The sequence below is a fragment of the Glycine soja genome, chromosome 6, assembly GCF_004193775.1.
Source record: "Glycine soja cultivar W05 chromosome 6, ASM419377v2, whole genome shotgun sequence".
In the NCBI taxonomy this organism is placed as follows: Eukaryota; Viridiplantae; Streptophyta; class Magnoliopsida; order Fabales; family Fabaceae; genus Glycine; species Glycine soja.
Genome location: NC_041007.1, coordinates 16,972,762 through 17,044,524, shown reverse-complemented (window position 1 = coordinate 17,044,524; position 71,763 = coordinate 16,972,762). Strand labels below are relative to the sequence as shown.

Genomic DNA, 71,763 nt, shown 5'->3' with positions numbered 1-71,763 from the left:
ATTATTGATTAGTAAGGAATCATTGGATTATATGTAACGTAAAAAATTAAAACCTTTTTAAATACATTTTTCATGTATGTAACACTAAAAAAATTATGTCAGTATGACTCTAAGAAACACGTCAAAATCAGAGAATCAAGCTGATTGTTTGGATGCAACAGATGCACTGAAGTGAGAATGAACCCTCCTTTTATAGGTTTCACGAGAGTGAACAGTGTAATAATAATTTGTCTAACTAATATTCTAAAACACAAAATAATAACTAAATTGTAAATTAATAATAACTAAACACTATTATTCTAAAACATAAAATAATAATTTAACAAAATTAATTTATCATCTATCATAATTTATGCAACTAAACCGTAAATTAATAAAAACTAAACACCAATATTCTAAAACACAAAATAATAATTTAACAAAATTAATTTAACATGTATAATAATTTATCTAACTAAACCGTAAATTAATAATAACTAAACACTAATATTCTAAAACACAAAATAATAATTTAACAAAATTAATTTAACATGTATAATAAATTATATAACTAAACCGTAAATTAATAATAACTAAACACTAATATTCTAAAACAATAAATAATAATTTACCAAAATTAATTTATCATCTATAATAATTTATGTAACTAAACCGTAAATTAATAATAACTAAACACTAATATTCTAAAACACAAAATAATGATTTAACAAAATTAATTTAACATGTATAATAATTTATCTAACTAAACTGTAAATTAATAATAACTAAACACTAATATTCTAAAATACAAAATAATAATTTACCAAAATTAATTTAACACTAAACCATAAATTAATAATAATTAAGTGATATTAAAAATGCAAAACTAATTAATAGTGAAGTCGTGTGATATTCCACGACTTCAACAATTCAACAATTGTCTCATGAATTAATAGTGAAGTCGTACTCCAAAGTAAAAAGTAGAAAATAAACAGCAAAAAAAATCAAAAATTGAAAGGCCATTAATGCAGTGTATTGTTCACTCATGTTGCAGCACTGAAATAGCAGAAAACAGCAGGCAAGGGAATAGCTTTAGAACTCACGAAGGTTGCACATGCATGAATAGTAGTCATGAAACATGCTTACATGATTTCAAACTTGCAATAATTAACACTTATAGTTGTTTCATGGTTGTACTTTGGTGTATTTGGATAGAAATAGTTATGAAGCATATTTTAGAAGTTGAAAATATTTTAGAATATTAGTGTTATATGCTACTTCAACTTTTAGAAGTTGAAAATATTTTTGAATATTTTTCTTGTCGGAATAATTCATACCATTTTTTTAAAATTTGATTAGGTATATAATTTTTCAATTATATTGTCCTTAATTATGAATTGAAAATTTAACTACAAAAATATTTATTTTTGTAAAAATTATTTTTGTACTTAAAAATGATTACACAAATGCTAATATATAAATACATGACCTACAACATCTATACATTTTTTTTCTTTTTAAAATCACGCCTAGCTTTGGTCCTTTAATTAAATAACTTAAATTGATATTTTTAACTTTAATTAATAAAATAAATAAATTTTTAGGTTGTTTAGAAGAGGTTATAGATACAATTAATTAACTTGAATAATCAAATGTTGTTATCATTGTTATATATATATATTATTGATAAAGTTTTATTATATCATCATAAAATCATGTATTTATTAATTTATATAAAGCTTACAAATTAGATTTATTCATTTATTTGAAAATATTTAATTGCTTAATTTTAAGTCAAATAAAAATCACTCAAAAAGTGTGTATGTAAGCGAATCCAACTTTTATGATTTATGATAGACAATGGACAATTTATAATAGCATGGGAATCTTGCAGCGGCTACCAGCAACCTACATGGTGAAATGATTTATCATAGAATGGAATCTTGACAGAAAGTAATAAAGCAGTCAAATTTAACTTATTTTGTACAAATGATTTATCATAGCACGTACCAACTTCATTGTGTATATTAGACTTCAAAAATTGTTGAGCAATATTCTACAAGTTAACATATTAGACTTAAAAAATTGTTGAGCATGGACCACCCTCCTTTCATACCTCCCCCCTTTCATTTTTTCTCATTCTTATTTTCATTCTTGTATCCATTTACCAATGGCATACGCACAACCCGGACTAGTTGATTGTTCGTTGTTGCGCTTACAAGACAACCATATTTCAAATCAAGTGTGGGAAGCCCAAGAGAGAATCATTCGTCTGAGGTATACTTTTGTTTGGGCTTTTACTCACTTGGATCAAATAGATAATTGGGTAAAAAATTTAATCAATTTAGCTGGTTTTAGACATATTATAAATGTTGGAAAAGTTGATATTAACCAGCATTTGGTTAGTGCGTTGGTTGAACGTTGGAGAATCGAGACACACACATTTCATTTTCCACATGGAGAGGCAACCATTACCTTACAGGATGTGGTCCTACAGTTGGACTTGAAGATTGATGGATTGCTGGTAACCAGTTTCATCATTGGCGATGTACGTGTTGCTTGTCAAACATTACTCGGGGAAACTCCACCTGATAAGTATGTAAAAGGTAAAATGATTTACCTAACTTGGTTGCGACAAAATTTTCAGCAACTTCCCGTTGATGCTGATGATGTTGTCATTGCACAACATGCTAGAGCTTATATAATGATGATTATAGGTGGTTGTTTGATGCCTGATACATCGGGTGCAATAGTTCATTTTATGTATCTTCTTTTATTATCAAATTTAACCGAGGCAAGTCATTATAGTTAGGGTGCAGCAGTATTAGCATCCCTTTTTTGAGCTCTAGATCGGGCTATAAAGCCAGACCAAACAGAAATCGGTGGATGTTTGTTGTTGCTACAGTCATGAGCGTGGGACTGAATTGAATGTATTACCCCGAAGATAGATCACCTATCCATGGAAGAAGCATAAGAAGGACTCAAATTTCCTCTTGCACGAAGGTGGTCTCGTCCAAGGACCGGACCAAATATTCCCACCAATTCAGTGAGATTGATACGCATCATATTTGATAAACTACATATTAATGAGATTCATTTTTTAATTTTCATGAATTAACTATTTTTTCGGTTTTCTATTCCATTATAAATATGCTACAATAATAATGTATGTGTTATAGTTCTTGTGGATTCCTTATGACACATGAGAAATAAGGCCATTAATAAGGATGTAGAGGTATCAATGATTGTTCGGGCAAAAGTCACTCTCATATGTTTTGCAATTGTCGAATGACATCCAATAGACAGAGTCATGAGACAATTTGGATTGCGAAAAATTATTCCAGATGACCCACCAAACCTAGATCAAATCCATGACATAGATATGAGAGAGAGAACAGATATTTTTTGACCTTACCATCATCGTCACTGGATTCTCAAATGGAATCATTGGAATAATTATATTGTTCATGGTGAAATGGATCAAGGTCTTTTACATGAAAATTCAGAATACATGTAATGGTATATATGTCGAACTAGACGATATATATCACGTGAAGGAGCAGTATCTATATAGGTTGTAAATCTACTTTACAATTATAATCATTCTTGATATTATTATTCATTGTTATTTCTAACTTTATAAATTCGAATCACAGTATTATCCTGGTCATCACCAACATCAATCATATGCGGAACCTAATGTACCTCCCGTGAATGTTCTTGGATTTATGTCCCAACATCATCCATCACAAGCACAATATCAATCAACAAGTTTTTCTGGTCATGCGTCTCAAGGATGTCAACAAAGTTTTCAACCACTGGGGTTCTCATAGTATATACCTCAATACTCATTTCAAGTCCCTTCTACCCCAAATGTTTTTTATGGCTCCTCACAAATGTTTGCCACCACTTTCAACACTCCACCATCTGCATATAATCTTGCACCATCGAGTTCTTGTTATCGTCCATCATTACCTACTCAAATACGTGACATGAGTCACGAAGATGAGGACGAGGATGAGGATAACAATAATAAAAATGATGACGATGATGATGGTGATGGTGTTGATGATGATGACAACAGTGGTCATCATGTTCTTCAACAACAACGGACAATTACACGTCAGCATCCTAGAACAAGAGGAGGTAAAGGCCGTAGACCGAGAGGACAACAAACACAAACAAATCCAGTCCAATAAGATGAGAGACCCAGACGCATATCTAGAAGAACTCGTTGTGGGACATCGTTTCATTATTAGTTCAACAAATATGTAATTTTTATTTAAATATAATCAATTTTTAATTTAAAGTCTTTCAATTTTTTTAATGTATTTTTATTGATAGATTATTTAAACTTTAAATAAAAAACACTTAAAGTAAACTATATTAAAAATATATATAACATGTTTTAAATAATTAAACAATAAAATAAAATAATAACATATCAAATAAAATCACAAAAAATATACTAATAAAATCAACTTCATATTATTTATTATATATATAAATATATTTTTTTAACTTTTTTATTTTATAAAAATAAAATCGTAAACATTATTAAATTCAAAAAAACAAATTTATGAAAAAAAATTAGGTTAACAAATTGAAAACAGACTGCAAATAGTAAAACAACGTTGAAGTCGTATACCTTAAAAAAAATTTAAAAAATAAAATAGTTTTACGACTTTAAAGTCGTAAAACAAAATATGACTTTGATTTTTTTTTAAAAAAAAATACGACTTTAAAGTTGTAAAAAATATATATTTACACTGAAGTAGTAAATATTTTTATGATTTTAGTTAAAAAAAAATTAAAAATTAAAAAGTCGTAACAAGTTTTATGACTTCTGACTCAGAAGTCGTAACACCTGTTACGACTTACCTCGTTTTGGGTAATTTTTTAAAATATACCCCCGAATGGAAAATTCCAAATTTTTTTTACCCTCCATTGATAAAAAAAGCCATCAAAGAACTCAAATAAAATAATATCATGAACTGATTCCATCGAATACGCCCTCAAAAATCAACCACAAAATCCAAAAAAATTGGATTTGGACCCTTCAAACTATGTCTAAGTAGCCCTATTTGCGATTTTTTTAAAATTATGTGGGAGTTGATAACAACATTCGAGGGGCGCTTTCTGTGAAGTCTGGACGTCAAAGAACTCAAATAAAATAATATCGTGAACCGATTCCATCAAATACGCCCTAAAAAATCAACCACAAAATCCAAAAAAATTGGATTTGGACCATTTAAAGTATGCCTAAGGTTTGAACGTCAAAGAGTTCAAAAAAAAAATACATGATCAAACATATGGACACCAACGTGTTGTTTCAAAATACTGGAAAATGAAACTTGCATTCAAACAATACATTCAATTTTATTCTGGAATTGAAACACGTTGTAAATAGATAAAACTTACATGAAAACTAAAAAATTAACCTTCCATTCCGTCGTTTAGCGACGTAGTCACATCGTCTTCCATTTCCATAACATGTTTAGTAAAAACAACTAAAATTTCTATTGGCCCAATTTGTTTCCAGTAGTTAGACTGTACTAATACAGGAGCGCGTCATGAGTAGGGGTCATAGTGCATTCAAGTAAGTTTAATATTTCATCTGGTGTTCTACCAACAGTGCATAACAATTCAATCGGACCAACACACGAAAATTGATCATTACACACTAACATGGTGTTGACGTTGTCGTCATTTTTCAATTGCATACATTGAAAGCGAAAATAGTTACTTGTCTCTGTGACTAGCTGCCGGTAGTGAATTTCATCCAAAAATTGTTCGTGGGTTAGATTAAGGGTGATGTGTATTCTAGTTTTCAGCGTTGTAAGGTCACAACTGTTTGGTACTTGAATGGGCACTAGAGTGGAACTTTGGAAGTAAACCCCACTATTGTTGTAAATAATTGATCCATTTGGAAAAATGAAACCCAACCTTGCGTTCATAATCGTCTAACTACTTGTTTCTCCTAAGAATGTCATACTTTGTTGTAACAATTGGGAGAGAATGTGAAAGCAGGTAGATGTGTGATTCTGTTAGCGAGTTGTGGTGTGTCATATATATAGATGGTTTTCACCGACAAATTGCTTCACTTTATTTTTAAAAAAAAATACACACGTGTGAACATGTTTCGTGTTTATGTTCCCAAGTAAACCAATGTCGCATCAAGAAGCTTTATCGTGCATCAGAACGTGTTGTCAAGTAAGTCATTTGTCGTGTCACGTCAAACTTTAAAAAACATGCATTTCATTATGTGTTGTCAATTATGGCAACGATGTATCATACATGCGTAGATGATTTTAGATGCACGAACAAATTTATTCCATAATGCAACAATTAATTAATAACTAATGATTCATTATTATACAACAAATTACATTCAGTCTTCATTTAGGTCCACATATTCTCTTCTAATTGTCATTAGGCTAATGTATTGCTATATTCTACCAATGTATGCACTTGGCCACTGCTTTGCCTGAGGAAAAGAATTGCTTGACCATAACAACGCTACAGGCAGTAAAGGACAATGATCTTTCAGATAAACATGTTGTAAGTGAACAAACATTATCAACTCAAATGAACGACCCAAGCCATTGCATAATTGTAAAAATTACAATAATTATCTTCAATGTACTTGAATAAAATGATTTCCAAACACGTGACCGACACATATCATGCGGTGCACAAAAGAATTTGGTGGTGGTTGACTTCTCAGAGGAAAAAATGTCGTGCTTTGTTATCGGGATAACGATACAACGATTACGTTATACCTAGATGCAATGACATATCCTATATCTGTTATATCCATCCACTTGTCCACACTAACCTAAATCAAAGAAACATACACATGTAATTATTTTAAAATTTTGTTTTTTTTTATAAAAAAAATTAGCAAATACAACATACCTGGGAGAACCCATCAACATGTAGCGACATCCTTAATTGTTTGAATCTCTCTGTGCCACCGAAGAGGTTGATGTAATCATGCGACCATTTGTCAAGTTCTTTGATCAATTGGTTGCGAACCATCGGCCAAGATTCTTCGTCCATACCTAATAAAGCGGCAATGGAACGATATCCACAATTACCGTCCGCTTTGATGTCCACAACGTCCTCAATGAAACCCTGGATAAAAGGCGCAAATTGATCCAACATCGGGATGATCCTTGTTGGTTTCGGCGGTTCATAAGATGATGCATTATGTTTCACTGAAGTGTTGCTGCTTTGAACAAAATGAAATGAATCAATGTACTCCCAATAAGATGGATCACGCTTTGTGGATCTTTCGCTTCTTTTCATCGGTTTCTTCGGTGCACCTTTAGTCTTGACCTTGGACGGAGGAGGAAACATAGAGTTTTCCTCAGGGTATGCAATTTCTCGAAGTTTACTCTTCAAAGTAACTTTGTCGCCAACATCAACGTCCTTAAATCTTTTACGTATGGTCTCTATCTCATCGTCGATGCTGACTTCTGCCTCACATAACCCTTGGTCAGAAAAATGAAGTCTCCTCCAAAAACATATGGACCGATTCCAGAGGGTTGTTGACAACAGCATACCTAGACAGTTCACATGCACAAGGAAGACCGTGCGTGGATCTTATAGCACAACCACAAGAAGAGGGATCATTGCCAAAATACTATACGCGGTCCAACTCAACAGCAATCTCATTTATAGCGTACCTTGAAACCATTCTAAGAAGCCTCTTGAATAAGGTTTTTTTATATACATGTCCAACGAAATGTGTGCTTGTTTCAAAGGATGCTTTAATTTAAGTGTGCTGCAGCGTCATCATGTTGTTCATGGCATCCCAAACACTACACAGGTCGCCAAGGCTATTTTGTAATATTCTTTTCAGAGACCAATGAGCATATTCAACCCTACATTTAAAACACACAACAAACGGTTAAAAAAAATACATGCATTTACTACTAACCCATACTACAACCAATGAACATTTTAATACCTGTTTATTGTTGTGTTGCCTAGGTGCATTACCTTGTTCGTCCATGCTATAACAAATTTTTCCTTGTGTGGGATAATCCACGTTTCACAGACATAATCGACAAACATCGACCATGGTGAACAAGCCATTTCAAACTTCTGAAGGCACTCAGGGAATTGCTCTTCCGAAGGAAAATCTGCCAAAGTACCCCAGGTATCCATCACATAATCCCAAGCATTTTTTTGGCCGATTAAAGATTTGCACTTGGCCTTTACATTCTTGTCGATGTGAAACCTGCACAACAAGTTGGTACACTCTGGAAACACAGTATTCACTGCTTTCATCAGTGTTAGGTCTCTATCAGTAACAATAACACCAAGGAGGCAATCTTTTCGTAAAAATAGACCTCGAAATCATTCCAAAGCACATACAATATTATTCACATGCTCACCCTCCAAATACGCAAAAGCAGCAGAGAAAGTCATCCATGTTGGTGTCACCCCGACAATGTCAAGCAGTGGGAGTCTGTACCTATTTGTTTTGAAGGTGTTGTCTATCAAAAACACCAGATGACATGCATTGCATAATTTCACTGCATCTGGGTGACACCAAAACAGATCACGCACCACAACTTCATCCTTTAATCTATGCCAATGGATGTATTGATCACATTCGAGAAGCTTCATTAGATGTTACATTTCAGTATCAGCTCCTCTAATTGAAGAACAATATGCACTTCTTGCATTGTAAATTTGCTTGATTGTGGTGCAACTGTTGGCATTGTGTTCCTTCAATGTTAGGAGAATGTTTCTTGGTTTCACCATCGACTTTGTCATATCTTCAATAATATTCTTCTCATCCTTCGTTAATCGCCCGGCGTATGAATGTCCAACTAAGAACTTGGCTAGTTCATGATTGTGCATCTCACATATCAGCTTCACCATCCAACCTTCCCCTCCACGCACTGGTTTCCCATGCAGCCTGAAGGGACAACCACATTTCCTAGTACCAGTGTCTCTTCTAACAAATTCTTTATTCCTACACTTGTACTGACCGCTCCTTTCACAGTCAATTAACACAAATGAATTTCTTCCTCTATGACCAGTATCTGTGTCAGACCTAATAATGATTACAACATACCCGTTTTCATGGGCAACAGATCTAGCCCACAACAAAATATCATCTTGGGTACCAAAGACCTACAAAGCAACCCTCACATATTATTTTTTATACAAAACATACATTCAACCAAACGACTGAAACTAATGAACATCATTACCTGAGAAGTATTAAAAACGTCTAAACAATCAACATGTCATTCATTCACACCATATTGTTCTTCATCTTCAAAATCCATATCAAATTCTTCGTACATCAAACTATCATACGTTCATTGATCTTCGTCCATCTTAACGAAAACTAAAAAACAAACAAATATGCATCATCCAGAACTTCATTCAAACTATAATTATCAACTCATTCAACATTTTAACAATCCACTAATTAAATATTTTACGACCTAATTTTTATCAATTAATTCAACATTTTACTACCAAATTTGAACATCGTAACTACCTACCTAAATAAATTGTCAAATAAATACATCATACAAAAAAATACCAACTAATTAAACATTTTGTTACCTATTTTAACACTATTACTACACAAATAAACTCACAAAAAATACTTCTAACAATATTTATCAACTAAATCAACTAATTCATTTTACTTCCTAATTTTATCAACTAATTCAACATTTAACTACCTAATTTGAACATCATAACTACCTAAATAAATTGTCAAAATTAATACATGGTACAAAAACTACCAAGTAATTTAGTCTTCTACATACTTTATAAATCTATCCTAATTCACCAATTATCCACAAAATGATGAAATATGGCATAAAAAATTTAAAAATGTTATCAAATTTAAAATATTAACATTTAATCTTTAAAAAAAGAAAAACAAAAAAAAAACTTCATACGGAAGAACTTCTTCCGTATGAAGTAATTTTTAAAACTATGGAAGAAGTTCTTCCATATAGGCTCCACGGAAGAACTTCTTTTGTATGAATATGATTCATACGGAAGAAGTTCTTCCGTAATAAAAAAATTATATGTACGGAAGAACTTTTTCCGTAGAAAGTTACGGAAGAACTTCTTCCATGTGCTCTATATGGAAGAACTTCTTCCGTATGTATAAAATTTGCATTATGGAAGAAGTTCTTCCATATGAATCCTACGGAATAACTTCTTCCATATGTTCAAATTTCTCAGGAAAAGCTTCTTCCCTAAAAAGCTAAACGAAGAACACTTCATCAACGACAAAAAAATAAACGAAACACCCCATACCTTGGTCGAGTCAAAATGAAAACAGCACGTTCCAACTACACAACAACACTAACCCTCTAACAGCTTCAAAAAACCATACTTTAACACAACAACGAGACCAAACCGGAAAAAAGACACTTAAAAGGTAAGCTAGTAGGGACCACAACAAAAAAAACGCAAAAAAACAAAGCCGAAACCGTAAGCGAGGAGGGACCACAACCTTCCTTTTAAAGAAAATAATCAGAGGGGCAAAATAGGGATTTTTTAATATTGCTGGTGCACCTAGCAACACCCAAATTTGGGCCAAGTTGTTTTACTCTTGCAATAAGTTATTTATTTGCTATTTACACTTCAATTTTCACTAGGCACACCATCCACGTTTTTATATTTTAATTACCCATTATACTCTTTTTCCTTAAAGGGTTACACCCCTTGGAACCTTTTTTTCTCTTCCATAAAGACATTGTAAACCCAAATTAGAAAATGCATACTTATTTGAACTCACTTAAAAAAGAAAAGTTGCGATCAAAAGCCTTACTTTGCAATTAAGATGTATAATAGATGAGATTAGCTATGAATGTACTTTAACTATGACTCTTAAGTAAGAAGGTACATTTTATCACTACCGAAAATATCTTTCCAAAATAACACATACTAATTTTCAAAAAATGTATTTTCAAAACTATTCACCAGTTTTAGAAATACATTTCTAGAATATGTATGTTATTCCAAAAAAAAGACATTTTCAAAAGAGAAAAAGGGGTTCCAACTTATTTTTTGTTATAAATATACGTGTCACAATAGAAAAACACACACACTTTAGTAGTTTTACTTCTAAGACCAAAATTGTAGGCCATTACTCATTACACTATGGCTTTGTCTTCATGTACCAACTATTTTTCTTATATGATTTTTGTTTAAATTTATATATGTAAAAAAATACATTATTAGATAAAAATTAATTATTACAAAATTTATTATATAAATTTATATGTGTATTAAATATATATTAAAAATTTTAGTATTATATATACAACATTATTTATTTTATAACATAATTGGTCTATTAGTTCAGTTGGTTAAAGTATTGTGCTAATAATGCAAAAGTCACAGGTTTGATATCTGCATGGACTATTACTTTTAAATTATTTCGTAAAACATATTTTTAACAATCCATATAAGTATACCTAAGGACAATGTTGAAATTATAAAAAATATGCTGGTATAGAAGAAAAATGGCTGGTGCAGGAAGAAAAAGCCTTACATTGCTTTGAAGGATTTGGGCCCAAATTTTTCATTTTGTGGTGTATAAGGTGTTCGCCCAGGCTTGGGCCTGGGCCCGTCATTGAAGCTCAACTACACACATGGCAAGCACTAAGAATTAGGGTTTTGCACATTTAAAAAGGGCAAAACTAAGCAAAGCAGAAAGATCCCGTCGTCGCAGGCGCAGAGTAGAGCAGCACAGAAGAGGGAAAACGGCACCGCCGCCGTAGAAGAAAACAACCATGGTGCACGTCTCCTTTTACAGGAACTGTAAGTCCACAAACCGATCCACGTTCTAGTTTCTCACGACGCCGTTTTGAAAACCCTAACCCTAACAACGCCATTGATCTGTTTTATTTTGTTCTGTTTGTCAGATGGGAAGACATTCAAGAAGCCGCGTCGTCCGTACGAGAAGGAGCGTCTCGACGCGGAGCTGAAGCTGGTTGGTGAGTACGGGCTTCGGTGCAAGAGAGAGCTGTGGAGGGTGCAGTACGCGCTCAGCCGCATCCGCAACAACGCGCGGAACCTCCTCACCCTCGACGAGAAGAACCCGCGCCGGATCTTCGAGGGAGAGGCGCTGCTCCGAAGGATGTTCCGTTACGGTCTCCTCGATGAGACACAGAACAAGCTTGATTACGTCCTCGCCCTCACCGTCGAGAACTTTCTCGAGCGCCGCCTCCAGACCCTTGTTTTCAAGTCCGGCATGGCCAAGTCCATCCACCATGCTAGGGTTCTTATCAAGCAGAGACATATCAGGTTCGTTAAAAAAAATGCCCTCTTTTCTTCATATGCATTGTGGATGTCATTGTCGGTTATAGGAATCTGTGAGTTTATAGTATTGTGGACTAATTATCAGAAAATGTTAGGTGGAATTTCAGATTTTGATGTTGGTTGTGTTAGTTTCTGAGTTAATTGTGTTGGGGACTAATTGGAATTTGTTTAGTGAAATTTCATATTTTCAGGGATACTATGGGGCTGCTGTATTTTTTAAGAATTAAATTGTGGATTTTCGTTTTATTCTTGCTTTTTTGAACTGTATGCACTTTTTGTTATGAAGCCCCATTTGAGTGATTTAGGGTTGATGTTTGTTTGTGTAAGTAGCATAATTAAGTGACTTGTTGAATAAATGCCTGTTTTATGCAAGTATTTGTGAATAAGGTTTTGTTTGGATAAATTACTTCAATTGAGTGATTTAGGGTTGATGTTTTGTTTGAAAGAATTTGAACTTCTTTCAAAGAAAATCAACATTATGTTCCACAGATTTTGGGAAAGTTAGATGACAAATTCTATAGTTTTTGCAATGTTATTCTCTTGACTTGTGGTTCAAGTTTAATTTTCTGTACCTTTTGTTTTTTTAAGAAGTATCTATGAAGAAATTTATGCAAACAGGGCCTAGGTTGTTTTCATAATTGGATGAGTTGTTATGATCTTTTCATAGAGTTCATAATTGGATAAGCCCAAAACTACTTATTAATATATCATAAGCTGTTTTCATAAGCGCTCTCAAAAACTTACTAAACAAGTCTTTCATGTCATACGATAAACCAGAATAAGATCAAGCAAATTAGGAAAAATTCAATTTCAATTTTCTATGGCTAATACCAGGATCATTTGTTTTTCTAGAACTGAATGCAGATTTATCAGCCTTCTTTTTTGTATTTTAAAGTCTATTCACTTCAAGATGAAGTTCAATTTTTGGAGAATGACCTTTTGATTGTGTGATTTGGGATTGGCAGGGTTGGTAGGCAAGTGGTGAACATCCCATCTTTCTTGGTAAGGGTTGACTCACAGAAGCACATTGACTTCTCACTTACAAGTCCCCTTGGTGGTGGTCGCCCTGGAAGAGTGAAGAGAAGAAACCAAAGGGCTGCTGCTAAGAAGGCCGCAGGTGGAGATGGAGATGAGGAAGACGAGGATTAAACTGTTAATCATGTCTTTCTCTAGTGCTATTAGACCTTATGCCACCTTTTACTTTGCGTACCTAGTTTATTGTTTTTTTTATTGTTATACATTTTCATCCTTCCGTTCCTTGTTTGAGATAATATTGAGTGACATTATGTTTTTGTGAACTTAGATATTTTAAAGTATTTAAGATTTTCATTAAATAATTTTGATGGTCGTTGATTGGTTTCCTCTGTCATCAACTCCTAAAGGGCTTGGTAGTTTCCGAGCATCATTGTCACCTGGTTTAAGAAAGATAATGATGAAGTATGAACGAATCAATTTATATAGTGGAATATTTAGTGACAGGAATCATAAAGGTTTGTGTGGCTAAACTTTTATAAGTTTCTAACAATCACATTTAGAAGATATAGAGCAGGAATAAATAGATGCCAAAAGATCGTTGTTATAGAGCTGTCAATTAGCTTGCATATAAGGGGGCACATAAGGGATATCATTGTTGTTAAATAAAATGTTTACAGTTCATTCATCTTCTAAGGCACCTAAGGGATCTACATCTACCTCACAGCCCAAGCAAAAGACAAAATAAATTCAACCATATACTGGAAAGAAATTGATAAAACTGATAGAACTTTAGCTGTAGATTCAACCTACAACTTGAGGGAGCTATGATCCTGGCTTCTCTTTTGGTTTTGAACCTGCATCACCATTTTTTTTCTTTCTCTAAATACATGTATGGACCAAATTAAAAAATGCCTTACACATAAGGACCAAATTAAGAATGTGTTTGGACTAAATTAAAAGTACATAAGAAAAATAACAGTGACTAAATAGGTAACACGTTTAAAAAGTAAGGGTAAAAATGCACATCTCTTTTAGTTATGTTTATGACCTTTGTATGTCTTTTATGTTTATTGAGACGAAAAAGCTCGGGTTTTTTTTTTTTTTTTTCCAATTCACCAATTTCTCTTGATTTGTGATTTCCAATTGCTTATGCTGTGTGCGGATACTACATATTGTTAGCTCCTTCAACTGTGTTGTATCACTTTGCTATGCATTGCATGAGGTTTGCAGCGTTCTTTTGGGAATAAGATCTATGAAATCTTTACAGCAGTATTTCAGCCACCAGATCTTATCATTTATTTTTACCAGAATTCGTGTATCAACCTCATCAATCGTTACCATTTTTTTGGAAAAAAATGAAATTACTGAATTATACATTGGAAAGCATCATGGTAGCAGCAATTGCTAATGGCGTTGTCATTTACTCATTTAGGACATCAATGTTTTCATGAATTTTCTGGATGTTAGTTTTCTTCAATTAAGTGAAGTTATTCGATAGGTATTTAAACCGTCCTCTACAAGTATTTCCATTAGAGGTGATGTTTAATAGAATAGATGGTACATGAAAATGGACGGTAAGATGTGGTATCGGGTTAGATTTGTCTTAAAACTAATTGATATAAATTACTTAACAGATATTTAAACTATATTAAAGAATTGAGACCAATGATATAAGACTTTTCAATACTAAATAAAAATAATTTACATTTTTTAAATGTTGGATGTGTTATGGTGTAAGACACAAAGTGTGATTTAACTTTTGCCCAGCATGAAGTAAGTTGAGAAAAAAAGGAAAAAATCAAAGAGAAAAATCTTCAAAGTCTTGTAGTATTAAATTGTGTTGTGTTTAATTATAAAATGTATATTTATAATGTTTGCCTATGTGAGAGTCACGTGACTTATTATAAATATTTATGTCAAATATTTTATTTTGAATGTTACATCAAATTTGTTCAAAGTTGGTTTGTCACTAGGACACTTCTTATTTTAATGGGTTGCTTGAATTTATATCTGACTTATGATCTTTTTAAATCATTCGTCATGTATCAGGTTGTATGTCCCATATTCATGATGTGTGAGATTAATATTTATCATAAAATAATTGTTTCTGGATTAACATTGTTTCAGACTGACAATGTTGATTTATCGAATGTAAAATTAATATTTACCCAAAATAATTATTTCTGAAACGATATTGTCTCAAAGATAATATTAACTTATCAAATATAAAATTGATATTTATTTTAAAACAGGATGTTTAAAAAATGTGAAAACTAATATTAGCACTTCTATTAGAATTCCAATCCCATGTCGGCACTCTTTTAACTCATCAACATTTTCCTTGAATATTTTAAAAATATAAGCATCAAAATCAAGCAATTGAAAATTGGAAGATCAAACTTGCCTAAACACTATACTATAAGGGTTTAAATAAGTCAATTTTTTTTTTTAAAATACAAGCCATTTCATTCCACACTTAATTTTAACTAAAATTAGTTTTGCAAAATAAAAGTTATTTAAAATCAGATTCATAAACACTCATGCAATTTTTTTAGTTAAATTGAAGAATACTCCAAAACAGAATGTAAAAAAGAATGAAGAGTTTTGTAGATAAATTTTGTAAATTTTTCCTTTTACGCCATTTTCTTTCATTTAATTTTTCTCATCAAATAAAACAATGGGTAAATTAAACATTCAGGGGATGTAATGTAACACTATTAATTGTACATCTGCATTGCCGCAACTCAAAGTGATTGTGTAAAAAATTGCCAATTGTTCAATACATAAACTTCTTCCTTCCATTAAAAAATACTAAGCCGAATCCTTGACCCAGACACTTGATTTTGAAATCGCAATTCTGAAAACACGGTTTCTTTATTTCTCAACTTACACCCTAATAAAAAACCATGGATTTTAAACGTTTACAAATAAATAGCTTTACCTCTTTCTTTAAGTGTATTTTGTCCCGTTAAAAAGCTCTAAAAATAGTATTTAAAATTAATAACTTATTAATATAAGATTTTTTTTATAATATCAACTACTTAAAAATCAGTTTAAACGTGATTGTTAAATAATTATTATAATTTTTTTTAACAAGTTTTAATTATATAAAGAATTCCTAATCAAATAACAAAATATTTTAATTAATTTTTAAAATACATATTATTTTATTAATGATAATTTTATGTGCTAACATAATTAGTAAATAATTTTATCTTTTAAGCATATATAGTCATGTGTTTGATCCATTGCTGCATATATAAGATGATCGGCTGGGAAGATGAAAATTTCTTAAATAAATCTTAATATTAATTATTGACTTTTAATGGAAAGAAGAGCTTAGATTAAAAAAACTATGTGCTAGGTTGCGAATATTTTTTATCTATATTAATAAATGAATTAATATTAACTTACCGTGTTGACTAAGCTATTCTATGTCCCCAGCAATTGTTATTATTATTTTTTCTTTCTCTAAAAGAAACAAAATAAGAAGCTCCTATTCACAAACTAGAAAGAGGAGAAAAGGCATAACAAGAGAGAGATGGATTCTCTGAAGATGTTGAAAGGTTATGGTAAAGTAGAACACCACCTCGAAGATCATCGTAACCCCAAACCCAAACCTAAATTCTCCAAGCCCTTCATCGCCGCAATTTCCGTCTTCGCAATCCTCTTCCTTACTCTCACCTTCGCATTCGCCCTAGCATCCATGCTGCACCACAGTCACCACACCGAGTCACAACAACAACTTCTCAACTCGGCCGAGTCGATCCGAGTCGTCTGCAACGTCACTCGCTTCCCTGGCGCGTGCCTCGCCGCCATCCCGCCCTCCGCCAACGCCACAAACCCCCAAGCGATCCTCTCCCTCTCCCTCCGCGCGTCGCTCCACGCGCTCCATAGCCTCAATTCCTCGCTAGGAACGAAGAATTCACGCGCGCTCGCCGACTGCAGGGACCAGCTGGACGACGCGTTGGGTCGACTCAACGACGCGCTGTCGGCCGCGGCGGCGCTCACGGAGGCGAAGATCTCCGACGTTCAGACGTGGGTGAGCGCGGCGATCACCGACCAACAAACGTGCCTCGACGGATTGGAAGAGGTTGGTGACGTGGCAGCGATGGAAGAGATGAAGAAAATGATGAAGAGGTCGAACGAGTACACCAGTAACAGTTTGGCTATTGTCGCTAATATTCGCAACTTGTTACAACGGTTCCACATGGCGCTACATTGAAGTTGAAGTTGAAGATTTTCAAATCGCTACATTTTTTTTGTGGTTTTATATATATATATATATATATATATATATATATATATATATATATGTGGATTTTGTGTATTGGGTGGATGAATATGTGATGCTTAATTAGTCATTTAATTTTATAATATGTATGTGGCTATACGAAAAATGTTGTATTAACACTTTTAATTAATTTCTCTTGATTTATTACATTGTGTGATGACAATGGACAGAAATTAGAAATCTGAAGTTACTCGTTATATAAACAATTTTACCAGAATGCACAGTGAAGAACAGTAAAGAGTTTTAAACCAGAATGTCACCAACGAAGAGAATTGGTTCAGTATTTTAAGTGGACAACAGAACAACGCAAGTATGTCTGTGAATTTGAATGGTAGGCCTCACTAAATTGCAGTTTGGTGCTAGATGGCTGATGAATGCAGTTGCAAAGTATCTCGTTGTGTTTGGATGAATTAGAGGGTTTAAATGGAGTCGAATTATCCAATTTGTCCCATAGATCAGGGCTATCATTGGATGAAATACACTAAAATATCTTCCCAATCCTACAAATGCAACCCTTCTGAACTGAGATGATATATATTTTGCTCACATACAGGCAGGGAATTAATCCTCCTAAAGTGAGTAAGCATATTTTTAGAGTGCACTTAGCCACTTACAGTTGTTGATTCAAATGAGAGCTGTGATAAAATTAAATGCATATATAATAGAATCTAAAAGACTAACACTGTTGTATCATCGTGTTTTAATTAACTAATTTCGATTTATTAGAATGTGTTGGTGTAAATTTAAGTGAGGGCAGAAATTAAAACACTGAAGTTACTTATTATACAAGCAATTTAATGTGATTATTTTGCAATAAGTTATAACTATTAAGGGGGAAGATTGTGCAGGATATTGGCTTTAGAACATCTAAAATTTGCTGATTCTGATTATAGGGGTGGGAAAGAATATATAGTAAATGAAACCAATTTGATGAACCATAATGCACTGCTAAGAACAAAAAGAAGAGTATGACACCAGAATGAGAATTGGTCCAGTATTTTAGGTGATCAACCACAATACAATGCAAGTGTGTCTATAAATGGTAGGCTTCACTATTACTGTTTAGTGCTAGAGGGCGAAGTCAAAGTGATGTCCTTCAAAACTGGCTAACAGGGGTGTTCATCGGATCATATTTACTCAAACTCAATAATACAAATCAAATCAATTAAATTAGTTTGGTTAATTTATTCATTGTACTTCAAATTCAAATCAAATCAACTATAACTGATTTGATTCTTGGACTTATATTTTTCCAACTTGAACCAACATAACTTGATCAACTACTTTTTAACTTTTTATATTAATGCATTTTAGACTTAAAACTTTAACTTTTTTCTTTAACTTTTGTTTTTCTTTTTTCATTTATTTTAATCTTATGATCTTATATAGTGTTCCTAAATGCCTTAATTTGATCGGGTTAATGTGCTGGTCAAGTGACCTGCCAAGATGCTGGTACAAGGTCCAAAACACTCTGATAGGACAAAGTTAGTTTTGTCTTGTGACTCTTTCAAGAGTAACTAATGATCGTTTGGCAGATAGGAGAGATAAATAATATTGGAGAAAAATTTTATACTTTTTTTTTATGTGGAATCCACACCTTTTACACTCTACTTTAATTCAAGAATTTATCTTTTGTTTTTCTCTTTTCTATTTTCATCCTCTAAACCAAACACAACCTAAGTGTTAGAGTTGCTCTAAGAAGAGTTTTATAAAAAAAAAAGAAGCAATAATCAGAATACTATTTTCAAGTAATTTGGGCATAGGAGTGGTAGGATAGCAAGCATGGAAGTTTTAGTTCCAAATATTTCCATATAAATCAAAGGAAAGAGATTGATTTCTTATAACCATGCATGGAACCAGACAAGAGCAATTTGATCACCCTAAGATAACATATTACTACATGTCACGTATTATATGGTGCTTTGTTGGAGTCTTGCAACTAGCAACTGCAGTCTCTATGGGAACCTAAATTGATGGAAGAACAAGTAATAAAAACAAAACTTAAGAAATATTTAGTGTTATTTTTAATTAAAATTAGAGTTTTATCTCTGTAGTTGATGCAATAAAAGTTGTCATTAAAGTTTGACACTAGTTATCGAGATAAAACTCTAATTTTTATCAGAGAACACCAAAAATACTAAAAGACTGCACTTAAATTTGAACTTAAAAGCTGGTGATGGAATGGTAGTAAAAGGAGACTTTTGTTATTGTTGTAAAAGTCTTGTAAGACACTCCTCGTCAATGTCACTAAGGTCTACAGAATCAATCAGCTCTGCTAGCCTTTCACCAAGGTCTTTCACCTCATTCTGTAGCCTATTGATGTGAGAGCAAGTTTCCTTCATGATCTTCATCAAGCTTTCTGATGCCTGTATCAAAACATACAGAAACTTATGGATCAATAATCACTATGAATGCAGTAGGACTTGAGAGAAATTGTTTTTATCTCAGATCCTATTTGGATAAATTTTTCTATAAGCACTTATAGGAGAAGAAAATAAGAAGGCAAGAAGAATTGAACTTTTTCTATGAACTAAAAACAACTTATACACATCAGCTTTTAGAGAAATTATGAGAGGACTTCTATAAAAGTCCAGAGCATAGATTGATTTTAGTTTGAGATATGCTTAATTCGTTTTATCTTCTTATTTTCTTTTCTTATAAGTGCTTATGAACATGTTTATCCAAATAGGGCGCCTTAATGAATTACTATTGCAATTACCATTATTACCTTAACTGTCTGGTTACATTAAGTGCTCTTGTGGAATTGGCTATGAACTATTGTAAAAAACGTAATAATGTTGAGAATGGAGAAAGATAATGTTCAAAACATCAAATGTTTACATGTCTTGGCATGTCATACCCTTGAGTTTCTTGTTTGGTTTAGTTGTGGTAGCAGTGCTTGTAGCCTCAACATCAGATCATTAATCTCACTTTCCGTGAATTTTGAAGTTCTGAAGTTTCTCTGGCCAGACATGCTGAAAGTTGTTTGCACTTGTGTAATTGTGCTCACTTTGACCTTTGCTTCAAGTGTGATTTGAGAATTTGCATCAAGGAAACTGAAAAATTAACTTATGCTTAAATGGAAAAAGAGGTAGTGGAAGAGACTGTTTTTATATTATAATCTATTAGGCTTGTTGACACTATGAACAGTGAGAATTAGATGACTACAAATAAACATCAACTAATTAAAATTGTTAGTGTCACCCAATTCTAAGTACATGGCCCACGGTTACAGTGGTTTTGAGACCCATTGCCTAATATAATCCTTATAATATACTACACCATGATGAGTCACAAACTTAACTTATTTCTGACATGCATGAATCTTGAAGGCCATTCTTAATATTTTTGGGAGTGGATTGCACATCAAAGGGTATCTTGTTGTTTGTTTTTGTGAGAAAATTAAGGTTGGCAAAACATTGCATTCGCTGTCTCACTCATTGCTTGCGTAATATTCCTTTTGTTATGTTCTTGCCCGTTGGTTTCAATCACTACCGACGGTAATGTGTAATGTTGTCCTCGGTTATGGAGCATTTGTTAGTTAATCCATCAAAATCTGACCCAATCTAAACTGTAAAAGCACAGTAGATTGATATTAAAGGGCGATTAAACAATAATGACCAACTTTTGTTTAGTGGATGAGAAATTTAACAATATATTCTCTAACACTTTTTTTAACACAATATTATTATAAAAAATTGTGTCTCATCTCTTATTTAGTAAATATCACACTTTTTGTGATTTTTAATAAATGTTAACCGGCAAGAGTGTGTTGAAGAATGTTTTGTTAGTTAATATTGGTTGGGTTGAAGTGAAGGTGGATCTCCAAATGAACCCTTCTTATTATAACTTCAACAATTTGAATTTTGAAATTATGAAATTCTTACTTAACAGTGTTGATGATATGTTTCCTTTAATTTAGAGATTAAACTAGATATATCTATCAATGGAGTTAAGTCTAACAAAAGAAACTAGTCTCTTATAAGAACTAAGGTTTAAATTTTTATTGAAGGAGATATCTACATCTGATTATATTTAAATAAAATTGTCTCTAAAAGAAAATACTTATGATAATAAATAAATAAAAACTCGATATATTGTAAATATGAATTCAAGTTATATTTTAACGTTCCTAACTTTATTTGATGTCATATATTTCTTTAAAAAAATGTAATTTCAGATTATATTCCAAGACCTCTTAAATCTTAATTGGTGTGGTGTCTTATATTTCTTCGGGTTCTCCTCACAATTTAGAAAGTGTTCCCGTACCAGCATCCTAACCGAATGCCACCTAATCTAACTACCTAGCTCGCCTCTCCTAGAATACACTTTCCAAATGCTTGGCCCTTTAGATTGTTTTCTCAGTAACATAGGCACATTCCCTCCTAATTCATCAATTTTCCCACTGACCCTATCAGATTACTTGACTTATTTTAGCCGTATTCAAATATTAAATCATTAGCTAGCAAATTTTAATGGAATCTTAATTTTAGCATTGGTGGCAATGCAAAAGACAAGTTATTGTGTGTTTATTTCTCCAGTGCACTTGCGGCAGCATGAAGTCCGAGATCGCTTCACCAGAGAAGCATGAGTGATGTTGCTTCTCCAAATAGAGGTTTAGATTACCCATTGGCAATTCAAACACACCCTTAATGAAATTATCAGCAGATACCTGCACAAGTGAATAAACCAGCAAAATCATGAAGTACTGGAAACAATACAATACAATGATTTGGTTAGTGATGATTTTTCTTCTTGTCACATAAATAAGAATATTTTATGCTTCTGTTTCAATGCCACATTGTTCAATTGCACCTGTTTTCCATGTTCCTCGCTCATAGGAGCATTTTAACGATGTTGTTCTCAGGGAGACGCCGTTATCATTAAAAACTGACTCCAAGTCGAGAAGTTCCAAATGAGTTACCCTCACCATGTTATGCCAAATTTCAATGAACAAAGAAGCTATTAATACTGCTTCAGAGTTTTGACTTGACACACCATAAAACTTCTCCCTATCTCCTTCCCTTTTTATTTTGGCTTAATTACACTTTTGGTCTTCTAGGTATCTTAATTATGCAATTTTGATTTCTCATATTTCAATTGTATCAATTAGTATTATCTTAATTATGCAATTTTGATTTCTCATATTTCAATTATATCAATTAGTATTGCAAATGCTCGATTATTTTTTGTCCCTCAAGTTTCAATTATGCCTAGTGAGTCTCTCAAGTATCACAATTGTATACGTATTATTTAATACATTAACAATTGTCTTATCCATAACTTCTGTTCATTCTTTTAAAAAAATGACTCACAAATTATCATTTCCAATTCTCGACGATGATCAGTTTTAGTTAATTTAACATGTCTTCACAATCAATGTTAATGACTTACTTTTGCTTCTTCGCAAACTTTTAGTATCTTTATTTAGCAGGTAAAATTATACTATTCATTTTTCAAAGGTTGCCCTTTAAAGTAACAGAGGGAAAAACATTTTTATTACATGAAAGCAGGAACAACCCTTACTCCCTAACATTTTGCATAACCTCTAACACGATAATATGATAACACTTGTTTGCTTGATACATCTAAAAGTAGGAAATAGAAATTAGGACAGCAAAATATTTGGGATGTAACCCACTTAACACTTTATCAAGAAATAGAAATCATTCACAGGTAAACTCCTTCGTAAACAATATATTTGGACAATGCTTCAAGTTAGCAACCTTACATCCGCAAATGTAGAGGTCCTATTCTAACAACATACCCAGTAATGCTACTAAAGGAACAGGTCCATTTTAAGTCATCAAAGAGCATTTATCATTCTCTTCATCTCAGCAGACCTCCTCGGATCTGGTTCTTCAATTGCTCTCTCAGTAAGTACATGCTTGATGCGACACATTGACTTCCTCACCTGATTTCACGTAACAACAAATCAATAAAAAGAGGTCAATTTCTCCCCCCATACACAGCTTAACATTCAACATTCAATTTCTCTCTAATATGTTTTATAAAAAGCAAAACCACTGTGATTGTTCTATACTATACATCCATGTAACTACGGTTAAAAAGAGCACCATTGCATAAAGCAGAATAATGAAGAGGTCAGGTATACCTTAGGGATGCGCTCTGGGTTAGGAAAACGCAGGTTCTGTGCATTAAGCATTTGACGTTGAGTCATCAACATGTTCTTTTCCTTTAACAACACATACCACAACTTATGAAGGTCATCCCAAGACTTCAGACGCAGTTCACACGCCTTCCAACTCCGACCTAATAACAACATTAACTTAAAAATATAATAAAAGAAGACAAACCCATTGCCAGAAAAAAGGTTGCACAACCTTCAAATCTCAATGGTGAAAATCATGAATTATGGTTGTACTGAACAGGTGTTGCTATAACGAAAATCAGTGAAAATTTTCATTCACAACCAAATGAAAACAAGAGGTGCATAATGCATACCATAAACAACAGGTTTGTCATCTTCAGGGCTCCTGTCTGCCTCAAAAAACTCCTGAAGGGGGTTGTGTCCTTCTCTGCTAGCAGCAGCTGCTGTAGTGGCATATTGTTTTGATCTGGCAGCAGCAGCAAAGAGTGTTCGTCCAAGTGTTCTTGACAAAAACATAGCTGTAATGCCAATCATATTGATTACAATGTATGCAACCAGAGGACAAGTAAATGCCAATGTTGTCAAAATCAAATATAATATTTCCGTACATCACATTTACATGGATTTTGCAGGCAATGCAAAATTGAGTATGATCAAGCAACAATTGAAAGACCCCATCATTTTGGAAAGCATGCAGGTGAGTGGGAAGAAATAAGGGAAGAAAGTGCAACTCTGGAATTCCAAAATCCAATGGCAGACATGGCTTCTATTCTTTTACACCCACACATGCAGGGGTTGGGTTGGTTTTATAGTCATAGAGCTATCAATACGTGCCAGCCAGCCATCCTATTCAACCCTATCCCACTTAGGTTAAGGCCTAATGCCCAGAGTGGCCATATGGATTAGGGCCAACTCACTGAAAAAAATGAAAATTAGTGAAAGGACATTCTTATCTTAAAAGGGAGAAGCAACCCTAAAACAAAATGAAAATATTGATCAACAAAGTTTCACTACATTCCAAGTTCAATATTATATTACTATTTAATTGTTACTACACCATATATGTCCAAAACCCAAAATCTTAAGGCTCAAGTTTATGGGTCTTTTCTTCATTTATATGGTGTTCAACTTTCTCATTCCTATCCAATGTGAAACTTCACCTCACACTAGTACTCCAACAGTAATCTTAAGATTCAAGATGCCACCTGATACAATATACCCTTACACAGTTGCATTCTTACTTCATATATATCCAGGAAATGAAGCAAGTCTAGTAGAAAACACACAGATGAGGGGAAAAAGAAAATGAGGAAACAAGATGACATATTCAGATAAGTCACAAGAGAAAATTGATGTCAGTGAAATGGAACCTTGGTAACAGAGAAAATTGATGATGGAAGAAAAATAATCTATTCAACATGGTATTGGATTCATAGTCCACACATGTGCCATGCATATATGGCTATTAACACCCATAACAGTGCTACATGTGCACATCAATTTGGGGATACAGGACAAAGTGACAAAAAAAAAGCGAATGCTGGACCCCTAAATCGCATTTGTGGGCAAATATGTTTTTTTCATGATTCAGACCAAATATCGAACAGTTTGTGGGCAAAATCAAATATATTGCGGACAGAAAAATGTTAGCAGAATGTGAAACATTGTGGACAAACAAAGGAAATTTCCAGCCAGAGAGACAGAGAAAACCCATAAAAGTGGGAAATAAATACAAGAATAATACTAAGGTTCATAAGCATCACAATAATAGGTACTGGGGAAACAGATCCGCTATGAAAATTAGCAAAAAAGAAGAAAACAAACCTGAAGAAATAAACAGACTAGCACTGCAAATATGAAGGTCGTGGTTTAAGGGTTTTTCGGGGGAAAGGAGGAAGAGGAAGTGTTTTTGTTTTGTTTTATTTTTTTACGTACCTGGTGTTCAGGTGTAATTCAAAAATCGTTAAACTACTCAACTGGCCCTAAACGATTTGAAATTTTCTAAATAGGTCTTCAAACTTCTTTTTTTAAGACTGTTATTGATCATGATTTTTTTTTTTAATTTGGTTTATAAGATTTTAAACTCGTTATAAATTGTCCTTTTTTCTTTCAATTTCAAGTCGAAATAAACAAATTATAAGGACATACTTTCTGATCACCAAAAGCAAACAAGGACATACTTTTTTCAGTTTAAGGATAAATTAATTTTTATAGTTTAGAAACTTATTTAAAAATTCTCAAATTTTAGGGACTAACAAAACAATTTGTTTAAAAATATTTCCATTTTAATTATAAAAAATATGCCAAACATTGTTTTTAATAAAGTATGTAATGTAAATTACATTAAAACAATTTCAGGATACTTTTGAAATTATTATTATAAAATTTAATTTTTAAGGAAAATTATTTTAACAAACTTATATAGTACTAATAAATCTCAATTTATGACTAAGCAACAAAATACTAATCTTTTAAGCCTCTTGTAACATTTTAACTAGATTTATCATAAAATACTTTATCCGAATCCTATACATGCACCATAACTTACTTGCCATTAGTGGTGGTAACAGATTATATGGCACATTTTGGCATGCCCTCTATCATCTTGGCAAAAGTGAATCGGACAAAGTGAACCCGTTTAAGAGATGTAGATTGAAAGTTGAAACATGTAATCTACCCCATTTTATATGGGAGGGTGAGCGAGGATGAGCAGGAGTTAAAGAGAGAATGAGCAAGCAAATGTAAGAATAAGATAGATGAGATGGGACCATGTTGTCATAATGGTGGTAGTGGTCATCAAGGCTGGGAGAAGTGAGAAGGGAAGAGCAAGAGAGAGGAGGGAGCATGAGAAAAGGTGAGGGTGAAATTGGAGAATAGAAATGGAAGAGGCAAACAAAGAAGTTGACAAATGTTATTGATGTAGGAAAGATGTAGAGGCTGAAATTAAAGAAAGAAGATTGAGAAGTTGAGTTGGACATTGAAAGATTGTTGTTGCATTGTCATTTTTTTTCTTTTGTGTTTACTGGATTTTTGAGTTTAAAACCTCCACAAAACATATTTTTAAAAACATTATTGGTTAATCTAAATTTTGAAAGTTTAAAATTTTCATAAATCGTATTTCTAAAAATTGAAAGTAAATACATTATTATTCACGCCAACAAATTTTTTAACATCAACTTGAAGAACCAAAATGAGTTATTTCTAAATTTGAGGACTAAAAGATTGCTTTTTAAATTTGAAAGCAATTTTAGTACATATATAACAAATAACTTTTTTCACTAAAATTTAGAATATCCAATATTTAGGATGCGATTGGAAAAATATATTTATAATTTATTTAAATATATTTTATTACATAAGCACACACATAAAAATATTTAAAAAACTTGGTTTAATTTATATATAGAGGAAAATAAATAGATCTATCTATTTTCGACTCAATTTCAATAATCTTATTTTCTATTCGATTATATAAACAATCCATGCATAAGTACTTTTATGATGAACACTTATTTAATTATTAAGTCCTTAATCCTATTTACCCAAACAAGCCTTTATAATAAAGGCCTATTAATTTGATACATTTATTTTTTAAAAAATAATTATTAATATAAAATAAACTAGTGATTGTGATATAAAATAAACATCAAAAAATAAGTGACTGTGATATAAAATAAACTAATAATAGTCATTAAAAAAACAAGTGATTGTGATATAAAATAAACTAGTGATTAAAAAAAAAAAGTGATTGTGATATAAAAAAATTGTAACAAACGAGCGCCAAAATGCACGTTTCATGAAGTCATTATGGAATTATTATTTTTTTTATGAACTTTCTTGATTTTGGATTATCTCTAATCAACAAAAAGAACCACACTTTATACACACATGTAACATCAGTATTCCCACATTTGACCCTTACATAACAAGTCTCTCTTCACACTTGCCAATTGGGGTAAATCCACCAACCACACTCACCCGATGTTTTCTTTTTCCATTTTCGAAACCCGCAGAATTCAAGCCAACAACATGCCACAAGCCATGTTTTTCTCTTTGTTTTCTTCTTCATCCATTGAATCACAGAATGCCCTCCCTTTTGTCTCGGGCAAGAATATTCCAAAGACCCCACTAAACCCTATCACCAACCCAAAAACCCCATAACACAAAAACTTGTTCCCTCTTCCGGCACTCACCAGCAGCGGGCTGAACATGCCACCGAGCACCACCGCGAGCCTCGCCATCGACAGCGCCGAGTTCCTCACACACGTCGGGAACAACTCTGTGGTATAAATTAGGTACACGTTGAACGAAGTACAAGCGCTAAAGAACGAAACTAACTCAAACACTATTTGCACGTTGTTGTTCCATGATGATGATGATTTACTCACTTGCACGGTTGACATCACGCTGAAAAGACCACTTAAAATAGTGAAGAGGAGGAGTGTGATTCTCCTGTTGAACTTGTCTATGAAGAATAACACAATCAATGCTGATGGTAACTCGGATAAGGCGTTGAATATGACACTCAAGTAGAGGTTGAAGGAGAGGTTTTGGAGCCCTAGTGGCATGCCATAATACACCAATCCAATGCCTATTCCCATTGCCATAATTGATGATAACCTTCTCGAAGACCATTTATTTTGTAGCAAGATTTTGAGGGCTGAGAAGATGTCCACGTTCCATGTTTCTTCCTCGTGGGACATGTTATTAATGGCCAAATTGAGGTTGCTTTGGGTGATTGATGTGATGCACTTTAGTGTTTCCACGGCTTCTTCTGTTTTTCCTCGCACTAGAAGCCATCTTGGGGACTCCGTAACGAACAACTTCACAAGGATGCAGTAGAGCATGGTTGAGATGGATGTCCAGAGATAAAGGTTCCTCCATGAAGAACTTCTGTTTATGTAAGCCATGGCTGGCAGGGACAAGAACCCTACATATCCACATGACAAACAAGTAAACATGGATGAAAAAGTAAAATTATGTATTTTTCTAATAAATTTCAGTTAACAATAAAAAATAAAATAAAAAGTGTATCAAGAAAAAATAGAATATATAGTACCCAACCTTATTGTTCTTTTTTAAAAAAGAGAGAGAAAGGAGGAGGGTGGACCCTTCATGATTAGTAATAGTAGGTTGGCTTAATTGAAAAAATATATTTCTTTTCAAATTAACAATTTGAGTTTCCATAATTAAAATTGAATTTTGACTACAACAAAAAAGTTAACTAACACATGTTATTATATAATTAATTTTGAACTTAAAGCTAAATAGGGTTACCTATAGTAAAACAAAAGAAGCCAATGACGCTAATCTGGGCGCGCCACCGTCTCCCAACGAGCTCCGAGGCCAGCACAAGCGCGGAGGTCCCAATGGTAGCACGAGCAAAGCCACAGAGAAACTTGAGGGCAGAATAGATGGAGACGTTGGGCGAAAAAGTGACGAGAAAGGAAGTGATGGCCATGACGAGGCAGGAGAAGAACAGCATGTTCTTGCGGCCGAGCGACGAATCAGCCAGCGAGGCCAGCAGGAAGCCGCCAAGCAAACAGCCAGCGAAGAACATCGAAGCGGGAAGGCCCGTGATGGAGGAGTTGGCGCACTCCAGGCCCCAGTCCGACACCATGGAGGCCTGTGTGGGCCCGTCCCAGGCCCACGAGCCTTCTGGGAGGTTGCAGACTGTGTTGGTGTTGGCAGTCTTGCATGCATTGCCGGCCTGCTCGGTGCAGCGCCACGCCGGCGGGGCGTCGGTGAAGACGCTGATGAAGGTCTGCTGGGCGTCAAAGATCCACGCGAGGGAGACGAGGATCGACTGGAGGAACTGGGACCAGTTGAACTCGCCTATGCAGAGTTCGACTGTGGACCCCAGAGAGGGATGCTGTTGGTTTCGTGGCGGTGGTGGTGGTTGTGGTTTTTGTGTGTCCGGAGATGATGATGAGTCGGGTTGGGAGAGGAGAGGGGTGGAGTCTGCCATTTGGAGGGGAAGAATTGGAAGATAGAGATATTAATTAATGGAAGTTCTCACTTACTCAAATGAGTATATGCAATGGGTTTTATATTCAAGAGGGGCAATCTTGGACCAATCTAGATTCGTCGTCTGTACTAATCATTACTCTATATTATGAATGAATTCAGTTTTTTTTTTCTTTTTTTTTACTGCATTTTATTATAAATTGAGTTTTGACGGCCATGGATGTACAGTAATCTTAAGAATATTTAATTACAAGTTGATATAATTTTTATGATAATTAATGAAAAAATTAATAAACCTATCACATATGTGTAATTTTTTTAAAAATGACATTGTAATAGTGCATCATCATCAACATATATTTTCTCATGTATTTATTAATAATGATTAACTAATACAACTCAAATCTGTTTGTCTTTTGCATATGTGAAGCGGATAAAAGAGACATTAAAAAAAAGAAAATAATTGATGTAATAAATGATATGATAATCACACCGTGTGTAATTACTTCTTTTGTATTCTTTTTACATTTTTATAAATTTAGATTTTATATAAAATTTTACATCATATCACTACTAAAAAAACACATTTTTATGATGCAATGTCAAAGATGGTTGTCAAAAGATCATCATCGATTCTGAAGCGGTGACAAATTCATAAAAAATGTCAATATTTTAAAGATGGTTTTCGCGAAACCGTCTTTGGATGTGGACAATTTTAATTTCATTACATCCCCCCTTGCGCCCGTTCCTCTCCTCTGCCCCCATTCCCTTCTCCTCCCATCCAAAACCCTAACCCCGAAAAAAGCCAAACCCAAACCCCCCATTGCCCTCCATAATTGGAACCGCAAGCCCGATCGAGCTCTTCGGCTCCATCCTATGCGTTACAGTCAGTACCTTTGACAAAGGCAGTGTGGACAAGATCATCAACATCACTAACATCGACCTCTTCTTCTTCATCATGGGCTTCTCTGTGGTCGCCATCGACGTTGATGTCGGCCTCCGCAACCTCGGCCTCGAGAACTGTGTCAACCACACCTTCATCGAGGTCCTCAATGACGATAAAGAGAGACAAAGAAACAAAGGCAAAAAAGAGAGAGAAAGAGTGGTTGAAAGGTAATGCGGTTTCCTCTAGTGTGCCTTTGGCGCGTTTGACATGACAATAACAAGGTATTTTTTTGGTTTCAGACGCGGAAGTTACGCTCTACAGGGAGTTGTGGCATGTGTGTGCAGGTCCTCTGGTGACATTGCCTAGAGAAGGAAAGCACATATTCTACTTTTCTCGAGGACATGTTGGTTTACGATCTGTCACCCAAGATCCTCTGTCGGGTTATCAACTTCATGCTCAAGAGAGTAACCAACGCTTAATTTTCTTTGCTTTTCAAGAACTAAGTTTGAAAATGAATTTGTTTTTGATGTTATGGTGCTTCATTTTGGGTAAAAAAAATTTAGGTGGAGCCAGACACAAATGAGGTGTTTGCTTAAGTGACTTTACTTCCTGAACCAAATGTAAGTTAATTAATCTAAGCTCCTGTGAGTTTCAATTCTTTAATATGTTTCAATTTACTGCTGGTGACATGGAATTTAAACATAATAAGTTTCTCTCGTTTGAAAAACAAATTGTAACTGCCAATCCAGGCATAAACACTATAAGTTGATATTTTTTATAGGTTGAGCTTTGTGACGAAGATGAATTTGTGGTGTTAGCTTGTGATGGCATATGGTATTCTTCTTATAGGTTCAGCTTTGTAACAACACCAATGGTTTTTCATTCTAGGCACATGTAAGTTTGTGGTTGAGTGAATTTTATATAAAAACAATTAAAACAGATACATTAAAAATAGAATAATATAAAAAATGTAGATTAAACTCATCACTCGTACATGCATAAGTCATCACTCTTATTTCCTTTTTTAATATATCATTAAGATATATTTACTAGAAAAAAAAATTTAAATCATTAAAGTTGAATTATTGTAAGATGAACATAAAATAAATGAAAAAAATTATAAGATAATGACAATTCCTAATATATTTAATCTAAAATATGTTTTTGACCTGTTATCTTATTTTGCTTGTTTAACTTTAGCTTTTTTAGTTTTAAAATTTTCACTTTTAATCATTTAAAGTTTCTTTTTTGTCAGACAAAAAAAGAATATTCAACTAACATGTACCAGCAGTACCAACCACCTAGCAAAAATTACAAAACAACAATTAATGTTCCAGGAATGAAAACAAAAGCCCTGCCGTTACAAAATTAATATCCCTTCAAAGCAATCATTAAGAAACATAATAAGAGCCCTACAACTTATTAAAGCCCCTACATTAAATGATTACCTCTATTATGCTATATAATATAACTGCTACCAGTACACGTTGCTTGCATGAGCATGAACTCTTCACACAACTGTTCATTTCCCTGCATGGAATGTGAAGGTGTCTTCCACGTACTGTATTAGAGAAATTAGTAATAGACAAAAAAAGAATCCATCTAATAATGAATCCAAGCCTACCAGTACACGTTGCTTGCATGAGCATGAACTCTTCACACAGCTGTTCATTTCCCTGAATGGAATGTGTAGGTGTCCTCCACGTACTGTATTAGACAAATTAGGACAAAAAAATAATCCATCAAATAATGAATCCAAACCTCTCCCTTCTTAAAGTTTTTTTGTTAAATTAAATTAAATTAGTCATTCCTTGAATTATTTGTATCAATAGTCTTATGTTATACTCACGTAATAAAAGGGTCTATTATATATGATAAGGTATTTTTCACAGTCTATCCTGTCATATGTATCATTAAGTTAATCAAAATAATATGATAAATTTAAAAAAGAAATCAACTTAGTCCAACAGAAAAAAAAAAGCAAAAGTTTTCAAATATAGAAAACTAAACTAAAAAATCAAGATAAAAGACAAAAAAAAAAGTATATTCTAATCATTTCACGTGCAACTATGCAGGGTGGTGTCATTTGAAGAAAATAAAGTAAGCTACATAAAAGATTAAATGAGATAGATAATATGATGAGAAAAAAAAAACTAGATAGATATTTACTAATAATTAATAAAGTCGAAAAATATTTTATACTAACCATATGATAGGAAAAAAATCGAAAAAGTATCAACTAAATTTCTTAATCACAACAAAATTATTTGAAAAGATAAAAAGTAATGATACAAAAATTATTTTAAACATCTGAAACATCTCATTTTTTTTTTCTCTTCTAATCACATTATAAATTCTACAAAATAACATGCATATCTTATCAACATATTTTCCAAGTAAAAAAATGTGTAGGCCATACATATAAAGGAATTTACCGACAAAATTATGCGTTAAAAGCTTAAATTTGAAGACCAGTGACAACTAGATCAAACTGTAAATTATTAATATAGAACTAAAACAATAGTGAGCCAAGATTTTTTATTTTATTTTTTTTAATCATGTGATGTGATTTCATATGCATTACTTTTAAGTTATCACTGTTAGGTTTATGTGTACAATTCCAGATCACCAGCTAGCGTCGTGCCGTCGAAACTTGTTGGCCATGTTAGGTTTGGTGGGGCAGTTTTGGCTAAAAATCAGAAACTGCCTACCCCTTTGTTTTAGTGTTTTGTCTAATGGTCAACAAAAAAAATCTTAGAACGTTGTAATGAATATTCTATTTCAGATTAGTGAATGCTGATTGGATGGAGATTATCCTCATCAGCAGATAGACTCTTATATATTGTTTGATTTACAGAATTTAGATTTTGATTCTGAATAAATCCTCCAATATATTTACTTCTAAAAAAACCTTTTTGTGTAATTTTATTATTGGTGTAAAATATTTATCAATTTTTTCAAAGACTATCTCTCTTAAAAATCTTGACTAATCAACTTTATTAAAAAAAATTCTCTTAATCATATTTTTTTCTTTATAATACTCGGAATTAAACTCACTTTTTTTAAGGAAATTGAGACTTCACTTTGGAGGATTAAAGTTTAGTTTCACTTGAAAAATGACATGTTGATAAAATAAATATAACTAATAATGTCACCATAAAGCAATTAAAGTTTGGAAATATTTTAAATTTACATTGAAAATGACTGCTAAAGTAAAAAAAAAAAAGGATAATTATATCAACTACTGTTTAATTCGCACCTTTCAGTATGTTACTTATTATAACATTAGTAACATACTGATAAAAAAAAATGTATTATTTGCTCTTTTTATAACGTTTTAAAAAGTTATAATTCTTTTCTATGAAAAAAGAAGAAGTTATAATTCTTTCTGTCTAATAAAAAGAAGTTATAATTGGCCCCTGTTTTATTTGGGATATGTAACCCAACTTTAACTTGTCCAGCCTAAAATCCTAGGTCAATCCAAATTCAGTTCCTCATCAATTTGTTGATTACGTACCTACTAAAAAAATTGCATTAGACGAGATTTAATAATAATAATAAAAAACCCCCTCTAGTTGCAGTAAAAAAAGTCACTATATCATGAGATTTTGTCAAAAAAATAAACAACTTGAAAATAAGATAAGAATTGAATTAGCTTTTTACTGTAAAGTTAATTTACTATTTCGCCTGAATGTCTTTAAAGTTTATAAAATGCTTTCCTATGGGCTAACTCCACAAATTGTCTTACTCATTTATTTTTTATCACCGCGTGTTTTTCATGTCCAATTGAATAAGTATAGTAAGACAAGAATCTGAATAGAAAATCAAAGTTTACGGCGAAACTACACTATGGGATTTGTCAAAGTTCATTTTTTTCTAAAAAATAAACACTAGATTTTAAACTCGTGCATAGTACGAATATAGTTTAGTATTTTATTTAATTTTTTTAATATGTACATAAATAAAAATTTTAATTTTGAATTTATAGTATTATTAAATACAAAAATAGATCTAATAAATATAATTATTATGTTTGATGTTCATTTTTATACTATAGAAATTATTTACCATTTAATTAATCTTTTTTGTTGTGAGATTTACAATAACACTCCTTATTCAACAAATTAAACTAAATTGCCTTGATCCTTTACTTATATATATATATATATATATATATATATATATATATATAAATTATTTAACAGTTAAAATAAATATTTTAAAAATAAAGTAGAATCTATTTGATAATTTTTTTTTACTAAATTTTTGTTTTAAAAGCTTCTTCTAAGCTAAAACATATTCAATAAATGTTTTAAAAACTGTATTTCATTTAAAACTAGCTAACTCACGCAATGGAAGAGTATATTTATAAAACTAAAAATGTTATGTAAATTTAATTTAATTAACATATACTTATTTTTAAACAATATATATATATATATATATATATATATATATATTAAAGTAGATATGTTTAAAAAAACTACTTAAAATATGCAAAAATTATTTTAGTTAATAAAAATTTAATCCAATGATGATTTTCATATAAATTATTACATATAATATTAACCACAATAAATTTAAATGTTAGTGATCAAAGATAAAATGTTTTAAAAAAATTATTTAATTTTCAAAAATACTCTTAGAAAATAAAAAAATGTATTTGTCATTAATGTCAAATTATATGAAAAATGTTAAATAAGTAATACACTAATAAAGAATAATTATTTCATATATACGATAATTACTTTGAGAGAATAAAGATGAAAATCCAGAAAAAATGAGGAATCAAAACAATAATAAACCCAAAAAAATATCAGAGGCAAAACTAAATACGGAAGAAAGAAAACAAAATGTGAAAGAACGGGAAGAAATTATTTTAGGATTAAATATCTTTTTCTTTTTCGTAAAGTTAAAATTTTCATTTTTTTGACGCGAAACAAGATTAGGATATCTGAATCTATGTGTATAATTTTTTTACATCAATTATATGCATGATTAATGTAAAAAATATTATATTTACATTAATTATACACATATGTAAAAAAATCATAATCGTAAATATGGATACAATCCAATCTTGTTCTAAATAAAAAATGATAATTTTAATTTTACAAAGTAAGAAAAAACGTACAAAGAATTTTACAGAAACAAAAACATCCACTCTAATTTTATGAGGATAAAAAATATTTTAGTCATTATTTTATATAGACAATAATTACTACCAGTACTATTATGATTATTTTTATATGAATTAAGTAATTTAATGGAAATGCAAATTCGACTTGAAGATATTTTGGTTGCCTAAAATGGGCGCTACTTTCCCTTGCAGTCAATAAAATGACCAATGATAAATGGATGCAATGTCGTTCGGGTGATCCAATGAAAAACACATTTGTATTACTGAATCATCATATATGATATATCCAGATAAGTTTTGGTGGACCAGCCATTGAATACTCATTACAATGGCTTTTAATTTCGTTGTAAAATAAGATCTATGGTCATAATGGGAGTTTGTAAGTGAGAATGAAAACTCATAATTACTCTTATTGTCTTTGCAATACTACTAGCCAAGCTGCAGGGATCAACTATCTAAATACTACTTTACTGTGATGGGACAAGGGATCACATAAGGATCACTAAAGCCTTGCATGTGAGAGAATTTGAGAAAGAGAAATGCATATGCAAAGTAGCTAGCTTTGCACAACTGTAAGAGGTCTCCATCAATTGAGTATGTAATCTCATAAATAATAACAATGGAGCTGTCAAGGTCTTTGACAAAGTGGTCTATATATATGGTTTTATTTTATGGAGATAAGTGGCTTTTTGCATAACTGTATATTATGAGGTCCCAATTGAGTAGGAAATCCCATAAATAATAACAATGGAGGTGGTTGGAGTTCATTTTCCCATATTAGAAAATTAGAAAAAGAGAGAGGGTGATCATTTTCAAAAAAAGAAAAGAAAAAAGAAAAAAGAAAAAAGAGAGAGATAGAGAGAGACGGTGATGTTCGCAATAAATTCAATTACTGTTTGAAACCTCAAAGTGATGATTTGCCACAAAAGGGTGGGTTAAGAATTGCTTGTCATTTAGGCTACATAAAAAAACAAAGTAGTGCTTTCGAAATTAGAGAATTTTTTGGAAATAAAAAGGCGTGACATGTCAGAAAAAATCATACAAATTTATAAGTTAATAGATACCGAGTTTAACAAGTCAGAAAAAATCAACTTATGGCCTGAAATTTTGTCACTTTTTAACTTCTTTGGAATTAGAGTGAAGACCTATGAAAGTCCAAATTATAATCTGAAATCAACCTTTTAGTTAAGGACTGTTTTGATCAAGCCTACATTCATTAGTATGAAATTTCATTAATTCAATTTTGGCAAACAACAACTTATTATTATTATTATAACTTTTGAATTATTTTGATGTAAAAAATTTAAAAGTATTCAAAAATTAAATTATTATAATCTATCAAGGATTAAATTGAGTTTTCTCTACTCTTCGATCTCATCACTAAAATAAGAGCCCAATTTTAATCCTCATCTGAAAAACATTTTAAAAATGATATAGAAGTACTCTTTTAAAAGTTATCCAAACACATCCGAATGTTTTTTAAGTGTCTTTTTATTTAACTGTGCAGGCAAGTATTTTTTGGGGCAATATATAGTATATGTGGCTACAAAATTAATATTCAATCAAGTTTTGCAAATGGGTCGGTCTTATTTGGTATGAGAAAAATAGTTATTGAAGCTATTTGCTACAGCTAGGCTTCCGTAAATTATAAAAAATGAAATAATTAACCAAATTCTAACAATTTTTTTTATTGAAAATGTTACAGCCGTGCTTCTTTTGTATTGTATTTATACTTATAGCTTTCTGGCTATAATTGGATTCATCTAAATAGATACTATTTTACATAAACAATACAATGATTTAAATCCTGACCAAGTTAATTAAGGAACATAAGTGGTTATGTCAACCATTGTTGATAATTCCACACATTGTACATGCACTTATATATGCATAGCATGTTTAATCACAATTTCAGTCCTTAATTTTCCAATGGTTATAATTTTTTTTTCTACAAAGTCCTAAGTGCACTAGTAGAATCCATACTTCTAATGTACCAAATAGCATTTATTTTTTGCAATTGAACTCTTGATATTTGGAACATCATTAACCTCTTGTATTTGGCTCAACATAAGACATTGCCTGAACTAATGCGAAATTGATGACCTAAACCAAGCCTTGGCAATTATCATACATTCTATCAACACGAAAATCAGCAAAATATGACAGAAAAACCAAAATGATTACACAAGAGTTATTATAAGATAAAGAAAAACCAAGTTCTCAACAAGGGGTACCCGGATTCTTGCCTTGATGGACAGCCTCCAGACATTCCTTGGCCCGATGAACTTTGGATTGGAGGTAAAAACTCCCATTCTTGGTATTGTTCTCAAATAAACTACCATATTTCTGCACGGAAGAAAAATGTTTAAACAACTATTATAACAAAAATTTAACTCCTCTAAAGCAAAGGATGCGCTTTAAAAAGATAAACGTGAAGTTATAATGTCAATTCAAAAATCAAGAAAGTAAATTTTAGAATTATTATATTTTAGAGTAAATTACATAAATCACCCCTAAGGTTTTGTGAAATTACATAAGTATCTCCTACTTTTATTAACCTCTCTTATAGGAGAGAACGGTGTAATGTTTTTCAAACAAAAGGGGTTGTTAATGTAATATATGTAAGGGATTGTCAGTATATATTTTTCAAAAATTAAGAGGGTTGGTATAGGGTAGATAAAAGTAGGAGAATTTGTGCAATTTTACAAAATTTCAGAGGTAGTTAATGTAATTTACTCTATATATTAATATATGAGCACATATTTTATCATAATATTAGACTATTAGTCATTGATTTTCTAATAAAAAGGTATATCTTCGTACTTTTTCTTCAAAAACGACTTCCTCCCCTTGGGGGGAAATACATTTAAATTTCAAACAACAAAAGGGTCATATAACCACAGCACAAATTATATGATATGCTAACCTTCACAATCTCCTCCCAGGAAGTTTCCTCAGTAACACCAAGAATCTGCCGAGCCTCTTGTTGTGTCATCCCTTTGCTAGATCTGCGGATAGTATTTTGTATTGTCTCTTGTGCAACACCATTTCTTGAGGCATCTGGAATAATATAACATAATGTTTAGAAAATGAGAAGATCTAGCTGCTATGTGTATGTGTAAAGGGAGAGGGGGAGAGAGATTTGCTACGACACAATATGAGAAAGAAAAACTAAGGACCTAACACAAATTAAGGACTTATGCATGGTATTCGACAAAGATGATTAAATTTATGAGAAAATGGAGGAGCTATTTGGGTAAACTTTTCAGAGAAGTATCAAATGTTTATTGGGATATGGAGACTTAAGTTGCTTACAAAGCAATGCTGCATATTATCAAAAATTCATTTTGTAAACATGACTAAAATTAGTTCATGCCTAATGAATGAAGGAAACATTTAGCTCTTTATGACGAAAGGTGACATCCAAAAAATTTCTAAACATGAAAGATCCAATGTGATAAGTCACCATGAAACTACAGAAGAAGCAGGTGATAGAATAGATGTTACAGAAGGAGTCTAGTGTATCAAAAATCAGTTTGGATACTGCCTAGAAGATTGACTACTAAGTTTATCCATCAGCGGGGAATGCTGAGTGTTAACACAGTAGAAAGAAAGATCGTCATACAATATCCAGATTTTGAGAAAGCCTGTAACATAATTAAAATCCCTCATGACATTCACTAGATATTTACAATGAGGGTAGCAAAAATTCATATATGGGATAAAGCTATTGTTATACAGTAGCATAAATTCAAATGAATATGGATGTGTTTAAGGCAATCACAAATTTCGCAGGTTGTCACACCCATTTCCAGAACATCACCTTGAAAAATGCTTAACTAGGTCTAAATGGATTTGATTTTAATTTTTTGAAAATGGTAAATTGATTTGATTACAAAAATGTGAATTTGTTTTTAGTGCATCAAAACTCAAGTAAAACATTAGATTGTAACATATACCGATTGTGGAAAATAAAATAACATTAGAAATAATAAAAGAAAACACCATAAACATTTTAGTCGGTAATCATGAGCAGAGTCCTGCATGCTCCAAAATAAAATATTATAAGTAAAAGCAAAACATAGTCAGAAATTTCAGAACAATCTCAAAAGGATGGTCATAATAAAATATAAGTTGCCAATCAGACTCCATAAAAATAGTATCTAGCTGGCAGATGTTCCTTTAGATCGCAATAAGTTTAACATCAATCCAGCTGGATACTATTTTTATATTTCATTTAAATCTGATTGTTGGTGGCTTATGTTCTATTAAAACAAGGCTGACACAAATAGAAAATACTTTGTCCCACAAAGCTGAGAAAGAATATTGAGCCATTTTATTCCACCCTTAAGCCTAAATCTCTACAGCCAAAGGGCTTTACACTCTTTCTGACCAAAACACTAAACCGATTCTGAAGCTTCCAAGCCACACAATACAGAAAGGGATAATTAATACTTTCTGAATTTCAAAAATTCAAAATACAAACATCAAGCGAAATGGTCATCATGCGAGGTCGAAGTCTGAAAAACCACTTGTATTACTTCTATTACGTACAATCCAATAATTCAAACAAAAATTTTAACCTTAGCTAAACCTCTTAAGGAATCAAAAGCTCTAAAATACTGAATTGGGATGCACTGAATCTGACTTATCTCTTGGGGTTGAAAATGGGTGTATTGAGTAGTCCCAAATAAAAATGGAATTGGTGATCAATTCAGTAACAAAGGAGCCTTAATCTTCCAAAAAGTGTACATTTGAGTAGTTTGATTATGAGATAGACATGTAAATACTAAATAGGATACACAGCTAAAAGAAACAAATCTGTCCAAAGGCTCAAATCTCCTAAAAGCATAAGCTCAAGTGAAGGATCATGAAAAGGACTGACTCTCCTAAAAGCTTAAGATTTTAGGTGAAGTCTGACAAAGGTTCTATATTTGACAGGTCACAATACATCGATTTGTCAAAACAGAGAAACAAGAGTAATTATATCAATCTAGGTCAGTAGTACCAGTGAGGTTCCCTTAACATGAGTATTAATAAAAACATCTTAAAATGAAATTTCTAAAACAATCTTAACCATGGAGATTGGAATGATAAAAATAAGATCTGGGAAATTTGATAAAGACAAAGAAAAGAATCAGAATACATAAGAAAGCCTAACAAATGTAATGGTTCTCCCAAAATAAACAAAAAATCCATATCTATAATGTAGCCTAGGCATGGCGAAAAAGGATGAGAAATTAATTTCAGGTACTTGAATACTGCATGAGGAAATTAAAACATTTTCTCTTCAATGAAATTAGGGTCTCTAGCCAAGCCATCACTTTTCACTCTCTCTCTCTTTAATTTCACTTCTCTTCATTTTACAGTTTTACTGCTAGCAATTCTGTGAAAGTGTTTGAAATTAGTATCCTCTTCCTTAGTTAGCATTTTCATGGAATCCTAACCTTCACCGCATTAACATCTAATCTCCCCTTAAAAATATTGTCAGCCTATTTGAGTTCAGATATAGAACCCTCACAAGCTAATATATCTATCCATCATACCTAATTGCAGGAGAACTTCCCTTTAGAGACCAACTATAATGATCTACAAGCTCAATATGAAGAATGTAACCTATTCTAAGCTCTTCTCCCAAAATACTACTCAACTCCAAGAAACTAGAATTTTATTTCACACTGTCCAAACACGAGGACTTCACATACCATAGATAACCAATTGCACTGAAATTTTCATTTTGAAAGCTTCCCATGTAATGATTCAAATTTGTCAACTTTATTGCCCAAGGAAGCCCATTAAATCCTATTCCAACCTGGGCAGAAAAGAAAAACAGTATCTCTCTCCAATAAGAACCTTGGGAGAACCACACCACAAAAACAAGATGTTGTAGTTGGAGAATGGAGATCCCAAAGCCTTAAAAATTCCACAGTAGAATCTCATACTTCCAACGTGGGACTCCCATAAATCTCTAGATAAGATACTTGGCTACTAAATTCTTAAAAGAAGTGTAGATACTGAAGTGTTGAACAGTAAACTAAGTATAAAATTATTTTAGTGTTGGACATTAATTTAACCAACATTTTCATATCATATGTGTTAACAAAAACAAACAATAATTAAACCCAACACCTAGACATCACATTATTGAATAGTAAATTAGAATGCAATATTATGCTTGTCAGACAAATCACATATCTATCCATAGTCACATTTAAAAAGCTTACTAGAAAGTGCTTGACGATATGCCTGAACAAATGCTCTTGTCATTATTCCTCCACCAATCACAATTAAGTTTGCAAGAAGCTTAGCAGCCTGCATAAACAATTCAGCTGAAGTTTTGCAGAAAAAGGGAATGTTCCAGACAATTCATTGTACAAAGATCATTCACGGATAGCAGATGAAGATCACTTCCAGGACCACATCCTCAATTAATACTCTCCTCTTTGATTTTTTTATTTATTTTCCATTTCATACATACATAAAAAAAAATACTATTATGTCTCTGTCTTGAACCTATGACTCCCCCAACAAACAGAGCCATGCCCAAATGGAAATCACAGCATAATTATGCACAAATGGCAAGCTCGGGAACACAAGGCAAAGAAGCACTAGCTAAACTTCTGGGTATTGTAAAAGTCACATAACAGTCAATGAAAATAAATCAATCTAAGTTGGCCAACAATAAATTAGAAACATGCTCTTAAAAAATTGTATACCTGCAAAGAACCCAATCCATAATTCTACAAATAAATCTTGAGATAATACTCATAATAGATAAAAATCAAAAGGAAGAGTTTATTATTCCCTTAATGTTATTCATAGAAAAACTAAACAACAAAGAATACGCAAAAAATTTCACTTCTCTATTTCCCTTTAGAACCAGACAACAAGTTTGATAGGAAGAAACAAGATAAGACAGATACTAACATACCATAGCTTGGGAATCGACAAAATGAACCCCTTCTAATCCACAAGCTTGGATTCTTCTTCTGTGAATGAGTTACTGAACCTGAATCGAGTTAATGATAAATAAGGGACTTTATTTGTAGCTTTCAACACAATGAGAAGATCATTTTTTTGCTACAACAACAACCTCAGAGAGAAAAGTAGGGATATGGATAGGTTTGGCATAAAATCAAACCAAATCCATTAATAAGCCAACTATATGTATTGGATTTCAAAACCAATTTACTTTTATATTCAAAATGGGTTTGGTTTTAACTTTTGACCAAACTAGTTTTCAGTCAAATGCAATTATAAATCTGCTCATCAAAAGAAAAAAAAATCCAATTATAAATCCATATTCTTATCCAAATCTAATTATAAATCCAGAAACCACTTCAAAACTGGCTTTTGTTTCTCAAGACTACTTTTTTTACTAGTCAAAGGCCCAAGATTGTTACAACATTGGACATCAAATTAAAGATTTGACAGTCCACGATCCCTTTGGGATAAATGTAGAGGAAGCTTCATAAAGAAAAATGAAAGTATTGATCAACTAAACTTCAAATTCAATTACAAGTTCAATCTTATGTTAGTACATACTCCTATGAATCACGACACCACCCTAGTACCCTATTCTTGCACAGTTGCACTCTTATTTCACTATATATATCCAGGAAATGAAGCAAGCCAAGTAGAAAACATACAAACAAGGGGTAAAAGACAAGGAGGAATTGAGGAAACAAGAAGACACATTCATTGAGGTCAAAAGATTCATTTTGGGCATGACAAAAATGAGCAATTGATCAGTTGACTGCAAATAATTTTCAATTGCAGTCTTGGGCCAGGCAGAACTTGTTATGCCCATAGTTGTGCCTCAATAATAGTATCATTAGTTTGCTACAGATATCTAAAGATTTATTGCAGTAATGCTTACCTCTTCTAAAAATCAAAGGATGTATTATTTACTAACATATTTTGGAAGATAAATTTTAACTCCAAATCATCATGTCTTTTTACTATTCCTAAAAATACAGAATCAACAAGTAAATACCATCATATTTGAGTAAGATGCTCACGCTACCTTCATAGCATTGCAGATTTATTAATGACAACAGAAGCCCTGAGATAGTCATGGGTGGGATTATAATTAGGAAATAAGAATAAGCAAAAAGCTTCCAATAGATTAATTTGGGGATGACCGTCTTTTTAATTGTATACAATGTGGAATATATTTGTTATGCATATAGGTTGCAGTTTTAGTGGTTTTAATGATTTTGTCAACCAAAAGTGTGGATTAGTTGCTCCTCAGAATCTATGAAATTATCTTTTAACTAGATAGTACTGTTTTGGTTTCTTTCTAAAGTAGAGTGTACATCAACTCTATCAATGGATTTTTCTTTTTTTTAGCTGATGCCTATTCAACATCTTTTTCTCCATCTAAACAATTCAAGGTTTCTCTCTTCTCCTAGCTCATCCATCTATAAAGACAATTTAATACAAACAGTACTCAATGCAATTAAATACCTCAAGCCCTTAAAGAAGGGCTAAGGGTGTGAAGTTGAAGTAGAGTCTCAGAATGTTTTTTAAGAAAATGTCGAACTTCAACTCGATCTAGGAAATTTCTATCTATTAACAAGATGGAGTAGTTATCTAAGTTGCTTGAAGAAGCTACAGCAAGAAACCAGACTAAGGGAAATAAGGACCTTAACCACAATGAGAAGGACTATTTGCTTCCTAAAGTAGTTGAATTCTCTGAAGAGAATAGACATGGGGGAAAAGACACATCTAAGGTAGAGCTTTCAGCCAATGAAGGACTCAACTCAAACAAAGCTTACAGGAATAAATCATTGATGACAGAGAAGTGGAACCTTGGAACCAGAGTAAATTGATGATGGTGGATGAAAAATATTCTACTTTGGCACATTGAACATTAGATTGGATACGTAATCCACGGATGTACCATGTATATATGGGTATTAATGCCCTCAATGCTACAAGCAAGCATCAATATGTGGATACTGGACCAAAATTACAAATTGTTTCTAGGAAAGTGACAAACACATTTTGTGGGCAATATATTTTTCCGTGATTCAGATCAAACAACAAACAGTTTGTGGAAAAAACCAAATATATTGCAAAAAAGATGTTAACAGAAAGTAAACCATCATGAACAAAGAAACAAGTGCGTATTTCATATCATACAAGGGAATTTCTGACTAGAGAGGCAGAAAAACCTCATATAAGGGGGAAATAAATAATATGAAATTAGAAAGAAGAAAAAAAATCAAACGAAGAAGCAAGAACAAAACAAACCTGAAAAAATAACCTACGAACACTGTAAAACTGAAGCCTTGGATGCTGTGAAGATGAAGCTATAAAGATGAATTCATGACATAAAAAGATAGGAAAGTTTTTAGGGGTTTTCGTGGAGAGGAAGCAGAGCAAGGTTTTTTAACTTGTTTTACGTTACTTGTATTAACGTGTAATTATAAAATTTTCCTTTTAAATTCTAAAATATCCAATTTATTTGTCAAGAATTTTAAAATTATTTTAATAAAGTATTGAAAAGAATTTTAACTTCTTCTGAAACTTATATTCAACTCAAAAAATACTTTACCAAATAAAACAAATATTTTAGTTTGGGTAGGATAAATGCTTATTTTGATATAATTAAATTTTATAATAAATTAATAATTTTAAATATATATTATATTTTAGGTTTATAATTAACAATTTAAATGATGATATAAGATTATTTTCAATTGTTGAAAAATTCTTAAAACAACTATTGAAATTCAACTTAGAAATCCAGATAAAAAAATCATGGTAAATTGAAAGAGATGGACAATTAAAAAATAGATATAAATAAAGATAAAAAAGTAATTTAAGATAATTAAGAGAGAATTTTTTAATCAATTATTACAATAGGGTGTAATATATATATATATATATATATATATATATATATATATATATATATATATATATATAAAATTAAGACAGTGAAAAAAAAACAGAATCTTACTTTTCAATATGCTAATTTATAATATTAAAATTTGAAATAGACTTCTTTATCTATTGTAGCCTTGTAGGAATTTTTTTTGACGTGATATGGCACTTTTTTTTTTAATTTAATTAATACCTATCTTTGCATCCAATGTTTATAAACTTTTACTTTTTTTTTCTTCTAAAACTTTTACAAATTTTATTTGACATGATGGATAACACTTGTTTATCTTAAGTTGTTTCTATTTTTAATTACAAACACAATGTATGTCTTTTATTGGATACATTTTAAATTAAAAAAAATTAAGTAGCTTGGTAGAAATCATGCCATGTAAGTTTTGTGTAATATTTGGAAAAAAAAATTCTGTAATATCCATGCAGTCAATTTTATATCATCTGTTACTAGACACCATAAAACGTTTTTTTTTACGACAAATGTGTGTTCATAAAACGTTCTAAACTATGTTTAACTAAATAACCTCATTAAACTGAATTTACATAAAAAATTAGGTTTAAATAAATTTTTTCGTTTAGTTTTTTTATTTATTTTTGTCTCTGAAAAAAATTCATTTTTAGTCTTTGTAAGAAATATGTTTGTTTAATTTTTTATTTTTAAAGTGCTTTAAATAATTAAAAAAGTGTTTTGAATAGTAAAAAAACACTAAATTAAAGGGATAAAAATATATTTAAACTTAAATTTTACCTCAAGTTTGATCAAAAATAGGTAAAATACTTATATAAATACTTAAAATAAGTGTAGGCTTTCTTTAGCTTAACTGATTATTTCAAGTTAAAGAGCTTTAGATATACAAATGCCTTAAATATTTTAGATATACAAATGCCTTAAATAATTAAATATTTGAAGAGAGAAGTTTGTAACCAATAATAATTTTACCTGACTCAAATAGAATAAAAATATTTGTAGTCTAGACTATATATATAAATAATGATTATTTTCATAAATTCCAATAAGATTTATAAAGAGTATTCTAAATACTTCCTTAACAAATGCTTTTATGATTTTGACAAGTAGCACAGGTAGTAGCCTAAGAATTTAGTGTAACTTCCAAAAACAAGGTAGCATAAGAATTTAGAAATTTCACCCTTTTCTCAAGTAAAATTAATTTGTAATTTTTGGTCATCTTTTAATTTTTATCCGAGATTATGGTTTCTCTATTTTTTTTCCAAAATTTGTCTACAAATTTTAAAAAATTGGTACTTTTGATTTAATACTCAATTTTGCATAATTTTTTTACATTTTAATTAATTAAAATATTTTCAAATATTAAATATTAGTTTTTACCTCATCACAATATTGATACATCATTGGTCAACCCTTAAGTTAAATGATTAGTGTACATAAGATTGAGGATTTGATCAAAATTATAAATTTTTTTAAATGTAGGGATTAAAATTGCAGAAAAATTAAAGAAACTCAAATTCTAAATCAAGATGGGTGAACAAAATTGTAATTTAAAAAAAAACAAAAAAAAAGAGTAGTGTCTAATTTGACATAGACCATAGATGCCTATGCACACAATAAACAGGAAAATAAATAAAGGGGTAAAATATGTTTTTTTCTTTAAATTTTTAAATCGGTTTTGGTTCTAAAAAATTGTCTTGTTTTTCTTTCTTTAATTTAGAAATACTTCATTTTTTATTCTTAAATTGATTATAATTAATATTTAATGACAGCTATAAACTTTTAAAAAATACACTTTGAGGACCAAAAGTTGAATTTTCTAAATTAAAGAAACAAAAATAAGTCATACTTTTTTAAGAACTAAAGCCGGATTTATAAAATTTACAGAGATGAAAAATATAATTTACCTAAATAATTTGAAAGCAGCAAGTGTACTGAAAAACAGTGATCCATTTGAATTTTTCTGATAGTAGCCCTAGCATCTTAAAATATTTCAAGATTTCTTTCACTCAGATAATTACGAACATTTTGATGACTATGATCCAATTCCACATTATTCAAATGCAGCAGTTTTGCAAGTTCCTCACTCATTGTAGGATTGTAACGATATTGATCCAAGGTAAACATTAAAACTGGTTCTCTAACTCGAAAGCTCCAAACCGTAGAATGCCACAAAAAACGTTTTCCTTCAGTAAAACGGGCTTTGGGCCATGGCATTATTACTGTTGCGACCGAAGTTCAAAAAGAGGAATCTCATCCAAAGATACAGTAAACCGAATTTCAATGGACAAACAAGAAAACAACCTTTTTATATATAATAAAGAGGAGAATCACTTATTTCTAAAATATAATCATTATTTTAAATTTTTTCATGTGTTTGTTTAATTTTTCAAAATAATCAGAAATAAAAAAATCTGATTAAAACAATAACTTCTCAAAATCAGTTGTTTTTTTTTTATAAATAAACATGAATCAGCTTTTTAAATAATCACTAAATTATTATAAGATTGAAATCATTTTTTTTAATTTGTAACAAATTGACCCAAATCTTAAAAATGCTCCGATCCTATCCGGATAAAATTCTGCATGACACTTATAATAAAAGAAAATAAGATCAAATAAATTGAATTTTTCTCTTAAGTTAAAACCAACTTAAAAATACTCCAAACTTTTAAAGAAGTTAAATGATTTTTTTAATAAAAATTAAGTACATAATTATTTTATGGTAGTTAAGTATATAAGTTAACTTTAACTTATGAAAGAAACTCAAGTGATTTTATCTTTTTTTTTTCTCTCTTATAAATACTAGCAAAAAGTTTATCCAAAATAAGACTTCATAGTCTCTACTCTAATCTATGTTTCCAAAAGAAAGAAAAAAACAACTACCCTTGTCCATGTCTCTCCCTTTCTTTTAAGTAATCTACGTCCTGAACACAACAACAGGCATCGTAATGCAATTTTCCTGTTGGTTTTGGGTTTATGTGCTGTCTCTTTACATTTCCTTCTTTTTATGTGTTTTGCATGTTTCTTATTATTCTTCTTGTTTTCTTTATTATATTTATAAAATTTGAATCAGCCTTAGACAAAATCTGAAACAACACCTCCCAGATAGTGAAGTACAAAATACAAAAGCTAGTACGATAGTAGAGAGAAAAAAGGTTCACAACATGAGCGAAGCATTAGATGATAATCAACCACCCCCCTCCCACGTGTCACTGTAACAGTTTCATCATGGGTCTGTGCACATGTAGATGGGGCACACATCACCGTCTGTTTCCATTACTTGCATAGTTGCATTGTACAATATGTACTTCCCATGTTGTCTGCAACAACTATATTATTTATTACTATTTTTTTGTATGCGGGAATTGTTCATTTCACACATTATCCAACCAGGTAAAAGGAAAAAAGAAAACAAAAAGCAAAAGGAAAAAGAGATATGTGGGTGTGTGTAACTTCATATAAGAATTTTTATGTTTTCAAACTTGGTGCTTGGATTTGAGGTGCACCATAAAATCAACCGATTCAGAAAACCAAGAGGAAACCAAAAAAAATTACATGGAACCAAAATAAATTCAGCAAATCAAGAACTCAAGTAATAGATAGGAAATTCTACAGAAAGCAAGCATTAGTGAAAATAGTTTAATAGACACATACTGTCGATATAAAAGATTTTACACTATCAACCAATAAAAAATCATCCGTATATGTTTAAAGGAAATTATATATATTATAAAAATCAATAAACTTAGGTACCTATATTATCATGTTTAATGTAATTATTACTAATTAGCTTAAAATAATGCTTTCCAATATGTACAATGGATTATCATCCAGCACAGAAATGTACGTGATCAATGATAAGTATATTTCCAGCATGCCAGACCTTTTTTCAGGCATTTAATCCTACATCCATAACAGGTTATACATAATAAAAAAGCTGCTTGAGTCAGTAACAAAACAACCATCACTTAAACAAACTTAAGTATTAGCTCGAACTGAAAAATAGAATCTTCACAGAAATTTGATTAAGTCTTATATTTTCTAATAATTATTGACTCGACCATTCAATGAACTCTGTCTGGTTGATGCTAATAGACATATGGTATCAATCTATTTGCTAATTTCAAAACAGATCATTCTACATCCAGATGATTTGAATAAACTATATTTTGGTTGCTTCAACTGTTAACAGAAAAACTTTCTCTTCAAAATATCTAACTGCATTTAACTCTTATTCCTACAAACCAGCCAGTGTATTACATTTATTGAAATTCAATCCTATCAGCACAAACTTCATTGAAAATCATCAAATACGTTCTATAAACACAATCTCTAGATAGCAAGGAAGAAAGCCAAAGTAGTGTTTACAAATTCTAGAAGATTGTTGTCCTCATAACCCAAAATTACAATCCCTTATCAATTATGAACTCAAGATCACGATCATGATCATGTATGAATAATATCAATCTATGTTCATCCAAAATACATTCCATGTTCAGCTTTATATCTTTGAAGCGTGTAAGTGCTATGACCTACAACTAACTTCATTGGCCCTCATCTTGATAATTAATGTTCAAAAATAAAATACACCCCCCAAATCTCCTTATTTGCTTTCTATAACCTACAATTTGTGGGGCTATTTATGATTAATTAAATTGAAAATAACATCATTGATTCACCTAGATTTACCAGAATAGAAGCACACACAATCTTGATTGAGTTCTGTTTGTCTCAAATTAAGACAAACAGAATGATACGGCTTGGATGGTGCAATTAAGCACTGTCATCTGAAACAATCAAGACATACTAAAGCAAAAGTCAAAAGACAGAAGAAAGAAAAGGTTATTCCTTATGTCTCATTTTCTTCTGCAACTTAGGGAGGAGAAGGTGAATAACAGGCAACACAAACAGGGTTTGGGAAGATCTGAAGACAATTAGAATACATATTTAAAAAGGGGTAACAGAAAGCAAAAAAAAAAAAAAGACAAAAACTGAGACCAGTTACAATTCTGCAACACTTCAATTGAACTTATGAAAAAGGTGATTGCAACCCCAACATGTACCAAGAGCTAATTATTCACCAGTCATGGTGTCAACATTTGAAAAACCATCATGATAACTTAAAATGAAAAGACTCAGTTTTGTGAACCTTCTAAAACTGTATCTGTTACTCTAAATAGGACTAAACATTTACCCCAAAAGGTGGGCTGATTACCCAAGAGCCAGAATCATCTCTCCTTGAAATTGAAGAATGTTAATTTCCATTCAGAATAAATCCATATAGCACTATTCACCAAAAGCAAATGCCTCAGCATCCCATCACTGCACAGTTATACACAAAGCTCCCCGATTGCCTGCTAGCAAGCAGGTTCCACTCTGGCACACCTTCACCTGGGACACAAGCATTGATTTCAATTACCCTTCCATCTAAAGCTCTTGGCCCACCAATAACAATTAGGCGATTTCCACATGCGCGAAAAGCTAATCCCCAGCCATTCATTGAAACTATTCGGTCAGGTAATCTTCCAATAGTGAACCACAAATTATTGTCTTTATCATATCTCCTTACCTCTTGTTGGGCATAATCAGCAGAATACAATACATTATTTACAACTGCAACCAAAGGAGGTGCCTCGGCAGCAGCCGATACCTCAGTCGCCTCAGTTCCTCCATGTCGCCTGGGGAACATGTTGGGTATTTCTCGCCATTTTCTTGTCTGCAGATCAAACTCCTCACCACATGTTAGCTGCTTTGAGTTACCTACTCCAATCCCACCAATGACATAAAATTTCCCATCTATAAATACACCAGAACACATTTTCCTTGCTTTATTCATGTTTGGGAGAAGCTCCCACGTTCCAGTTTCTGAGTTATAAAGCTCAGCTGAGCTCAAGATGTTGCCACGTGGATCACAACCTCCGGCTAATATGGCAACTTCTCCAAGGCTGGCAGAACCAAACAAGCATCTAGGAACATTCATTATCATACCAGATGACCACGCATTCATCAAAATGCTATATCTGTATATGACAGGAGACATTATTTCCTTTCCAAAGACAAGAAGCTCCGTACCAACAGCCAATGACTCCTTATCTGAACAGATAAAGCATTCATTAGAGGGCATTCTAGGCAAGCGCATCCATCGACGGGTGTTTGGATCGAATGCCTCCCATTCAGGGAGATTACAAGAGAAGTAAACCCAATGCTCTATGATACCCATCTGTCGCCTCAGCCTATAAAGCTCTCCAGTTCGGACAAGAGATCGAAAACTTTGGTTCAATGAGGCAATCGAACCATAGTCAGACCTTGAGCATCGTAGGAGACAATTAATTGAGATGTCCCGACCAAGTTGGAAGATAAGTGAACTTGAGTCAGACTGATCACTTGAATGGTTTTGATCATTTGCTTGGTTGACTGATAGGGAAAGATTTTGGAAGTTCATCTTCGTTTCTCCTTCCTCTGGAGCATCTGAAAGCTTGCATGACTTTGTCAGCACAGCTTCTTCCTCTAGTTCCAGTTGACGCTTATTGCTCGCGAGCTCCATCACACAGAAGGAATTGTAAATCCACCTGGTCTCTTGCTCACATGAGCTCGGTAAGTCCCTCGAAACAAGAAAGGTTGGACCCTCCAACATGTCAACGGAAAGAATCAACCTGGTTACCAAAAAAATTTTTGTTTTTCAATTTTCATCCATCAAAATTAAAACTAATAAGCAGGACAACTCCAATATACCGATGACAAAAATACTTCCAAAAACCATAAGACAATTTTAAGCTAAAACCACAAACATCAATTTTCAATGTGCCACAAAGAATAATATCCATTAACAAGACATGCACATCTCACAACAATCAAATAATCAAACAAATATGACAGATTAACAATCTTCACCCATTAATTGAAAGTGTATACTGAATCACAAACACCCTATTGGTCCATCATGATTTGGCACAAAAATTTAGAGCATGAACACAGATCAGAAACAAGACTATGAACAAGAAAACGTTGACAACATCCAACCACACACGATCACCAGAAAGAAAATTCCAACAACACATCCAAGAACCAGATCTCATTAGACGAATCGGCATAAAAATCTAAGAAAAAAAGGGTAAAATTTTAAGAATTAATCGAATTGAAAAAAATAAAAATAAAACCAGAATCAAGATGACAGCGTGCATGCCCAAATTCAAAGCACAAAGTTTCTCACCCTCCAACAAATCAACATAAGAAAATTAAATAATAAAAAATTGAAAAGAAAGTAAAGAAGATCACTTCTAATTTAAATTGGCAGCAACCCCATATACCCTTTTCCCCTTTTCCAGTTCCAAGACTGAAAAAAAGAACCCAACAAAATAAAACTCAAAAGCCAAAAAAAAAAAAAAAACACATGAATTAACCCACATCCCCACCTAAAAAATTAGAAGAAAAAAAGCAAAGACAGAGAAGAAAAGCTTACGAATTTAGATTAAAGAGAAGCGAATTAATTCCAAAACGGGGTTCTGGAGCTTCAGGGCTGTGCGAGAGAGGGGGAAGTAGTAGTAGTAGTAGTAGTAGCGTCTCTCTTTCTCTCCTCCTTTGTGGGTGTCATTTGGTTGTGTTGTGGCTATGCTGTTGTTGCTGTGTCATGTGTGTGTTTCGTGTTGTGTCAATAGAACACTCGATGCAAGGGTGAGATTTGTTTGTTTATTTATAATAATAAAAAGAAAAATAAAATAAAAAAGACAAAGAAAAGAAAATAAAGCGAAGGTTGGGTGTACGTGGTAATTGGGATGGGTGGGAGTCGCCGTTTGGATTGCGGCCTGACCTGGTGGGATGGCAAAGTTAACGGCTGTTTTATGGCACGTGTTGTTGCCAAACTCCCCCTTTCGTCCTATTTGCTCTCTGTATTCTTTTCTCCTACCTTTTTTCTCCCTCCAACAATATCCTCATTCTCTCCTCTCTTCCCTTCCCTTCTCTCTCACTCCTCTTTGCCTCCTTCTTCTACAACTTCGTCACCCTTAACTTTTATTTCTTAATAAAAAATTTAGTATTTTTGTCATCACAATTTAAGTTTTTTTAAGAATTTATGTAGGCCTTATCCTCACTTATATGATGTTGTTTACTTTGAATGAAAAACATCATGATTGGCCTCATACTAATTAAAACATATTTGTGTTTATAAACTCATGTTTCATCCCTTGTTTATCTGATGTGAGACTTTGGTTGTACCCTAACAATTCTCTCATCAAACAAAGGACCATGGTTAATCCTCCCCTCCAGTGGAAATCATTTTCAATCATAAGTATCAAAATGATAACCCTTAAAGGTTAATCGTGGTTGCCCAATTCGTTTGGCCACTGTCGCCAACATGTCCTAGTACCTTGTGTCACTGTGCTCTCCACCAAGCTATAGCCACAGGACACGGTGTTTGGCCTCCATACATGGATTCATTCACTAGGAAGACTTTCGATAAAAGAGATCCCATGTCCATGAATCCACAATCACCATCTTATTTGTCTGAGTCAGTCACCAAGTCAAATCGTCGACTCTAATACCAATTGTTATAAATTTTGAAGGGAGTTAAACATCAGAGAAATTTTTACCAATGAGCCATCGGATAACCACATAAGTGAATCTGACATCACACTTTAACTCAAAACCTTAAGACTCGTGTTTATGGGTCTTATTATCACTTATATAGTGTTCAACCTTTCCATTCTTACCTGATATGAAACTTCACCTCATATTTGTATTCCAACATACTTTAATAAAACCTTGCGATATTCTAACACCCTAACATTGTTTGTTTTGAGAGAAATAGAACGAAAAATGAATAATAAGGAAGAGTAGAGAATGACAAGATTTCAATCGTTTAGCAACATTGAAATTGGATCAAATTATTTAAAAAATAGTGAGTCCCACACTACAACATATCTACTCCAAAATGCAAAGAAAACAATTTTTGTGTGATTACTTATTTGCTCTTGTTACCTATTCCCTCATGATGTTACTTGTAGATATTGCCCCCATCATAATCAATTATGCTTATGCTTGAGCATAATCAATTATGCTTTGCAGCATAGTCAATTTTTATTTGTTGAAATTGTGTCTTTTTTTAATTTTTGATATTGCAAAACTTTGAAACTTTCTATCAAAGTCATATAACTGATTATAGCATATACATAATCAATTATATGACCTATTTTCAAGTTGTAGAGTCAAACTATGCTTTTAAAAAAATTAAGGCACACATGTTGAAAGGAAAAACTTTATTTTTTTATGGAAGGTAAAACTGTTTTTTTATTATAAATTTATTTCTCTTTTTTTCCTTTTTTACATATCAAACAAATTTAATTTAAATATTTACCCCTTCATTTTTACTTTATTTTTCTTTAACAAAAAAACTTTTATTTCTCACTTTTTTTTTCATCTACCAACTTCCTTTTCGTTTGTTCTCTTCCTACCAAACACAACGTAAGTCAGGAATAGAACCTAACTTATCTTTGATTCAAAAAGTAAAGAAAATGAGCCTTTATTATTTTTTAGTTAATGAAAATGCAAATAAAATTTTCACAAGTTATGTAGACTTGAGTTATATTTTATAAAACATGGAACCTTTTGAAAGAAGTTCAGCTTGTGTGCTTTTGCGTAAAGAAAAACAAAGGATTGACCACATTTAGTGATTACATTTGCAAGTACCTAATAGTTAATTTACACACGCACGCGGGTATGTATGGGGTTTGTAACATACTTCCACCTTTTTTTTTTTAATTGGAGTATGTTAGCAACCTCTACTAAAAGTACCGAAAAATCACAATCTCTTTTATTCTAATTAATGTATTTTAGGGATATATAATAAAGTAATTTAACCAATATTTAATTTTTTTAAAACTGATTTCACTCTTCATTCTATTCTCTCTTCTCTCACGATGCCATCGACCACTAAAACATTAAAAACAATTTACCTGTTATTTTTTGTTAATGTGGGCACTAATAAAAAGAAAGAAAAAAAGAGAGTAATTGTTTTAATATTAGTTTTACTGTTACTTTCGATTGATTGTAGTTTGCTTGCTTTGAATTGCTAAACTTTTTTTTTCGGGTAATATAAGAGAAAGGTGCAAACAAAAAACCAAAGAAAGCAAAACTACTCCCTAAGGATAGGAATCTTCATAGCATCCGCTACAAGCAAACCATGCAAGTACAAGGGAGAATTTACAACTTCAATAAAAAAAAGTTAGCACACATATTTCTCTCTCAAGGAATGGACCAACTGAATCCTCCAATCCTCCTTCATGAAGTCTATAATGTTTTCAACAATGGTAGAATAATGATGAAACCCTAGAAGTGGCAGGTTAATAAGATGAATAACAAGCAATGAATCCGAGACACAGAATGTCAGCATAACCGAACTCCCAAGCAACATTCAACCCTTGAAACAGGGCCATCAACTCAGCTTTAACAATATCCGCAATCCCTATATCCTTAAAAAAAATCCGCGAATCCAGACCCCATTAGAGTCATGCAACAAACCTTCATAACCAGTAGGATCTGCCTTGACAACTACCATCAACATGAAGAGTAATTTGAGACCCTGCAGACTAAATACATGCAAGAAACCCACCTAGGAGCTGAATGAGCAACACACTAAGCATTATCCACATCTGTGAAATTTGATTTTATAGTATCAAATTTAGAGTTTGTGATAGTGTTTGAAATTAATACCAGCAAAAATCATCCTCTGTGAAAACGTTAATTTTGGTTTTCGATCATTTCTATTGTCTCCATTTATGTTACCAATAGAATAAGATTCATATTTAATTTACGAAAACAAAAAAAATTAAAAAAATTGGTAGTGATAAATTCATTAGTGGTTTTGTTGGCTCTGGTTATTCTATGTTATGGATGAATGGTGCTCTGGTTGCAGGGTGTTAGCAGTGTGAGGTTCGTTCCGGATGCACAACGGTATGAGATGAATAAAGACTCGTGAGGTTCGTAAATGGTAGCAAGCGACGTGTTGGGGCCGTTGATGGCATCGTGATATGAGACAAAATAGTGAAATCCGTTTCTTTAAAATTAAATATTACCTCTATTTCTATATTACATATTTCTTTGATATTAAGAAAAATAATTAATATACTTTATGGTAATAAATATGTCCTAAATTTATACATTTTTTTAAAACTATATTATAATTAATATTATTATCTCTTATCCAAATGTTTATCAATACAATTTCTTTTTTTTTAATTAGAGATATTTTAGTCGGAATAATTAATGCATGAGTTAATATTGATTGAGTATTATATAAAAGAATAACTAGATTTAAAAAGTTAAGTCTTATAAATAGAAATAAAGACAGTATTAATTAAATTTTTGTATTATCCTTGAAATAAATTAATTAAAATAAAAGAGATTTTGATTTGTTGGTCTTAAACTTTAGGTGTAGATTGCTAACATACTTCAAATAAAAAAGAGATGAGAGTAGGTTAGCAATCTACACACATGTGTGTTTCAATTTTAAAAAAAAGTAAAAGAAGTTTCTCAAATGTAAATTTGTAAATATTGTAAAACATAAATCTCCTATTCGTTGTTACTTGATAAGAAATTGTATGAGATATTAGGGAATGGACATATAATATACATTTATCAAAAACACAAAAGATTATATGCATGCTCCAATTGTGAATAAATAGTATTAGGTTTATAGATAGATACTTCCTTCGGTCCTTTTTATACCAAACAATTGACTCTATTATTAAGTCTAATTATAAGAAACATGGACACACTTTTAAATGTATTAATGGTTAATTCTCTTTTTATATCCTTTAATTTATTGTGAATTCTATTAATAAGGTGTTCACTCATTCTTAATGGAGGTGGATGCATTTGCTAACCCATTAGCAATATAAGCCACATTCATTGGTGAATAAAAATCATCCCTTAAATTTATGTATAGTGTCATTAAATATTACCACTATTTAAATCATTTAATTCTATGGATATTTTTGGGATAAAATTTAACTTTCCAACATTATTAATGAAAATTAGTTAACTTACATACTTTTATTGATCTTAATGAATTAATTGTTTGTTTCTTAAATATACGACCAAATGAAGTATTTAAGTAATTATAATGTTTGAAATCGAATTCAACCATTCAACATAACTACTAGACCCATCCCAATAGAGGATGATACATAAGATATAATAAATATTTAGTGACATCTTTATCATTCCTAATATGCATACTAAACTATGACCTTCGTTGCTAACCTCAATGGCTAGGAAAAGTGACATTTGTATTCTCAATATATAACATTATAGAGTCACTAAAGTAGGGGAATACTAGGGAAGTTGTATTAACCTTTCATAGTTCCACTATCCCCATTATGATCTCATTGTGCCTTATACCTTGTTCACCTTTGGTGTTCCTAGGGTAGTTCGGATGTCTTGCCTTCCTTCCATCCACCACTTATTGTCAAGTAGCACTACTAAAAAAATTATATTCTATGATTGGAAAACGACAATAATTCTCAATAACCATTTTAGAATGTGTGTGTGGTGGTAATTTTGTAATATGATCAACTTCAACAATGATGATTCTAAAGAAACCGTCTTAGAAGGTCGTGTTCAACGACGATTATTTGTATAATTGTTGTCGAATGCTTTAAAACCCTATTTGTATCCCTCTCTGTCTATCTATCTCTCTCTCACTCTTTAATTAATTTCTTTGTATGTTTTTCACCTACAACAACGATGCACACTACGACAACGAGGACCACATCTTCATCATCCTATCAGAGCTCCCGTTGGCCTTCAACATCTCGCCAGAGCCCTACCACACCCTCCTCGATGTCAACCGCATCTTGCGCACTCGCTAGCTCACTATTCAATCAAACCCAAGTTCGATTTCACACACACACACACACACACACACTCTCTCTCTCTCTCTCTCTTTGTTTTCTCTCCGAATGTTTATTTTTCACTCTTTCTTACTTCACCTTTTTTATTGCAGGTTTGTGTTGGTTCTCAGATCTGCAAAGACGCAGAGGAAGCAAGGCTTTGTGTTTTCCTTTTCTCGCGCCACTTTTTTTCTTCCTCTCTCGGGGGCTCTACGCTATTGCGGGTTAGTTTTCTCTCAAACTATTTTTGCTGAAGTGTTAACTTAAATTGGAAGGGGCAAGGTGAAAGGGAGAGGGATTTGTGAGATTGGGAGTGTGGTGCTCCTCCATGCATGGTTGTGATGCGCCATCGGCAACAACATGAACGAAAATGAGAGAAATGACATCATTGGTGCTCAGGAGGAGGATAAGGAGAATAAAAGAGGAAGAAGCGGTGGCACTCAGTACAAAAATTATGCAAAACCCTAGAGGTGTGTTAAATTATCATTGTAAACTTTGTTATTTTCTATTTGTGTACCTATTACTTCATTTTTTTTCCCTTTGATTTCTTCAGGTAATATGGCTATTTTTTTTTTCAGTTTTAATTTGGATTTGATTTATCTCATGTTGTTATTGTTGTTGTGCTTTCTGACTATTTTTTGGGGTTCGCTATTGTGGCTGCCATGGTTGCACGGTCTCATTCCCATTCTTCAAGTTGCTTCGTAACTTTTGTTTTGTTGAGTCAAAGGCCATTATCCAACTTTTCTATTTTATTTATCTCTGTCTCTAATTTTAAGAATGCATGTTTCTTGGTGTAAACCAATTGTTGATGTCGGCAAAAGCTTTGTAGCTTATGTTGATATGGAGGATTTGGGGTTCAACTCTTTCTGAAGAAAGAGAGAGCAAGGGGTGATAAAGATGGGTATGGTAAATACAAAAATCATTGGATTGAAATTGTAAGTTTTCCTTATATAGTTGACATAATTATAATTTTATTTTTTACTTTAGCCTACACGTATGGGTTTTGCTATAATTTACTATGTTTATTGAAAATAATGTCTATTGTATCTTGCTTTTAATCTATCGATTAGGTTGGGCAATGTTTATTGGAAATGATACTTATCATATCTTACTCTTCTTAGATCTATCTATTGAATTAGGCTAAAAGATGTTTATTGTGATTAAGGTTTCTATTTCATGAACATGCACAGGCATACAATACATTCAATATGTTATTCTAGCCATTGTTTTCAAACTCTAAAGTAGTTGGAATTTTGCCAAAAATCAATTGATAAATTGCAGTGTGAGGTTAATTACTATGTTTGGAGTTGCCTAAAATAAATGTTTTTTATTTGGTAAAGGACGTGAATCTAGGAAACAAACATATGGAGACTTAAGGCCTGTGTTGTTCATCTATGGGATATGTGCCTAAAATTTTAGACAATTTTTTTATATTCATTTATAGCCATTTTCAGGTGTTCTTTTTTTTTTTTTGCAACAATCACAATTATGTTCCTAGAACAGGTTGGTTTCTGATTTTTTGTTTTGATCTATCTTTTTTATTCACTTTCAAATTCTCAAGTGTTATTCGATTTGGGAGGTTTAAAGATGATTAAATCTTAAAAGGTCACTAGACCAGTCATATTGTCGGGAGAATAAGGGAAATAAATGAGCTTAAAAGTGATCATAATCAAGTTTGTCTTGGTTTTTTTCTCAGAGGGCACAGCTGTAGCTGGTGTTGTTTATTGTAATAAACTATTCAACAAGAAAGAGACATAAAGATATTCGCGGAACTTACAAAGTGTGAGTGCAAGAAGATATGAGATAATGTTGCCAGTGTTGTGGTAACTGATGTTAGGTGCCCTATGGACTTTTCAAAGGAAATGTACTTAATTAGAAGGTCTTGACAAATATAAAATTCATGACTCTTTATTTGAGTCTTTGGCTTTATTCATTTTATATGTTTTTTTTATATAGTTCATTTATATGTTGGGGTTGCGAGTAAAGTTTCTCTTGCAAAGGGTTCTTGATAATGATTCAAAGGGTTAGTTCATCCCTTCTCAAGCCAGCGAAGCGAGGTATGCTCTCACTTTTGTGTTCTTCCGTCTCCCAATATTTCTTCTTATTATCATTTTTTTGTATATAAACATTAGATAACATTATTTTCTGTTTTTATTTTAAATTTATAAAACCGTTACTTTGTTTTTAATCTCTTTCCTAATTTTAATGATTTTACAGAGAGGAAATAATGAAAACATTATTTTGTGTACAATTATTAAAAAAATAGATTAAAAATAATGTATTTTATTTTCAATACCCCAACAAGAATCATGCTGCCTAAAATAATGTTTTCAAAAACTGACCCTATTATTATTCTCATTTGTCCAGGGGTATTGAAAATAAAGAGTTGAATTCCCATAATTTTATACTTCTAACATTGAAAGGCACCAAAAACTGACCCTATTATTATTCTCATTTGTCCAGGGGAGGCTGCAAGCACCAAACCAAGGGATTTAAAATTTATTAAAAGTCAGGGAATGATTAAATAAAGAGTTGAATTCCCATAATTTTATACTTCTAAATCAAATTTCACTCAGCAAAAAATGTATTAAAAAATATATTATTCTCATTTGTCTGTCTTTATTTATGTCATCTATTTTAGTTTTTTTGATGTATTTAACTGGGGCCTAACTGAAACATGTTCATCGTGCAAAGGCCTACTCACCATTTCACATGTACGTGTCATAACCCAGCAACCCCAATTTTCTATATAACACACTTCCTCTCCAACACTCACTCCAATAACAAATATTTCACTAGCTACTACTCTTCTTAGTTTCTCTGCTGTATCATTTTTATTGCTATATCCTAATCAAACTTTACCCTCAAAATGAGTGATCCCACACTAGCACAACCGCACCTAGTCGAAGTCCACACAACAACACACGAAACAGTTGTTACCACACACAACCATAACTATACACCCTGAATTATTTAATTATTTGTACACGTGACTATGATTAATATTTAATTCTTCAAAACTTTGTTTATGCATGATAACCGTGATTAATTTTTATTTTTTCCACTATGATTGAGAACAAGCCTCAGGTGAAAAGTAGAAGATTGAGGGGGTGTTCTACAAAGGGAATGAATATGCTAAATTGAATCCAAATTTTGTTGGATGTGTAGAAGGTGCATTGGGAATACGTGAGTGCCTGGAATCACAGGGTCATCACAGTACATTGTCACCGATGACAAAGAAGGACCTGATTCTGGTTAGTACTTAGTATCTTTGCAACTTAAGCTTGAGTAAACTATTATTTTGATGATTTGATCTCTAAAAGTGTAAAACATTGTATACAAAAGTGAGATATTATTTGAGTTAATAACCCAAATGAAATGATAGTAGGTATTTTTGGTTGGTTATGATTTTGGTGTATTGAATGAAAAAAATGTTTTCTAAAACGGTTGTTAAAAAATCGTCTTAGAAAGTTGATTTTTTAAGTCGATAATGACTTCAAAGACAATTTTTGAACCGTCATAAAATGTGTTATAAAATCAATTTAGAAGCTCTATTTTTTAATAATGTAAGACCATAGGTAAGAAGAAAAAAACAAGAGAAAACTTAACATTACAACTCTAGAAAGGGACCATTTTTCTTTGGTGACAACTCTCACACATCCATACAATTTCTTTATACGTGGCTAAACATTTCCACTATGACAAAACGTACAAACTCAACCAGAAGACCCAAGAACATACAAAAGTATGCTAGCACAAGTTATAGTCCTCCACTCTATGCATACATCAATTTTTCGAATCTTACATATATTTATCTTATCCATAGCTCATTACAATGTACAACAATTTAAATAAAGACATTACCTAGGCAATAATTCACAAATATTATAATATCATCTCGCACACACTCAACAAGATAAAGCCTTGGAAGGATAACAAAAACACATTATTGGTCATTCACATTAACAAAGGTTAGACAAAAAAAGCTTTGCATGTAATCTCTACCACTATTATATTACTCTATAGTCTATACTATTTCAATAGTATATAGGGATACATGGGTGATGGGTGCTTGTTCACCCTTAGCAAGGGATGTGATAGTCTATCCATATGGAATTTATTCATTTCTCAAGGGATACAACCTATCCACGAGAGGTAAGAAAATTTCTCAAGGGATATAAACTACTATCCACATGAGTTGATTTGATTCTCAAGAGATATAACAATCTATCCACTTGAGTTGATTTAGTTCTCAAGGATATACCAACCTATCCACATGAGTTAGTTTAATTCTCAAGGAGTGTAACAACATATCCACATGAGATGCTTTGTTCACTTAAGGGATATAACAACTTATTCATGGGATTTTAGTTTGTCCTTTGTGCATGTCCTAATGCACAATGGTTTCATTAGGTCTTTAAAGGTAAAAGTCTTTATATAAGCAATTTAACGTGTAACCTTGAAAACAAATTTCTCCGATATAAATTAGTCATTGAGGTAATATTACATCATCATTTAATTGACGATTGAGAATCAATATATATCAAGAATTCAATATAATAATTTTTTTTATTGGAGACCCAAAATAAAATCGATCATTTATTTGGAACCTCAAACACATTTAAGTTTTTTCTAAAAGTGTTGTTTATTTTTTTTCCAAAATTGTTGAATCTTTTGTATATCTTCTATCTAATATTTTATGTGTAAATTTACTTTCTATTTACCAAATATTATAGTGTTAGATTATTTTTAATATCGGCTTCTTCAAATAAAATAATTACTATTATTTTAATTTATCTTTTGAAGGAACTATTATTTTAATTTAAGTCCTACTTAAAATCACTATTGTTTTTTACTACAAGTTAAAAAAATACTATTGTTTCAGTTTATGTTGTACTTAAAATATATATCGCAGGTTTTGCTCCCTTTCAACCGTCACAATCATAAGAATTGGTATATTTAAGCAACTTCTGTGAATTAAAGAAGAAAATAGAAAAGCAACGTACCAATACAGATCTACTTAACTATTAATGATTATTTTCCACAAAGAAATGTCAACGTTGTTTGTTCTTATCTACTTTGTAGATAAATTAATCAGTTTGTTTTTTTTTCTTTCAAAATTAATCAGACTGTTAGCTTATAGTACTCTTACTCATTTTGTTTAAAACAAACTAATCTTAATTGCATAAATGTAATTTTAAATTATTTTTTGGAAAACTTTCCATTAAAAAATTTCCATTTTAAAACATAATTTTATTTACTTATTTTTATGTAATAAATTTTCATTTTTATATTTGGTAATGAACAGTGTATATATTATTAATTAATTTCATATAATTAAATATTTTTTACTTTATAACTCCTTTTCTAAATTTTTAATTTAAATTAAAATAATATTTCATATAATCATCATCAAATATAATAAAATACATATAAATATTGCTGATAAAATATTTTTGTCAACTAAATTAATTAAAAAAATTTAAACAACTATGTTTTACTCTTTTCATCCCATTTTTTTAGTTGTTTAATGTTAATGCACACTGATTGAGAAATCACTACTAAAAAAAACTATTTTGTACGACGCGATTCCAACGATGATTGTTATAGACCCGTCTTAGAAAGTATGTTGGTGACATTTTTATAAATATTGAGATTTAAAACAAAGGCAATGAGCTGTTCTAAGATGATTATTTATAAAACCGCCTTAGGATGTATTTGTGCGGACGCATACAATGACAAATTTTATATAGGACCATCTTTGTTTTTAAACGTTAGGGAAATAAAGTCACGACTGCTCCCTCTTTTCCCTTTATTCGCAGCTATTATACTTATCAACCCTAACTCTGAACCAACAAACTTGTCTGCAGCCATGGATACGTCGCAATCGTTGTGGGCTCTGTTCTCGGCTTGGCGTTGCTGCTGCTGTTACTGTGTCTGAGGCGGCGGTGGAGACAACTAGTGAAGTCGCCGAAGCCGGTGGTGGCTGCGCGAGTTGCCACGCCGGCGGAGGCGGGGACGTCGTCGTCGAAGGAGGATATAACTGGGGGTTTGGTGGAGGCGGAGAGGAACAAGCTCGTGTTCTTCGAAGGGGGAATTTACAGTTTTGATTTGGAGGATTTGTTGAGGGCTTCGATGGAGGTGTTGGGGAAGGGTAGCGTGGGGACTTCGTATAAGGCGGTGCTGGAGGAAGGAACCACCGTGGTGGTGAAGAGGCCGAAGGATGTTGTGGTGATGAAGAAAGAGTTTGAGATGCAAATGAAGGTTCTGGGGAAGATTAAGCACGAGAATGTGGTTCTTCTCAGAGCCTTTTACTTTTTCAAGGACGAGAAATTGCTCGTTTATGATTACATGTCCGCTGGGAGCTTGTCTGCGCTACTACACGGTACGATGTTGTTGAAATCCCTAATTCATTTATCTGTTTGATGAATTTTCCTTGCTACTTAATTGTGTGAGTTTATAGTTAATTAATTATTGAATTCATGCAATTTGATTGTTCTGGTGTAGGAATACTGTATTTAATTTGCTCTTGCCTTTTAGGCATTTCATTGTGTTCATTAGGGGAATTGAATATTCAATTTTTGTGGGTGTTGAATTAATGCTCTTGCTGTTGTTGTCGTGGAATTTAGATTATTTTAATTTGAAGGCTGGGAATATTATTTTAATAGTATTGCTGATATTATAGTGAAGTGTTAGTTGTGTGATTAGCGTTGATGTGGGAAGTGGGCTGCTTTCCAAGATGATAATGAGGGTGGGTAGTATGTGTGTTAGTGTATTATTATTAGTGGTATCATTTTAATTAACATTAAATAAATTAACCAATGGGGGAGGATTGTTTAATTGGAAAAGGGTCATGTGAAGTGTAATCGTAAATGGTAAGTTTCTGAAGCTTATGCTTCTCGAGCAAACATTCCAAACAACATGCACTCATGAGATACCATTACCCATGTGGTCTCACCGACATTATTTATCTCCTTTCTTTATAAAGATAGTAAAAAAAAGAAGAAAGAAAACGTGTAATTCCTTCTTTTAATTCCTACCTAATAAAGAAGAGAAAGCCATTTGGACCATGAGCATGCTTTTGATTCTTTCTTATGTCTTTTGACATTATAGACTTATGACTGCGAACATGCTTTTGATTCTTTCCTTTTCCTGTTCTACCAAGAATATTGAGCAGAGTGTTGAACCTACTGCCACAGGTCCATCGGGAGCATAACTTTATGACAAAGCAATAATCTATGATTCAACTGATTTGTAAGGACACTAGTATAGTAGCTTTAATATTCATGCTAGACGACAATAAGAATTATTCATGCTAGAATCCAGAATTTTAATGCATGAGAGAACATGTTAGTTATGATAAAGTATGCTACATTTTTCACATATTGAAGGGTGCTTTCTTTTTGTAAATTTCTTTCACTGGTCAGGTTTCTCTATATAGTATCCTACTGTACCATGTCTCTCTTTTTATGCATACCAGTTGTTATTGCACAATGTATAGAGAAAGTAATGAGGGTCTTCTTTGGTAGGGGGTTAATGGGTTAATTAGAGACATCTTTGTTTTGTTTTTATGTCTCTCTTTCTTTTCTTAGTTGGGAATTTTGCAATCCCCATAAAGGAGGAGGTTTGGGTCTAGGAACTTGGTATAATTTTTGAGAATTTCTTATCCTTTTGCATATGTATCTCTCCTTTTTTCTTAAGAAATCTTTTTTAATCAAAAATACATATGTACAACAGTAAGACATTTATGGTGCAGACATTTTAGTTTTAAACTTTTAATTTAATTAGGGAAACTGGATTTCCAAAGAGGATTTAGGTCTTTGAGAGCAATTTCTCATGCCATTTTAGTGGTTTTGATTGGACTAGGAGTTAAGACAGCAAGATCCCATTAGTGTGCTATACGAGCAGTTATTTGGTACTATGCTTTTGGTTAGAGAGGAATGCCATAATTTTTTAGGATAGTTACTTGAACTGTTGTTTACTAATTTTGAAAAGCGAAGCTATGACTCAAATTACCATAATACTAATAGTACATTCTCAAGAATCAATAGATCTTAAAATCAAATATGTTACACATCCTCAATACAACTAATTGTATGTAGTTTAATGACCCAATCAACTTTACTGTTTTCAAAATGAAATTACATCGTATAAATTAATCATAACTATTTCCTCTCATATTGCAATACATTGCATATACTCATGGAGCTATTGTATAAAATTTGACCATGAAACTAAAGATCAGTGACAAAGACTTTATTGAACCATAATAATAAATTTTCTTGATTGTGCAGATCTATCACATCTTTCTTTGAATGGTCAACAACTATAGAAAAGATATGATACATGTATGCCTATTGCTTAAGCTACATCATAGCCAGAATGCTTTTAACTGCAAATGTTGTAACCTAGCATTGCATTCTGTAATCCACCCAACTTCTAAAATCTAATTGATTATAAATCAATTGTGATTCATTTTGTTAGTGTATTTACAATTGGAAAAAATTCTTTTAAGTTTTTTATCCATGTATTATTGTTGTCAGATTGGTTCTGGTTTAGTTGGGGAGGATGATGCCTTGGGATCTTCAGGAGCAGTTGCTGCTCGTATTGAGTCATCTTATATGATAAACCTATGTGACTTGGATATGAGGCATGTAAAATATTTTACGTTTGTTCATGGTGAGTTTAAGAGAATATTAATATTTATCATCTTGTCTCTTAAATATGTATTTCTATAACTTTGATTTTTAATTGTGCTGAATGGTGTTGTGTTATCCATGTAACCAACCTCACCTAGTGGGATAAGGTTTTGTTGTTGTTGTTGTTTGTCTCTTAAGTATGTATTTATATATGGTAAAAAATAAAAATACTAGCTTTCATGAGATGGAATTTGGATTTAGTTTTTGATAAAAAAAAATAGAATCATGGTTGTTGCTAGTAACATCAATATTAAAAGTTTCTTTAAAAATATGAGTATTCTTATTTCTTTTTTAATTTTGTGGTGTGTTGGAGGGGGATGAAAATGGGGCCTAATCAAAAAGCAACAAAATGAAATAGAAACCATCTTTGGCAAACATGTCTGCACCAATAGGTGGCGTTGTTGTAATTAGTGCTAACACTATTCATTATCACAGTTAGGTAAGCATGTTGCCTAGGCATAATCATGCAATGTCTTTTCAGTTTCTATTAAATTGAAAAGATATTTAATTGTAGTTTTGTGTGCATTCTTACATTTTACTGTTTTTGGTTTACAAGAGATAGGGAATAAGCTAATTATATAGGTTATTTTTGCAGTCTGCTTCTTGTGCATTGGCCTTGAACAATTATGTTGTTACACCTGACAGTAGGTGGTGATTCTTTCTCTCTTTCATGTACTCTTCATATAAAATGAAATAATTCTAGGCATGGACTTTTACAATTATTTGACATTACCTCTCACTTTTCATGCACTGATTTGACATCCTCTTATGATGCACATTAATTAATTTCAAATGTTTTGTATATTTTAAATGTTTTGTATATTTTAATGCACCGATAATAACTATATATAATTGATGAATAAAAATATATACTAATTGAAAAAATATATATTAAAAATATATAAATAAGAATATTAGCTATAACTCTTAATTTATTTAATATTGATATTAAGAAGTCTTAAAAAATGGGAGTAATTTTCTAATAGGTTTCTATAGAAAAAAATAACGTACTAATAAGTGGGTTAACATTCATTTGCAATTATCTAAATTGAAAAACAAGGTTTTTTGCCATATGTCACAAACCATTAGTTTTGAGTTTCTATTAAGTGTTGAAAGATTGGCAATTAAAAATAAACTTGTGAGTTTTTAGGAAAGATCCATTTTCTGGCAATAGGAAAGGCATTCAATTGGTCTGCCAGTGCTAGTGAAATTTGGGTTTTGATATTTATGGTAAATTGAAGGGAAGACTCAATCATAGGCACAACCAAATACCTTATTTTTGGGCAATAATACAAAACTAATAAAACAATCCTATGATTGATAACATTGGCACAACAAGCATCAACATCAAATTTAACTACAAAAGTTTGCTAGACTGAGGCTTCATTCTTGCTTAGCAGCTCCCCCCATGTGTTATCTTTGTTCCTTTTTAATTATCTTCATGCTTCTTTGATCGTTATCTTATATTTTTTAATGGTGGTTCTGTGTGCTTGATTTCTATATTCTAGCACTTCAATGGAATTGCTCACATCACAAATATTGGAAATTAAATTATGGTAATATGTTATTGTTTACTCACGAAGATACGTTGACATGTTTTTTGGCCATTTGTGATTAGGTACTAGAAACTACTGATCTTCTGAGTGAGGTTACTGAAAGTGTGGACTACTATGTTCAAGGAAAAACACTTGCCACGGGAAAGTTATTTGGAAGGTAATGTGTTGGTTTTTGATGTTTCTGTAAGAATAAAATTCAATTAGATGGGTTATTATTTAACTTTCTATATTACTTCCTGCTTGTGGATCTTTACCATTTATTTGGCTAGGATTTAATCTGTTTCTTGTCATTTGTTAATTTGATTTTGCATGGAGCCATGGACTGTTACCACTTGTTGGGGAAACAAAAAGTGTATTCCATTTGTATTCTGTATCTTGATTTACCCTGTTAATTTTCATATAGTCTACTATCACAATTTTATATTCAGCTAATTTCAAATTAAAATTGTAGAAATTGTTAAGATTACATATTGTGAGTTTGGCACGCACATTGTGAAAATTCAATGTGCAAGTTATATTTATCTGTGGATGTAACTGCAAGTATTGTACATCACCCAACTCCAAGCATCTCAAAACTGTAAGCATAACCTGGTAAAGGAAAATATAGGAGAAATATTTTAAATTGTAGACCTAGACTAAAATAGGAAACTTATAATTATCTTGAGTTTCCTTCCAAGAACAAGTTTCATTACTAGCAGGTTAAATCTCATATAAATGGATAGAGATTACTGACCCCTATATCTAGATGATTGTCCAAAAAGAAAAAAAAAATCTTAATCACTAGACAGAAACCCACCTTAGCTTTATATGGTTCAACGTTAATCTTGATCTCTTTGGTTTCAAGTACTTAGCAAAAAAGATAAAACAAAACCAGATTTGTTGGCTATACTATGCTTAGGAAATTAGTAGGTTTGTGAAATGTGAAGATAGTTTCAAATATCTTATTGGACTATACTATGCTTAGGAAATTTTATTTCCAATATGTTTGTTACATGTGTTTTCAATTTAAGTGGTTATTGTGCATATGAAGATAGTTTCGAATATCTTATTGTTACATGCTTTCTAAGACGATTTTTTTTCTTCTAAGAAACGTCTTAGAAGGTATATATTCTAAGACGGTTCTTGTGAAAGAACCGTCTTAGAAGAGATGTCTTTTAAGACGGTTCTTTCGTAAGAATCATCTTAGAAAGATTGACTTTTCTATGACAGTTATTGTGAGAACTATCGTGAAAGATCTCGACTTTCAACGACGTTGGATATAAAGACGGTTCTTAACCATCGTTGAAGGCCTTTAATAACCGTCGTTAAATGCTTTTTTGTAGTAGTGAATATTTAACGGAATAAAAATATTGTTGTTTTTGTATAAGGATCCACCTCCATTATATGAAACTAAAAACTAACTCAAACAAAAAACTTTATTTTAATTCATATAAAACTCTTTAATTTATTTATTTATAAAAGTATTTGCAAATTTTCCACATTTCAAAAGCCAAAGGGTAAACCAAATATAAACATAAATCAAACTATAAGGATAAATTACATAAATTTTGATTTGGTCAACACTATACATAACTCTAAAAAGGAAAAAAAATATAATACGTCTTTATGTCAGATACGCATATCCATGAAGTCTCCAAAGATGCGGCTTCACCTCCTATCCATTTGCTTCCCATGTATGTCAGATATAGGATCATCACAAGCACGACCCGCACGTGTAACAATGCAAGGATTAACTTACAAAAAATAAGCATACTAAAACAATATGCAACTTAACAGTTAAATCATCATCACCATGAATCAACCATCAAACATCATCAGTCAATCAATCATTATCACCATGATTCAATCCATCAATCATCTACAACAAAAATATACTTGACTCCATGAAGATTTCACCTTTTGAGCAATTAACCCGAGTACATCCCTTAACATAGTTACACATTAACCATTTAAGGAAACTCAAATTAACCTTATGAAGGAAGTGTGATTTTATTGAAAATGGAGGAGTGTGAGTAGTGTCTTACCTTGACCAGGGTTACAAAGACCTTAACTTATTTAGGGATTCATTCACCCATCCATTTTATAGGCTCTTTGACCGTTAGTCATCGCCGACAACCTCCAACACTAGGTTAAGGAACTTCTTAACACCCTCAACTTATGAGCCTATTCACAACCAAAAACTAAACTTAGATTCTTAGAGATTCTGAGATCTCAAGGATCCAAGTTTCACCATCAACAATAATTCATCTCATATACATTAAAAGGTCACTAATCCCCCTAGGAATTAGTTCTCAACACCTCAAAATGTCATTCAAATTCAAAACATAGAGGTGATATTCAAGAAGATACCCCACTAGGAGAGACCCCCAGGTTGCTTTAGTGAGACAAAGTCCTGGCATGAAAATCACCCTCCCAAGTATAAAATTTCCCAACAATAGTAAAAACATCTCAAAGGATATTGTTAACTCTTTTTCACATGTATGGATGGTTTTCAAAACAAGATTATCATCCACAAGAATTATACGCCATCACAAATTCATTCGTCAATCTCAACACCATAATAGGTTATAATATCATAAATTCAACATTCATATGTTCATCACACTCATGATCCCACCTTTAGTTCAATAAGTATAGCAAGACATTTCAACATATTAAATTCTTCCAAGCAACTCACCAAAAACTCATGAATGTGAATCTCATAATCTCAACATAAAATCAACTCTAATCATAAAACAACATCTCATTCAACTTATTATCAATTCATCATCAATTCACCAATCATAAACTCTCACATAATTAATCTAAACATCATGAGACTTTTCACACCACAAGTTCTCATAATCGCACACCAATATCAACATATGCATGAGAATTAGATAAGAATAACAAGATATATCAACTCCATTCCTTCCATTTAAGGTTCACATACACCTCAAGAAGCATTTAAGATTGAATTTCAATTGAAATGCACCAAAGGAAACTTGTCAAACACCTACATTAAGCTTATGTGAAATTATGCTTAAGCCTAGTTCATACTTAAGCCTAGATCAACATATGCTTAAGCTTAATC

The 71,763-nt window shown here is 32.0% G+C and overlaps 8 protein-coding genes and 2 long non-coding RNA genes across 11 annotated transcripts; 5 read left to right on the top strand and 5 right to left on the bottom strand.

Annotated features, from left to right (window-relative positions):
- The first annotated feature begins 11,637 nt into the window (after window positions 1-11,637).
- Window positions 11,638-13,656, top strand: LOC114416536 (40S ribosomal protein S9-2-like). The gene is made up of 3 exons (XM_028381436.1): window positions 11,638-11,799; window positions 11,904-12,285; window positions 13,266-13,656. Exons 1-3 carry the CDS (start codon window positions 11,772-11,774, stop codon window positions 13,447-13,449), a joined length of 594 nt encoding a protein of 197 aa, XP_028237237.1. The 5' UTR covers window positions 11,638-11,771; the 3' UTR covers window positions 13,450-13,656.
- Window positions 13,657-16,743: 3,087 nt separating this feature from the next.
- Window positions 16,744-17,699, top strand: LOC114416535 (pectinesterase 3-like). Its single transcript, XM_028381435.1, has 2 exons — window positions 16,744-17,547; window positions 17,574-17,699. Exon 1 carries the CDS (start codon window positions 16,817-16,819, stop codon window positions 17,498-17,500), a length of 684 nt encoding a protein of 227 aa, XP_028237236.1. The 5' UTR covers window positions 16,744-16,816; the 3' UTR covers window positions 17,501-17,547; window positions 17,574-17,699.
- Window positions 17,700-19,328: 1,629 nt separating this feature from the next.
- On the bottom strand, window positions 19,329-20,663 carry LOC114414041 (transcription factor ILI4-like). Its single transcript, XM_028378411.1, has 2 exons — window positions 20,430-20,663; window positions 19,329-19,935 (listed from the first exon to the last, which is right to left on the bottom strand). The coding sequence occupies exons 1-2, from the start codon at window positions 20,541-20,543 to the stop codon at window positions 19,774-19,776; spliced, it is 276 nt and encodes a 91-aa protein (XP_028234212.1). The 5' UTR covers window positions 20,544-20,663; the 3' UTR covers window positions 19,329-19,773.
- Window positions 20,664-22,069: 1,406 nt separating this feature from the next.
- On the top strand, window positions 22,070-22,714 carry LOC114414065. The gene is made up of 2 exons (XR_003667111.1): window positions 22,070-22,304; window positions 22,437-22,714. It is a non-coding gene; the product is annotated as an uncharacterized LOC114414065 (long non-coding RNA).
- Window positions 22,715-23,021: 307 nt separating this feature from the next.
- Window positions 23,022-25,676, bottom strand: LOC114416533 (39S ribosomal protein L47, mitochondrial-like). The gene is made up of 4 exons (XM_028381434.1): window positions 25,506-25,676; window positions 24,035-24,199; window positions 23,685-23,842; window positions 23,022-23,483 (listed from the first exon to the last, which is right to left on the bottom strand). Exons 2-4 carry the CDS (start codon window positions 24,195-24,197, stop codon window positions 23,376-23,378), a joined length of 429 nt encoding a protein of 142 aa, XP_028237235.1. The 5' UTR covers window positions 24,198-24,199; window positions 25,506-25,676; the 3' UTR covers window positions 23,022-23,375.
- A 1,772-nt stretch (window positions 25,677-27,448) lies between these two features.
- LOC114416532 (organic cation/carnitine transporter 3-like) lies at window positions 27,449-29,828 on the bottom strand. Its single transcript, XM_028381433.1, has 2 exons — window positions 28,959-29,828; window positions 27,449-28,611 (listed from the first exon to the last, which is right to left on the bottom strand). The coding sequence occupies exons 1-2, from the start codon at window positions 29,647-29,649 to the stop codon at window positions 27,698-27,700; spliced, it is 1,605 nt and encodes a 534-aa protein (XP_028237234.1). The 5' UTR covers window positions 29,650-29,828; the 3' UTR covers window positions 27,449-27,697.
- A 442-nt stretch (window positions 29,829-30,270) lies between these two features.
- LOC114414124 lies at window positions 30,271-31,197 on the top strand. The gene is made up of 2 exons (XR_003667123.1): window positions 30,271-30,761; window positions 30,834-31,197. It is a non-coding gene; the product is annotated as an uncharacterized LOC114414124 (long non-coding RNA).
- A 6,362-nt stretch (window positions 31,198-37,559) lies between these two features.
- Window positions 37,560-45,085, bottom strand: LOC114416531 (mitochondrial import inner membrane translocase subunit PAM16 like 2-like). Its single transcript, XM_028381432.1, has 5 exons — window positions 44,933-45,085; window positions 42,606-42,683; window positions 41,899-41,986; window positions 38,601-38,734; window positions 37,560-38,020 (listed from the first exon to the last, which is right to left on the bottom strand). Exons 2-5 carry the CDS (start codon window positions 42,606-42,608, stop codon window positions 37,895-37,897), a joined length of 351 nt encoding a protein of 116 aa, XP_028237233.1. The 5' UTR covers window positions 42,609-42,683; window positions 44,933-45,085; the 3' UTR covers window positions 37,560-37,894.
- Window positions 45,086-50,235: 5,150 nt separating this feature from the next.
- On the bottom strand, window positions 50,236-53,503 carry LOC114416530 (F-box/kelch-repeat protein At1g74510-like). Its single transcript, XM_028381431.1, has 2 exons — window positions 53,011-53,503; window positions 50,236-52,204 (listed from the first exon to the last, which is right to left on the bottom strand). Exon 2 carries the CDS (start codon window positions 52,183-52,185, stop codon window positions 50,860-50,862), a length of 1,326 nt encoding a protein of 441 aa, XP_028237232.1. The 5' UTR covers window positions 52,186-52,204; window positions 53,011-53,503; the 3' UTR covers window positions 50,236-50,859.
- A 10,671-nt stretch (window positions 53,504-64,174) lies between these two features.
- Window positions 64,175-69,059, top strand: LOC114416529 (probable inactive receptor kinase At2g26730). 2 transcript variants are annotated; one of them, XM_028381430.1, is made up of 3 exons: window positions 64,175-64,820; window positions 66,979-67,114; window positions 68,753-69,059. In XM_028381430.1, the coding sequence occupies exons 1-3, from the start codon at window positions 64,725-64,727 to the stop codon at window positions 68,767-68,769; spliced, it is 249 nt and encodes an 82-aa protein (XP_028237231.1). In that variant the 5' UTR covers window positions 64,175-64,724; the 3' UTR covers window positions 68,770-69,059. The 2 variants fall into 2 exon arrangements, with proteins under 2 accessions (XP_028237231.1, XP_028237230.1); XM_028381429.1 differs by lacking the exon at window positions 66,979-67,114 and having other exon boundaries at window positions 64,177-64,820.
- The last annotated feature ends 2,704 nt before the right edge of the window (window positions 69,060-71,763 follow it).

What these genes read in the sequence shown, in the direction of transcription:
- LOC114416533 (XM_028381434.1), bottom strand. Translation starts at nt 24,197, where the DNA reads ATGTTTTTGTCAAGAACACTTGGACGAACACTCTTTGCTGCTGCTGCC. An exon ending in TGACAAACCTGTTGTTTATG is followed by an intron (nt 23,843 to 24,034) that starts GTATGCATTATG and finishes TGTTGTTATTAG; the next exon opens with GTCGGAGTTGGAAGGCGTGT. An exon ending in ACCCAGAGCGCATCCCTAAG is followed by an intron (nt 23,484 to 23,684) that starts GTATACCTGACC and finishes ACGTGAAATCAG; the next exon opens with GTGAGGAAGTCAATGTGTCG.
- LOC114416532 (XM_028381433.1), bottom strand. Translation starts at nt 29,649, where the DNA reads ATGGCAGACTCCACCCCTCTCCTCTCCCAACCCGACTCATCATCATCT. An exon ending in CTTCTTTTGTTTTACTATAG is followed by an intron (nt 28,612 to 28,958) that starts GTAACCCTATTT and finishes GTGGATATGTAG; the next exon opens with GGTTCTTGTCCCTGCCAGCC.
- LOC114416536 (XM_028381436.1), top strand. Translation starts at nt 11,772, where the DNA reads ATGGTGCACGTCTCCTTTTACAGGAACT. An exon ending in CGTCTCCTTTTACAGGAACT is followed by an intron (nt 11,800 to 11,903) that starts GTAAGTCCACAA and finishes TCTGTTTGTCAG; the next exon opens with ATGGGAAGACATTCAAGAAG. An exon ending in ATCAAGCAGAGACATATCAG is followed by an intron (nt 12,286 to 13,265) that starts GTTCGTTAAAAA and finishes TGGGATTGGCAG; the next exon opens with GGTTGGTAGGCAAGTGGTGA.
- LOC114416529 (XM_028381429.1), top strand. Translation starts at nt 64,571, where the DNA reads ATGGAGGTGTTGGGGAAGGGTAGCGTGGGGACTTCGTATAAGGCGGTG.
- LOC114416531 (XM_028381432.1), bottom strand. An exon ending in ATATCGTCAAGCACTTTCTA is followed by an intron (nt 38,735 to 41,898) that starts GTAAGCTTTTTA and finishes ATATTATTCCAG; the next exon opens with ATGCCTCAAGAAATGGTGTT. An exon ending in CCTGGGAGGAGATTGTGAAG is followed by an intron (nt 38,021 to 38,600) that starts GTTAGCATATCA and finishes TCTTCCGTGCAG; the next exon opens with AAATATGGTAGTTTATTTGA.
- LOC114416535 (XM_028381435.1), top strand. Translation starts at nt 16,817, where the DNA reads ATGGATTCTCTGAAGATGTTGAAAGGTTATGGTAAAGTAGAACACCAC.
- LOC114416530 (XM_028381431.1), bottom strand. Translation starts at nt 52,185, where the DNA reads ATGTTGGAGGGTCCAACCTTTCTTGTTTCGAGGGACTTACCGAGCTCA.
- LOC114414041 (XM_028378411.1), bottom strand. Translation starts at nt 20,543, where the DNA reads ATGTCTGGCCAGAGAAACTTCAGAACTTCAAAATTCACGGAAAGTGAG. An exon ending in ACCAAACAAGAAACTCAAGG is followed by an intron (nt 19,936 to 20,429) that starts GTATGACATGCC and finishes GTTTTGATACAG; the next exon opens with GCATCAGAAAGCTTGATGAA.